This window comes from Lepisma saccharinum, chromosome 18 (genome assembly GCF_977018435.1).
Source record: "Lepisma saccharinum chromosome 18, izLepSacc3.1, whole genome shotgun sequence".
Lineage (NCBI taxonomy): Eukaryota > Metazoa > Arthropoda > Insecta > Zygentoma > Lepismatidae > Lepisma > Lepisma saccharinum.
Window position 1 is genome coordinate 19,111,902 of NC_139246.1, and position 60,948 is coordinate 19,172,849.

General features: G+C 38.7%; 2 protein-coding genes across 3 annotated transcripts in view; one reads left to right on the plus strand and one right to left on the minus strand.

The window, feature by feature from the left end:
- Positions 1-13,810, plus strand: part of Coq5 (ubiquinone biosynthesis protein COQ3, mitochondrial) — a 120,396-nt gene extending 106,586 nt beyond the window's left edge. The window contains exons 5-6 of the mRNA XM_083140257.1: positions 4,476-4,587; positions 13,586-13,810. Coding sequence (XP_082996383.1) covers positions 4,476-4,587; positions 13,586-13,687 — 214 coding nt within the window. The 3' untranslated portion in view covers positions 13,688-13,810. The remainder of the gene's footprint in view (positions 1-4,475; positions 4,588-13,585) is intronic.
- A 1,100-nt stretch (positions 13,811-14,910) lies between these two features.
- LOC146002432 (dynein light chain 1, cytoplasmic) lies at positions 14,911-60,526 on the minus strand. 2 transcript variants are annotated; one of them, XM_083140259.1, is made up of 3 exons: positions 60,345-60,526; positions 20,434-20,554; positions 14,911-16,189 (listed from the first exon to the last, which is right to left on the minus strand). In XM_083140259.1, exons 2-3 carry the CDS (start codon positions 20,539-20,541, stop codon positions 16,028-16,030), a joined length of 270 nt encoding a protein of 89 aa, XP_082996385.1. In that variant the 5' UTR covers positions 20,542-20,554; positions 60,345-60,526; the 3' UTR covers positions 14,911-16,027. The 2 variants fall into 2 exon arrangements, with proteins under 2 accessions (XP_082996385.1, XP_082996384.1); XM_083140258.1 differs by lacking the exon at positions 60,345-60,526 and adding an exon at positions 60,047-60,175.
- Positions 60,527-60,948: the final 422 nt, after the last annotated feature.

Consider the following 60,948-nt stretch of genomic DNA (forward strand, 5'->3'; position numbering starts at 1 on the left):
GGATATTTGGAATTGGACAATGTTTCTGACAGCCAGTTCTATTCATGTGTCGGCTATGTACTCTAGAATTGGTCGAGTTTCAGCTATCCAGTTCTGGATATCCCATAGACTCCAGAAATGGCTATCCATAATATCCATGGATCTGATCTAGACATTGTTGATATCCAATGGATATTCCTTGGAGATTTGTGCTATATGGGTTGCAGACTATAGTGGGACCACAAGCAAAAGAACCAGCGCAGAACCGCGTATCCTGTGCATCGTACCCATGCGTATAGGGGAGGGGCAGAGTGGAGCAGCAGGTTTCAGCGCTTACCGAGCTAAACGGATAGCGGGGTAGATGCGCGAAGGCTTCTGGTAGAAGGTTCTTTTGTTTGCGGTCGCTCTATAGCAAGGCTCTGGCGTTTGGACTCTCGACCAGTATAATCCTGTGTGAAGATCGTGTTGTGTTGCGATTGCCTCTTCATCTCTTTCATCTCTTATCACCATTCATCCATCGTCGCGATTAACCTAACGTGGCAGAAAAGCGAAGTAATGTATAGAAAATCAATCAATTAATATTGTGTGTGTGTATATATATATATATATATATATATATATATATATATATATATATATATATATCGCTTGTTTCATTGATGTAAGTCTTGTCAGTACGAATGTCCATTATTATTATTATTTCCTAATTCTATATTGAGACATTCTCATTATTATGGACATTTCAAAAAGTCAATATTTGTTTTTAGTCTATTTATGCCCAAATAGGTTTCAGACTTTTCAGGCACCCTGTAATTCTCAAGTAAATACAAAAATAATGACGCATGAAAAAGCCACTGAAGGTTTAATTAAATTCACGTGGCTGTATTGTAAATGAAAGGCAATGTTGCCAGCAACAGAAGGCAGTAAAATAATAGGTTATCTTAAAAATACACATTTACGGCCAATAATATCCACTTGAATTGCCTTGGTTGTTTCCTACCCCTCCCTTCCCTTCTGCGTAAAACAATAGAGTGTATCCAGTTGACCGTGCTCGGTGGTGCTGAAATCATGTTGCGATGGCAACCATGAATCTCCAAAATGCCTTTATTTTCCTATTTAATTTTTATCTTTGATGGCAGCTTTTTGCGAGCTCCAACGCAGTCGCGTGGTTGGAACAACAGATCATACCGAGACGATACTCGTCTTGTGAACGTGGAAATTTGTCTCTCGATATCGTATCGAAATTATAGATGCACAGACTATTTGTTAAAACAAGTTCACATTGTAAGTTTTTGCACACTGCTCTACCAACAGTGACGTGGCCACGATATTCGAAAAGGGAGGGTTGCGTATACTTTTTTTTTAGTGAACCTTTATTTTGTCATCTTTTCCTACATTTGACGTTCTCTTTTTAGAAACCCTGAGTCACAAGTGGGACTTATGACAACACTAACATCCCTTGGACACGCCCTTGTCTACCAAGATAAAAAAAATCTCCAGCTCTCATTGAATTTTCGATCCCAAGCGAGTGAGGGAGTATGAGTGATGCAATCAGCTGCTTACCATGTAATCCTGCCCCTGTGTTGCCAAAACGTCGTCACTTTTATTTGATGTTCATCATGAAGACAGAAACCGAACACAGCGAAACCAGGAGCGTAATATGTAACGTCGTTGCATAAGTATTATCAATCAAATTGTCCATCACCATAGGCGTCGCGAGAACAGAAAAATCATCATACCCAAACTATGGGAAATTGATTTGGTGACTTTGCTTGGGAACAGCTGGCAACACTGACACGCGAAGCTTCCTTCTTTGCGGGGCATACAACCCGAGTTACCATGGAAACCGCTGCAGCCAAGCAACCTAAGATTTCCCGCCAAATGAAAAGTTTCCTCATTTCGGAGCGGGAAATGACATCTAAGCTCCTTGGAGGTTTCCTCTTCGCATTTTTTTCTGCAATTGTGCTTTCCGTTAATACTTTTTCCTGCGTGCTTTCTTCATCTGTTGGCAATGCAGGAAACTATCGAAGGTTTTAGTGGCAAATCTGCACATTTTAAGTAGCTTAATTCAGACTCCTAAGGGTCAGAGAAGTATTAACATATAACAGCAATAATCGCTTTTCATCAGAATTGGAATGTTTTTAAGCATGGGGATTGCTGACAATTTTTGTAAGGGGGCAGATTCTTTGATTGATTGAGTTGGTGTTTTAAGTTCACTTTATGCACAGTAAGGCTAATCGGGACTGAGCCTACACTTTATAAAGTGGGATGCGAATCATGTGCCTCCACCGGGTATAGAACCTGGGACTCGATACAAGGCCACGACGATACCACTGTGCCATCGGGAGGCCCAAAGGGGTCAGATTATTTTGTATAAAGTTAATGTAATAATAATATTATAACCAATAATAATTAACATAGTATCGGAAAGTATCGACTGGGCTGTTCAGAATATGCAAAAATCCTGGGATTTATGTAAAATGCATAGTTTTCATTATTTTTGCAAACATCTTTGTTGGAAAAATGGATTTTATAATTCGATGATTATTTCGTGTGAAATTATTAATATTTTAAAGCAAAACTTGGGTAGTTTGCTATGATATAGTTGCAATGGAAAATGTATAAACATTCTGAACTACTGTGAATTGTTACAATTTTCAAGTATCTGCCCCAGTATTGCTCCCCTCCTTTTTGCCACTTTTTACCCTGCCTTATGCTAAACCTTATGTACCAAAGGAAAGTAAACTGTACTTCCCCCCACTTTTTGCACCTTGCCCCCGTAATAATTGTAAGCTGGTATTATTATTATTTCCTTGCGGATATTTGTACTCGATGTACCATATGAATGAATATGAGGCATAACTGTTGCTTCTCAAGAGAATCTATTTTTAGAGAAGATTACCATCTTTCTTTATTATTAGCAACATACTAGAAGACAATAAAATAATATCAAACTCCATGAGAAATTACATTCATTTTTCACATACTATACAGCTTGCCAACTATGACAGTCAATTCACCATATGCATGGTGCACAGTGGATAATCATGTGACTGCAACAGCCAATTCACCAATCACTGGCATTGAAGCTCCTTCTGGCTAAGGCGTGGTTAGCAGAAAATATGACAATGTCATTGGCCTGTCTCCTGCAGAGTTTCTCACTCTGTCTGTGCATCCATCTGCCATTGTATGTGGCAAACCGTTTATGTGGTCTCTTGTTGCATACACACACAAATAAGTCTTACTTAGTGCTCAAAGCAGGGAGAAGATGGAGGATGCCATCCCCCCAGTTAAGAAAATTTGAAAAGCATCCCCCAGCCTGCTCCATTGCCTCCATGATCCCCAAACTCGATAAAGCATTCCCCCCCACCTAGGAATTTCTACTTCCAGCTCTGGTTCACTAGAGTCAATATTAAAAATAAATTAATTTTTTTGGATAAATACATATGAGCATCAAGAAACAGTCATCTTATTGTGAAAGCATTTCCGGTAAGAATGAGTTATCCCATCATATGAACTTTGTGCATTTCAACTAAGTTGTCAGCCTCCGTGGTGGAGTAGTTATAGTCAGTGCGCTAGCTATGTTAATGACCAGCTGGCTTTGAAGTCCACTGAGCATGCCTACCAGCTGCAATAATCACATTCATCGCACAGTGTTGCCAGACATCTACTCTACACCACCTTGTCCCTCCGTGCACAAGTACCTTCCCATGGTCTCCACATTGAAGTTGCAAAGTACGGCAACAACCTATCTGCAGTCATGTGACTGAGACTCCACATGGAGTAGACGAGCAGAATGACAGCTGTGCCCATTGGCTGAAGGTTGAGTGTGATTGGATGAAAACAACTCGCCCGTTATTTATCCCCACCCACGTTCATGGCAGCACCTTTCTTCAGGTCTTTGACGTTAACGAAGTAAACACGTGGACTATAGCACATTGTGCTACGGTGCCAAGGGTCCCGGGTTTAAATCCCGGTCTGTACATGGGTGTTCTTTGCAAGTGTCCCTTCATCATATCATCACTCATCCTCATCTTCGGGATTACCAAAAAGTGGCAGAAAAGTGAAGTAAAATAACCAAATCAATAATTTCAACTAAGGCAACAATAACACCTAAAATATTGTTTGGTAATTCTTGATATCTGTTGGTTTTACAATACAGTTGTTTTGCACGTGTTTTTCAACTATTGCACTCATGACATTTGAAGGCAAGAAATGAAGAACTTGGTTCATAAAAAAAGTGTACATTCAAAATATAATGGAAGTATTATGTTGTTATGGGGAGGGATTCCCTAACATCCCTCCCGTAAATTTGCATCCTAATCATATGAAAAAAGTATTGTCAATTGTGTAACTTGTATAATAGAAATTACTTTTGTTGATTTAGTTAGCGGTAATTCTTATATATTACATGTTATTGATTATTGTTGATAGTGTTAAAGAGTTGTTTCTCCTTGTATTTCATACAATTTATGCAGGTTTTTCCTTGATTTCAGGTTGTATGATCAATATTCCTTCCAGATGATTCCAGTTATGGGTCAACTAATTGCAGGAGACTGGAAATCGTATCAGTACCTCGTTGAAAGCATAAGGAAATTTCCAAATCAGGTATGTACTCTTGTATTTTTGTTTTAGGAAAAAGGAAAGAAAATTCTAGGGGGCAAATATGTTTTGGAATATTAACAAACAAGCATACCGAGTTTTGCCCAAAAAAAAAAAAATCACAGAATGGACAACAAGTACTCAAATGGTTATTCTATACAGGACCTGTTAACTACTAGAGTTATTGGTCACTGCCCATGTTACACAATATTTACATTAAATGTAATGCCTCAAAATGAAGTTTAAAGTTTTACAAGTACTAATGCAGGCTGCATAAAAGAACATGATGGGCTGTAGTTTGGTGGCCCTTGAATAGACAATAAATACTCTTTCAGTATCAAAATCATCGAGAATTGCCAGCGTTTTCATGTTCCATCTTGTTCCACATACCAATCTTTATAATTTGTGGTGATGGGTTATTGGGTACAGACCCTGTTCCCAGAAATTTGTAAAGTAGCTATGACTTATTGAGACAGTCAGTGGTTAGTTTCATGATGGTACTTTTGAAAAATATATAGTCTGCAGGGGATATAACCTCAATCAGCACCCTCTGGCATACAAATTTCATGGCTCAAAATCCAAATAACCATATGTGGTGCCTCAATTGGCCACTGGGCATAAACTGACCTTGAAGTAAACTTTTGACACAAATATTGTACCCTCACAGAATGCCAGCGTAAAAAAATTATAAGTCCCACTTTTTAATGTGTGTCCAACTTTTTCTACCTTAAGTTGTTCATCACATCCATATGCAACAAATATTTGTTGTCGATTTTCTAAAAATTGTAATTTGCAACTGCAAAAGAAATAATCCTGAGCATATCTGTAGTCCATCTGCCTTTGTTACAAACATCAATATAAGTGGGCAAGCGCTGACTGGATGAGTTCACAGGCAAAATTAGGGTAGGAAAATCAAACAGTTTCTATGAAAACCATCTGCTGCTCAAACATCATTCATCTTTCATGCAACGGCAAAATACATTAAGTCTTCACAAACGCAATGCCAGCGACATACAAACAACATACTGCTCTGCAACCTACAGCATTGTTTTGTGCATGTTCCTACTGACTTGCCGTATCTCATGTAGATTAATTCTCTGTATCTACTCGTTTTCTGCAGTCAGACAGGAGATGATATGAGCTCAGAAATGTTTGTAGATACCAATAAAGAAATACAATTTACTAATACCAATTACTGATGTTTTACTGATCCAATATTAAATTGCAGATGTTGCATGAAGTACCTGAATGGTTCATTAATGCACTAAATGAATGTATGCAACCAGGTGACTGCAATGGGTTTTACCCATTGGGCCCCATCTGCATAGGCACCTCCACTAGGGAAAGTTTCTTCGAAAAGGGCTACAAAATGGAAATATGAGATATTTGAAGCATAGTACAAGTTTTTCTTTTATTTATTAAAAAACTAACTGAAATTGTATAGGCAGCCTGGTGATGATGGTATCCCAGGTCTCTGCATTGCATTTAAAAAACTAGACCTGGTTTTTACCATAGAAAAGCAGGGTGTGCAAATTGTACTTTTTATGTTTTTAAAAATAACCAAATGGCACTATATTACAGAAATATTAGATTGAAAATTGCTATAAACTGATATGGCTATACCAGTTGATACCAGTAGAGTAATCATTAATGTGTCACATCTCTAATAGGAAATTCTCATGATAAATAAAATTAAACTTTACACTAACACTGGAATGAAATTTAGACCTACATCAGGTACTACTTTAACTATTATATATGTGATGAAATGGTTAGCATAATGTGCTAGAAGGGCAGAAACCCTAGGTAAGGCATGGCCATGCCATTGTTTTAGTTCCATCATCTCCACCTTCACCAACAGTGCCCAGTATTTTCGAAAAGGAGGAGGGTTACATATCTTTTTTCAGGAATTCTGGGCCAGAGGAGGAGGGAAGGGGTTAGGACCCCTCCCCCTTGGGCACACCCAATGTTCACCTGTAACCTTGAGGCAGAAAAGCTTTGCACAATATGAAATATATTGATGTTTTAAAATGCTCCTAAAGCATTCATGAAAATGTAACAGCGTTTGATATCCTGTACCAGTTTTTCACAATAGATAATAGTCCTGCTAATAGTGGTGGCATCAACATATGTATGCACACGTGGCCAGATTTAAAGTGTCACTACCCCTAGGTCAATGCAGATAAAAACTACTCTCAAAACATTAAAAGTGTTTTTTTTTTTGCTGCTTACCCATTTGGAGCTCTGTTAAAGGCATTTTTTCCTATCTCTGTCAAAAATATATTTCTGTATTTTTATGAAATAAAAGAACTCCATATCAAATGCTAAATTTCTTACATTGGTAGCAGTATGACTCATCACAGGGGAATGTTTATTAATCAGTGCAATTTTCATTTTTATATAAGATTTCCATAAATTTTGTAATAGTTCAGGGATATATATCTTCATGGTTTCCTACAGCTGGTAGACTGTCAGTCGAGCTGGGCATTACTATAGTCGTTTTCACGTTCAGAAGACACAATGGGCTCTTATGGGCAATGCTTTTCTTATGGGAAATATGAGCGTGCTGTTGTGAAATTTCTCGATTTACAAATTTAGCTTAAGTAAAATCGGTACGAAATTTTGTAGAGAATACGATGGTGAACACAAAAAACTGGTAACTTGCTTACATAATTTTAGATAAATTAAAAACGCAGATTTTCTGTAAAAACACAATTTTTACATTGTTTTCATTCCTAACGTTGAAACATGTCGTAAAATTGAAGCATTCATTATTAAAAAAATTGACACTGTTTTTTAATTGTCATAGTTGACGGTGGTACTCAGAATTTATCAATACTTTAAAGCATATTTGCATTAAAAAATATTCAAATAAAGTATGTGGAGATTTTTTATATTCGTGCAGTAGAAAATGTCGTCGCTGTCCATTTTTTGTTCTGTAATTCCAAGTAAAAACTTCCAGCGACAAAGTTGTGGAGAAAATAATGAAATTATTTTTTATAACCACTCCAAGGTTCCCAGAAATATTACTTCCATGCATTTGGAGTTTCTTTTTAACCCGTACCGCGCGCGAAGTAAGGAGACGTTGTCTGGCCATCTTGAGCTGACTCACCGCAGCATTCCGGCTAATCACCACCAAGTTTTCGAGTTGTTATTTTATTTCCATTCAGTAAAAATATGAACTTCATGCAATTTGTTATAATAAAATTTAAATTACTTAAATTTAATAATTGCACATAAATTCATAGACACCATATTAACCTTTGAAAGGCTTTCCAACACGTGACAAAATATGGGGCTTCAAGATAGAAATATGACATGCCTTGCTTGAGTCATTCACGTCTTATCAATTCACGTGGGCCATAACTAATTTGTTTGTTTGGGTTGCAACTTGAATCTAACCCATGTGCCAGGTTCCCCTTACTTGAGTGAGAGATCTGCTTTGGTCTGTTCAGACTTTTTCCCTCTCTCGAAAAAGTGTTTTCAGTTGTGCGAGCTCTCAGTGATTTTTACTTTTTTAAGTGATTTCTGAAGTGTCATATTCGTGCATTACACTCGCGTGTGTAGTGATCGCAATGGATCATAGTAAATAGGGTAACTGTAACGTTCACAGTATAATATTAATAATTACATATAATTATCATTATATATACAAAATATGTAACACCTTCATTGTGAAGGAAGGTCATCATTTCCCGGCGACATGAGCTAGCGCTGTATTGGCAACACTGTGCAGTTTCTCCATAAGTGCCGCTGTGTCTTCTGAACGTGAAAACGACTTTAGGCCCAGATCACCTCTCCTTGGAATTTCTCATCTCGCCTTACAAAATAATTATACTTTTTTCAATTGAGGTATAATTTGGAGACTACGTCTGATGCATTACGAGCCAAGTGGCACCCAAGTGTCAAGATAAGTTTAGAACAACTGGATAATAGTTACATTTGATAAAATATTATTATTTGAGAACTTCTTTCCCAGGATGAGGAAAATGCTTCTACAATGTTATTCTTTGTGCAGGGGATGATAATGGTAAATCAAGAAGCTTTCAAATCACAGGGAACTGCTTTTGTTCCATGTGAATGTTGTTCTCAAATTTTCCAAATCCGATGCACCTTTCATCCTGGTGAATGTCTTCTCATATGCGAGTGAATGAGATGTTTCTAACATCATTCACCATCTCATATTGTCATCGCTTATGGCAAATGACATTAGTTAGGGGGGAGTTTACATAATGCAAGCCTCTGCTGAATGGTTTTCTGTATTTCCATTACGTTTTCTGTTACTTGGGTAACATTACACAAGTAATAGTAACAATGCTTTGTTACTGTACATTACTTTCATAATTTCATAACTGGAGGAGATTTATTTGGCAGGACAAAACCTATTTTGTCGTATTGTTTTAAACTTGTACATGAAAAGTTACACTGAGAAAACATGCTCCACAGAGAACCATTATTATTTACACAAGTATCACATCTGCTAACTCCTTACTTTTTTTTAAATAACTTGCCCGACTATAGCGACATGTATGCTGTCTTTCATGTGTGTTTTGTCAGGTCCCAACAGAACTCTGTAATTTACCTCTCTCCAGTGGTGGTAATAAGGGTCTTGTAGACCCTGGTGTGTAGAAGGGAGGGGCAAATAGTTAGTTTTGTAATCATTAAGAAACCTTTGTTTTGCCCATTGTTCAATTTGTAATATTTAAGATATAAATTTTTCAAGTTGAAAAGTGTGCTGAAAGTTTCAAGTAAAAAATGAATGAATTTTGAAATTTTGCACCTGTCACATTATACAGGGTCCAGCCCCCTTACCATAACTACCAGGCCCATAGCCAAGGAGGGCACCATGCCCTCCCCCCTCTCGAACTATGAAATATTTAAATGTTAACCGATAAAAAAAAACTACAAAAATAACCGACGATTTTCTAATTTCCTTGCATAAATGAATGTATGTTCGTTCCTTCATTATATCATCGCTCATCATAATTGTTAGACAAACTTGGCAGAAAAGCAACACAAAATAACCTAATTCAATAAATCTCGCTGAATTTTTCTTACACATTTTCGGATCTACCCCCTCTCCTTTAAAAAATCTTGGGTTTGGGTCTTATAGCAACAAATGCAAAATAAAGATAAAACATGAATGTAAGACTAATATAACTATGAAATCTTCTTATTGATCATTATTAATAGAAAGCAAGAATTAAATAAAATCTAACACTTAATAAAACATTTCAACTATATACCCCAGACATTTTCGGATCTGGCCATTCCTTCAAAAAAATCATGGGTATGGGTTTGATTATTATAATAATTGTAATGTTGGAGGACTAAAATATTCTTGGTTTAAAAGCCGAGGCTGTAAAGTGGCCCTTGGTACATATGACAAAACACAGAACAACACACACACAGCCCTACATAGATTATACTGGCTGTAGGTCCAATGCCAGAGCCTCCTTAGTCTGCAAAATGCAGTCCAGGGTGTACTACATGGAAATGAGGTTAACAATTGGGTGTACTACGTGGAAGGTTCACCCCTTACACCCTGTTTCAAGTAAAGGGCCTCGCTTCCATATTCTGCATACAAGAGTCCCTCTATGAAACATCTTTGTCATTGTGATGAAAGAAATCGTTCATTTTTCAAACATTTTTTATGTATAAAAATTTAGCAATTCATACAATGTAATGCAAGAAATGTCTGGTGCAACAGGCTCCCTGTCCATAGCAAGTAGGGTTTGAGGCACTCTTGAAGAAAGGTTTTTAACATTAAGTACAAACAATACTTCCTTGTTGTTTTCAAAGTATTCATTACAGTGTAGATAAAATATGTTGATGCTTTATATTGACGATTTATATAAAAGAATGAAACTTGAATGGAATCACTTTCCATTCTATAATAGGACCACAGGCCAAAGCACAGAACCAACCGCGTGTCCTGTCCATCCTACTCGCATGTGGAAGGGAGGGTTAGAGTGGAGCAGGCTTCCTTGTGGCCCAAGTTGAACAGGTGGAGGGGAAGATGCATGAAGACTTGGCTAACGGTTCTTTTTGTTTGTCACTCTATACAGTGTGTTTGGACAGTTTTCCTGTGGGTGTTGTGCTTATAGTGGAGTGGAGCCTTTGTTTTTCAGGGGACAAGGTGAAAATAATGAGAGATCTAGGAACATAAAATCATAGTTCCACTGCAGTCTACTGTGCTTGGTAGAATTTTCTTCTTAAACTACCATGAAGGGAGGTAGAGGTGTGGGAGGGTGTGTTTCACTAATGTTTGATCTTCCTTTGACAGATTACAATTGTAGGGAGCCTGACAGACAATTTGCTCTAACTTTCTGGTAGGAATGGCCAGATCCAGATATCGGATAATTTTCTAGCGATTTCAAGTACCCAGATATAGGATATTCTGATAAATATATATACGTGGGCACAAAGTTGCTTTCCTCAATAAATGAAGAAATCCATGATTGGGGAAAGAGACTGTGCCCACCCTGTATATACAGTGCGTCCATTTCGATCTGCAGCCGAGAGATCGGGAGAAACGTGGCGGGCGGCGCTGACGGAGATGCCGACATTTGAGGCCTGTAATGCCCTGTAATTTTTGTGGACATCTTGCAAAACGAGCACTAACCTGTGTTATAACACGCAAAAGTTCTTCTGTAATTCTTCCAAGTTCAACCCTTATATACACAAATAAATACACTTTAGAAATTATATTAAGAGCCACAGATAATACTCTGTAAAACATTTTAATCATAGTTTTGACCAGTAACGTCCTGCTTAAGTTTATATCCTTGAAAGAGTTTTGTGTCGATGGGGATCGTTTGGAGGTTTCAAATGTGCAACACTGTATCAAGATTACGCTGCAGACGAACCGTTAAAAGCTAATGGTGTTCGTGAGCTTCCTTGCAATCCGAAATCTCCTAGCTCAAGTTTTTTGTTCCTTCGCGACTACAGAGCTGTGAATATAGTGGCAGGCAGATGTAAACCAAGAGCGTGTTAATTTCATACTGTGCGTAAGAGTGTTATTCTTGGTTACTTGCCGTTACTTGTTTGTGTTATTGCAGTGTGTATGTGTGTTGTGTCAGTCAGACGATTGGAATGCCAGCCGCAAGGTTCACGTTAGAACAAAAGATTTTTTATGTATGACACTTACGTGAAAACAGACTCGTGTCGAGACGTGTGTAGGCAATTTGTACAGAAATTCCCAGGCGTTTCACCTCCACATAGAGATACGGTTAGACGTCTTGTCCTTAAATTACGAGAAACTGGATCGTTAAATTTTAAAACACCTAAGCAAAAACGACGGATTCTAACCGAAGCAAATCTCTATGAAATTGGTGCAGCGTTAAAACGTTCTCCAAACAAACCTCTACGCCGTGTTTCACAGGAGATGGGCGTGTCAAAATCATCAGCACATACAGCCACTAAGCTACTAAAATTAAAACCGTACAGAGTTTCTATAGTGCAAGAATTATGGCCCCCTGACAACGTAAGAGTAAATTTCTGTAATTGGGTTTTGCAGAATATTGTAGATGGTATTGTTGATCCACAGTTAATAATTTTTTCAGATGAGGCATGGTTTCACTTGCGTGGTCATGTTTGTTCACAGAACAATAGATGCTGGAGCACTGAAAATCCCCGAATAATACACGAAGTTCCGTTACACGATGCAAAAATTGGTGTGTGGTGTGCTGTAAGTGCCAAAAGAATAATGGGGCCTATATTTTTTGAAGACACAATAAATTCAGAGAGGTACCGCACACAAATACTCACGCCGTTTTTTCAGTTGTTATCAGATAATGAGAGACAATATGGGTATTTTCAACAAGATTCGGCCACAGCCCATACCGCCGCTGATTCTTTGTACGCTATAAGGGAGGTGTTTGATGACAGAATAATTTCAAGAGGTTTATGGCCTTCACGTTCGCCAGATCTTACCGTATGTGACTATTATTTGTGGGGAACCTTGAAAAATAGAGTCTACCGAAATAACCCTCATAGCATCGACGAACTAAAAGACAATATAAGGGCAGAACTAGGAAGAATTACGGAAGAAGAACTTTTGCGTGTGAATCAAAATTTCATCAAACGATGCCAGGAATGTGTGAATGTAGGTTGTCATCACTTTGAACAACTCTTATAACACAGGTTAGTGCTAGTTTTGCAATATTTATATAAATGTCTGCATATGTCCATAAAAATATGCGGGCATTACAGGCCGCAAATGTCGGCACCTCCGTCAGCGCCGCCCGCCACGTTTCTCCCGATCTCTCGGCTGCAGATCGAAATGGACGCACGGTATATGGATTATCTGGACAATTTTATTGTATATCAGTTTTACGGTCCACATATTCTTTTATTATTAATTTTCATATGTCACTGTATAGATTTTCTACAAATCCTTCATCAAATCTGTTATCCAAATATTGGATAATTTGAAATCTGGATTTTGTGGCGATCCCTACTTTTTGGTAAATGGTACTTTTGTTGTGTGCATACATTATACATGCATCCTTGGATTGGGTTGCAAAATGAGACCCTGCTGCAGCTTTGGTTCTGTTAACTTTTAGTAGCAGCATGTTTGCAGCAGGAAAGGAGGTCCAGATGGGGCATGACATACTTGAATTTCAATGAGCATGTTTTTCAAATATGAGTAGATATACAAAAACACATCAATTGAGAACTGTGCATCTGAGAGAGTTGTTCAATTTATTTTGGGTGGAATTGCAAGAACTTTCACAGGAAGTAAAATACTGACATCACACCCTCAAAAGTAATGAGATTTTGTTGGACCATACAGACTTGCCAAATTAATATATTGACTTAAAATTTTATCTTCTAACTACTTGTTGGATGGAGGATGAAAATATTTCACTTTCCAAGAAAAGTGTGGTCTTTTCCTGAAAATAAATTTATGAAAACCTGGACACCCATCCTCTGGTTACGCATTAAAGCCTTACTTGGAGACCATTACCTCAAGTGAAACTAACAATTGTTTCCTTTTCAGGAAGAATTCCTTCAAATGATAAATGCCGAGGGTTTCCAGCATTCATCGTACGAAAACCTCTCTTGTGGTGTTGTAGCCATACACTCTGGATTTAAGCTATGAGCTTTATAGCGGAGGATAGAAACTAAGGTGTTCTTTTTATATGAAGAATTGTATTATTATGTACAAGTTTAATAGTGTTTATTGTATTTATACATGTTACAATAAGACATATTTCAATCTGTTTCATCTTTGTTTTAATGAAACAAACTTTGCCTCTACAGCAATATTAGAAATACTAGTTACTTTTGACTTGCTGAATTTTTTATGTGCAAGTTAGGATTATGATTCCGGAATTAATACTGTTAAGTCATTTATAGTACAGGCTGCCAAGAAATTTACTTTTGTGCCAATTTTCTTATGTGAATGTTGTCATGCAAAAGAATAACAGGTGAGTTTGACAGGTAAACATATGGCACTAACATTGGATCACTAGCTTCAGGAGAAAATAAAGTCACAAAAACATGAGTCTAGTCAGTGGTTCCCAACTACTATATCTACATACATACATATTTCCCAAATAACAGCACCTACGACAAAATTTATTGGATAATTCACCAAAACAACTTCACTTTTGCAATCCAAAAACTAGTGAATTCATTAAATTGTAACCAACATCACATATTTACTCTTATATAGTTGTGACAAAACTCAAAACTACAATTTTTAATAGTTTGCTCTTCGTTATTACCAAACTAAAATTTAACTTCAGGTAGTTTTTGGATTGCATCAACATTATCAGACTAAAATAATTCACAATGAATTTCCCTGCTATGACAAGAATATTTACGTGTTACCCTTCCAAGAAATAAAAAGTGTTCTACACATGCTGGAATCAGGAAGAAAATTGTGCACGTAAGCATGCATTTAACAAGAGATTGACATCTACACAATTTTAAATATCAACATTACATCACACTATACCAGAAATTAACACAACTGAAAACTAATTGAACAACTTAACTACGCAGGAAAATTACTTTATGCATGTTATGCTGAGTAAATACATATCTATGTTACATTATTAATATCATAAGCTGGAAACCACTACCCATCAACAAAATAGCTACATCCTAGCAAGACTACTATAATACCATATGCACAAAATATAGGTGTACACCACATGTCTCTCCATATGGTTGCTACTAGCATTTTTTTTTTAACATTGGTATCTCAAAAGGTAACTATAGCATCATACAAGAACTTAATAAATGCAGGAAGATATAGCAATCTAAAAATGTTTACACTATTAAACAAGCTGCCAAGCATACATATAGAACAAGAAGTTAGTAAGAAATTATCTTTTTGACTTAGCATCATTTACATGAAAAGCAAGATGATACATAATGGAAGTTAATTTTTTCAAACTGGGGCTAAACACACTTTTCTTTTCTTTTTTTTTACATGGAGGCTGTACAAAAAGTTTTAAGTAGGCAAAGTTATAGCTATTAGTACATACAAGATTTGACATTCTTGATAAACAAAATACTACACTGTGTAGTTACAGATACACTGTCACACTTGTTTTCCCCGAAAAAAAAAAAAAACAACTTAAATTTTTCTGCTGTGAATTTGCTTTCTGCTTTGATGATATACATATATTTATATATATATAAAAAAAACTAATCATGTTATGTTAACTGAAATTTATTGTCTATTAAAGCTTTCACAAACACAAAGCATAATGTACCATTTAAGTAACAAAGATTCTTTTTTCTGCTAATTTTTCTAACAAAAAAAACTTTCCCTTGTGCACAAAACACTGGAGAAAATAAAGAAACTATCGATAGTGAGTAAATTATTCCATTCACGCACTACAAACATTTTTGGGAAGTAATTTTTTCCCAATTGAACACATCAGAAACAAGCTGTGAAATCTTGTCCAACGAGCATTTTTAATAATCTTTCACTAGGAACAAACTTGCCTAATTTTTTCTTCACTTCCTAGCTCTCAACAACACAAAGAAAAAAAAAAAAAGAAAGAAAACATTCACTCACATACATGGAAAATATACAACGTCCGAACAACATTGTCAATACTGTAGCATTCAAGGGCGATTTTTTTTCCATTTGGGGATGTGTTTGATTCACTCTCAAGATCTAGATAAAGAAAATGTTACCGAGTATTTTGGGACAGGAAGTTCTTTTTTTTTTGCCATGATTGAGCATGGAAGGATTACTGTGCTGCATGACTTCAAGCAAAGATATTGCAATATGCACCAATAACCAAACTTAAAAACTGTGATTTGTCCTCAAATCTCGTTACGTTTGCAGCTGAGTGATATATCGCAAGGTGAACAAAATAATTCAGCTGATCTACTTTCTCCTGCCCACATTATCAAACACTCTCCCCATTCCCCAAAACTCATGTGCATGGCAATTCCTGGCACAGGGACGGAACATTTAACCACTCTTGAAAAGAAGGATTGCAACCTGGCCCAGGTAGAAGTAAATGAAGTGCCTGGTTTCATGGGTTACGTAGCTACCGAAATTTCGTCCTACAATGCAATGCCAAGTGGGGTTGTACTTCTTGTCAAATTCCTTCTTGATGTAAGCAGCTATGTCCTAAAAGAAAAAAAGGAACGCACATAATACAAAGAAAACAAACAAAAAAGTTGTAGTTACTGTTCTCTAACTAGAACAAAAATCTAAACGTGACATGAAAGGATGTGGAGAACCTAGTCTGCAAATCAAATTTGTTATCTACTACATTCAAAGTGGATATAGGGTAATTTGTAATATCAGTCATCCAAATTTCTTTGCCATCTGGTCAGTCAAGAACATACCTTACCCGACAGTGTTACCATCTACTTCATCCAAAGTGTAGAAATGTGGCACACTTGTTGGACCATGGGATCCATAAATTTGTGAAAAAAGTGGAATAAGTTTGTTCTTTCTTTTCTCCAATCACTAGAAAATGTGAACAATTCCCAGAACTTGCCAGATGTATGCATGGTGCAACACTGTAGGAGATTCCCAACAATTGTATGGGAGACAGGAAACTGCGATGGTGTCAGTTTTCAGACAATAAAATCAGTGTTCTGCTCTCATCATTTATTTCCTTGTCCTAGAGTTCTGAATATCACTTGCAGTACAATGCAAACTATCAATTTATTGGTTGGTTTCTTTTACTTTGCTTCTCTGCCACTTTTGGCTAATCACGATGATGAGTGATATGTTGAGGTTGGTGAAGGGACACTCGCACACAACACTCATGCTCAGGCTGGGATTTGAAACTGGGACCCCTGTCATTGTAGCACACGTGCTAACCACTCTGCCATGGAGGTCAGCACAACACAAACTTGAGTACGAAATACACAAACTACTACTGTGAGAACAGTTTCTTCCCACGTTTTTGGTTATAATTGCAGTGTCTCCTGTTATGAGTGCAGGGGAAAATTGCAGTCGCAGGACCATGGTTCACGGCAACCAAAAATGCTTCATAAAATTTCCTTGGGGCAATGTTGTTCCTAGACATTCCCAACGAAGGTGGTCAGCAAACTTTCAATAAATATGGATTTGCCCCATTTTTATACACCCTACTTTGATACAACAAATGTTTATAAGTAAAAAATGTGGTATTTCTTGGAACTGGATCCATGTGTCTTTTTTTTCCCCCAGGTTTCCACTCTTAAAATATACTGTAAACTGTATTACAGTAACATAAAATTGTTACAGGAAGGTCTGGAAAAAGTTGGAATCCTGAAAGGAAATTACAACAAACTTTAGGAATGATATGAGGCATTCCAAAGCTAATGACCAGGGAACGGATTTATATGTAAATCTATATCTTCATGTGATGCTAAAATCAATGTTATTTTGTATTATATTTGCGTATTGTGGTGGTATGCAAGCTCGAAAAATACTATTTTATATTATTTTTCCATACAATAGCCTTTAACACATATTTTGGTTAATTTGACAATTTCCATATTTTCACACATTTTGACATATATTCCATATTCTTCATGCTATTACTACATTTTCCTTGTGTTAAATAGCCTACCAAAGGTTTTCCATTCATCTGTATTCTGTTCGTTTTGTACTCTCTCTATTTTGAATCTTGGACAATGGACACTACATATGTCATTTTAACATTCTTGTCAACAATAAAGAATGCAACCTCAAGATTTCTCCATGAAATACATTATATATTTATCCCTCCCATTACTTCATGTGATATTGAACGCAGTTTCAGTAAATATAAATATGTCTTAATGACAACAGGAGATTCACATTTCACCACTTAAAAGGAAGTTTGGTAACAAGAATAAAGCACCTTTTTGTATTTGAATTTTCCATTATAATTATTGTCATGTAAGCCTAATGTATTTTATTTAGTTAGGTGAGCTGCTGCTTAATGAAAATTGACATTTTCACAATTATATGTCCATATTTAATTCCATACATTGATTAAAGTATATATATATATATATAACACTTTTTTGGTACATATAAATCCGTCCCTTTCTAATGCCTTTTAAAATATGTGCTGAACCATAGGTGCGTTCTCTGTGGCTTGTATGTTTAACCGAACCATTAGGTAAGTAAAAAGCTTCTAAGAAAACCCTTTTTCTGTAAAGATTAAAAGTTCCATTTCTATTTAAGTGAGCTTGTCTCCTACAATTAATTTCTTGATTAAAACACAGAATACAAACTTGAGAGTTTTTAATGATATCTGTACATAATGTGGCAAAATCTCTCACAGCAAGATAAATTCATTCAGAAACAAACCAAATCTCATAGAAATATCTCAAACAGCCTGAAGTTATGTATTTTTAAGCAACTGCAAGTTTGCTTTGAATAAGATAAATAATAACCCATGGCTCTACAGCCCGTAAGGGCCTTGGCCTATCTCCCGACCGCCAGTCTCCCTCACACAATCCTACCTAGAGGTGTGGAGATCTTCAATGTAATGGGGTAATGTGAGATGACCACGTCTAACCCTCTGCCATTATAGGAGACCTTTCCAGACCGGGTTACGCTACTCACTTCTAGCTCCATAATTTCCTCATGATGGGTTGCCACCAGTCTATACACAGGCCAAAAACCCAGACTGAACTGAACCCAGGCAGACTCGAACTCATGCCGTCCCACAGTCTGACAGTTTGCTTCAAATATCTTTGTAAAACTGAGCATAATTTATTTTCTTATTATCCAAGGAGTTGAAATGTTAAGGAACTGAGTATCAATTGAACTTTCCAGTATTATAAAAACTGGTTTCTTGTTTTGGAATGTTCTTTTTGAAGATGATAGGTTAACAGCTACCCAATAAGATCTCATGGCACTGTAAGCATATTGAGCTTGTCAATTAGGATCATCTAGTTGAAATTCACTATCATGCAAAAGTTGCATCCATTAAAAAAAGTTGACAGATGACCACAAATCATCCTCACCATATTACAGGGTGACTACATGAAGCCTTTTTTCTCTCCCTCTTTTTAAGTTAAAAGGCATTTGAACTAATTTATATGCCAATGTACTGTGACAATTGCACAATTTATACTCTGAAGTAAATATGTTCTCTGCTAATTGCATGAACAGATGAAAAAATTCATCGAACTTGCTTTACTTTCAAATTCATGCCGTGTACTCACATTCTTTCACATTTACACAATATATAGCAGAAAAAAATAGCAGAGTATACACAGGGTCAACTATACACAGGTTTTCACAACTAGTCAATATTACAGAATGCAATATTTGAATGTAGCATAACAGGCTATTTCCCACATTGACCAAAGTAGAATTGTCTGTGAGGGGATGATGAAGTTAGCCAGCTGTGATAGCCAAGTGTAATAAACTTTCAAAATCATATCAGGTTCAACAACTTGATTTCATATTCAGGTACAATTTTTCAACTAATGCATATCATTTTGGCATCACAATTAAGATGTGATTCAAAAGAAATAAAAAAAAAAGAGATGCCAAAAATTAGTGCACATTTAGAGAAGATTTCTATCTTTTTCAGACTACACAAAAATGAATAAAATTCATACAATCTGAACCAGTTTATTTTTGCACTGAAATGCACTCAGCAAAATTTTTAAAAATGAATAGCCAGAGAAATTTAAATTGTCCATTAATCAGGAATATCAAATAGTCCATACTGCTGCAATTAAAAGGTTTAAGATACTTTTATACTGCTGTGTTAAGTTTCATTCTGCCACTTTTGGTTAATCATAACTGTTACTACTATGACCGATTAGAAGGAAACTCAAACTCTGGTGGCCGAAACATACTATGCTCAGCTGCTGAAGCAGCTCTACCATAGATCCAGTCCCAATAGCCATGCACCAGGCCACCACAGTCCCAAACAATTTTTCAATGCATGTTGCAGCTTTTTAAAAAAGCAAATCACTACAACTGGTAATAATCTCACAGCTGAGCATATGAACGAGAAATAGCAGTTTGTGGACTCTATACTTGTTGCAAATATTGCAATTATAGAGTGTTATGCGAATCTGCTTAGATTCATTTTCAGGGTTGTTGCCTGGAATAATGCAGCGACTCCGAATGTTCCAAGTCCACTTTATGCTAGACTGAATACACATTTTAAACCCTGGAGCATTGCTGCAGTTCCATTTTTGCTTACACTGCGAATCCAATCCAAGACCCCTTGATTACAAGGGTTGGTTCATACACTCCCAAATTTGCCATCTCAAACACTGTAGAATCAAATCAGGAAAAATGCACATTTTTCAGCCATGATCTACTTAAACATATTTTCTGAAGGATTCGAATTTAATTTTGAAAAAGCCATTCATAATCATGAACTCTAAACAGAATCTGTTAAATTTAAAACTGACCTTCTCGATGTTGTACTTTTCAAGGGCCTGTGTTGCGCAGTCAACAGCATCCTGCTGCATCTCCTCTCCCATATCAGCATTTTTGATAACTGCTTTGCGATCTGACATCCTGCTGCTTGACCTGAAAGAAACGAAATTGTGTCAAGCACTTCAACATTATACTACACACTGTATCATCATTATAATGTCTCAGCAATGGATTTTCCATTCTCAACATTTTTCTTTGAAAATATAAAATATCAGTACATTTTTTTTTTTTTTACAAAAGAGATTTTCGAAAAACAAAAAAGTTGACAAGGTCCAGTAGAGATCTAAGACAGACGCAACTGATGGGCATAAACCAGGCGCGGTTGGCCCTATAGCGCACAGGATCAGTGAACCCCCAGTAATATATGTCATTTACCTCAAGAATGGACAATAAACAATGTGTTTACCTTTTGACAAATTTTCGCTAAAATTTCTACACAAGAAGTCATATATTTGTGTCTGTACCACGGCAAATTCTCTTGCTGAGAGAGAGAAACCGCGAGTAGACCATCCTCGTGCAGACCCTCAGCTGAACCCCCACGGAGAGCTCCTGCCATAGTAAAGGTTCAGGCGGCAGGCAGAAGCTCGGGGTAAGCTATATGGGCAAAATATATGGCAGAGGATACTGAGAAACCTCGATCTCCAACCAACGGTCATGCGCAGTTCGTGCTCTCTCAGAAGCCGCAGCAGAAGCCAGAAGGCACCGTCCTCGCTGCGCGCTGCGAGTGGGGCCCAGCTGGTTCCTTACTTCCAGTGTTGCCCTGTGAGGTTCAAGTTTGATGCGCATTCGTTACATATTCAATCTTCTCTGTTGAATAATTTTTGTGCCGAACTTCTTGGCATAAATGTAAAATTACGCAGAGAAGGGTGAGTAGAAATGAATGAAAGCTGGAAATAGACGTGATGAATTAAAATAAAAGAAATACATTACTAAAATAATTCGAGCACGTATTCAGACTTTTTCCTTAAAGATGGAAACACTTCGGATATGTGAAAGTAAAAGAATGCTGCGATCTTAGACAAGAAAGGAAGACGTGACAAACCCTGTCGGTGTCAATATTTCAAGTTTGTAAGATTTCGAAGTGCTTTCATAGTTGTTGCAAAGTATTGATGCTCCGAAGGATGGACTATGTTACGTCATTTGATGCAGTGTAAATGTTGCCGTCTGCGCAGGTAAGAAATGACCGCTAAAATGCATACAATTAACGGAAACAAATTTTCTCGTCTGTTGAAAAGAAAATTAGAGATAAAACGATGCTGGTCGACCAACTCCAAACTTGAAGATATAAAAAAAGCTGCAGCGTTTCAATGAAAGGGTCTCAGGTTTCTAGTAGGCACATGCCATTGATTGCCATTTCCCTTTAATAATTGTAGGACCATTGTGTTTAGTAGTTTTATAATTGCAGACATGGCACAATGTATTGTACTTAGTTTTAGTCCAAAATTTATTTGCACACCTCTACTATGAAACCTCATTCTATGAAAAAGTGATGTACCAATCTTTTAACCCACCCCGATCCCTTTGTTTCGCAAAGAAAGTTTCTTGTGGAAACTGAATATGTGTCATATGACTTCGGTGAACCCCCAGGGAAGTAATGCACAAGCCGCGCCTGGCGTAAACACACACAAAAGAAAGTCTAGCAAAATTCCACATTTACAGAATAGATTTCAAGGTTTTATTTATGGTGTACATAACTTTTCCATTCCCCCCTTCCTTTTTGTTGCAAAAGCTGTTAAAAAAATATGGATGCCTTCGATGAATCGGTGATCTCTTTCTCCAAAGATACAATCAATACCTCTCTAGCATTATGGAGGAACTGAATGAAGACACTGCAATGTATAAAGAAGAAAAATGCATTTGGTGAAAGTTAATGCTAACATCGCAGATAGAGAGTCATATGTAGAATTCAAAGTGGTTAGTTACATTGTACAATTTGAACACCCACGAGATTTACTATTTAGCATTTTCAGTAAAAAATTAAAGCTCAACCAGGACTCGAAACTGGGTCTCTACAAGACATATACAATGAAAAATCAGTTGAAGCCAGGGCTGGCTCACTAGCTCAGTTGGTAGAGCAATAGTATGATCTGCCAGAGACCTGGGTGTAAGTCATCCTGGTTAAGCCTGCATTTTCAGGTGAAAATTCTACATATCACACCAATGTTTTTTTTTTTTTTTTTTTTTTCGAAACAAAACAATTGTCATCTGCAAGGACATAAAGCAGATATCTTTCTGCTACAAATGCCCAGATGTACTGCAGGAACCTTTTGTATCTATGCTACTTCCATTGACAATTAAGGCTACTCCACTGACAACAAATATAATCTGATAAGCATCTACCCTGGGTAGTCGTAAGTCTGGTTAGCAGGCAGTGCACATTTTTTCTACGTGGAGAAAATCTGTACAAAACACATTTATTACACATTACAACATATTTTGAAATCAGTGGGAGCCTAAAGTAAACCTAAGGTAATTAATTATTGAGTAAAATGTAAATTATTTTGTAAGTTGTGTAGAACGAGCGTGAGTGTGTGTTGCACTATTAACAATACAATAAAAACTACAGATAGTGATGAGGGAGACATGTCAAAATGTAATGTTCATTCAAATGTCTTTGCACAAAAAAAAACATATATGTAGAGCCTCCATTATAATTAATCAGCAGCAATAGTATAAAGCATCATAAGAAGCATTATGTGCCTTTCTTACAGAAATATATGGCATCAATCATAACTTGGTTGGTTTCCCGCACTAAGTCACATGGATGCTGTTGCCAATGCTCACATTTGATGTGGCCGGAAAGTAACAGAGTAATGCCTCTTACCCCATAACTTATTTCCATCTGCTGTAATATTTGTACTGAGCCATGAACTTGTGAATGCTACCTTTTATAATGAAATTGCCAAGAAACAAAACAAAACAAAAGAAACAACAATATTCTAATTTGCAGCCTTCAATCATTTAATCTCATCCGAGGAATCAAAGTTAGAAAAATTATAAAATTTTATAACAGAAATCCACTCGTCATAAAAGTACTTCATATATTAGCTCTTGTGGGTATTTATAAAAAAATAAATATTACAAACCCCCTTTGGGTTCCTAGTAGTGCTATTGGGTTGTTTCAAAGTAGTACTTAGTAGGTATGCCTTTTTTTTATCAATTGAATATCACTTTTTGACATATTTTGACAATTTTTTGTCGAGGTTTTAGCGTTTAACGATGTTTTAATACAAATTTTCACTATACTCATTTTTTCCCCACTCGTACTTGGTAGGTATATCATGATGTTACGTGATACAACTTAACCTATCCTTTTTTTACGATTATTTAATTTTTTTACGATCCTAAGTGATATAACTTAACCTATCATTTTTTTTATTTAGGTACTGTTTGAACGTCATTATTTGAGGATCATATTTTGTAGGTATTTTTTTTTATCAATCGAATATAAGTTTTTGACATATTTTGACAATTTTTTGTCGATGTTATAGCGTTTAGCGATGTTTTAGTACAAATTTTCACCGCACTCATTTTTTTCCCCACTCGTACTTGGTAGGTATATCACGATCTTACGTGATATAACTTAACCCATCTTTTTTTTTACGATTTTTTAATTTTCTTACGATCCTAAGTGATATAACTTAACCTATCATTTTTTTATTTACGCACCGAACTAACCTACAAGGGGGACTCTGTTTGTTTTAATATTTCAGTATTATAAGGTTTTCACAAATTTTATATAACCTAAAATGTGTTGGATGTTGATTTTTAGTATGTGGCAATTTTTTATGAATTTAAAACTGTTCCGTCACCCTCTCGTTCTTCACGTCGTGGACGAAGGACTTCTCTGCAATCAGGATGACACTGCATAGGGTATCCTCGGGCAAGGCATCGTGGAACTCGCAAACACCCACTCTACAAAAATTCTACTATATGATCTTTCACTGGCTAAGCTAACCTACAAATAGGAATTGGCAGCACTGACTTATAAACCCACTGGGTCTTCTTGGCATGTTTTTTCATGATGTGTTGCCAGGCTATTGGGCATCTTGGCGTATACAATATATATATTTTTGAGGGGGAGGGGTTATAGCTTTTTATGCTGTACGAATACTAAAAACTTGACAGTGACAACCAACAGAGTAGGTAAACCTACATGCAGAAACTGGCAACACTAGTTTCTGACAGTGAATTTGAAATAAAATATTAAACAAAATACATGAGTAAGCACTGTGATTACAAATAATACCAGTGTTATGCCCCCAACTCCAACTGGGCAACTGGGGGAAATAATTGTACAACAATTTGTACCTAATTGTACAATACTTGTACCTAATTGAGAAAGCCTTCCCGTAACTTACTTCATGCACAATTTATATGTTCTTACAACTATGAAAAGAAAGCATATGTGTTCTGTATGCACACATTCATTCTTATTTTTCGAAGTTGAATGAAGCACGTGTTTTTTATGTTCTCGTAATACTGACCTTGCCCCAGTGATTTTAAATTGCTTCCATCCGGTTTTTTTTTCTGTGCTATTTCCGCGTGCACGCAACATTCGCTTTCAATAGTTTAATGAAATACAGAAGGAGTGTTAGTTTAGCAGGCTCCGAGTTTACAATTTATTAAATTAAACAATAATTTATGTAATAATATACTTGTACTTACCGAACACAAAATAATAAAAGCACATGTGAATCTTTGCGTGCGTTCATGTTATATGACGACTGAGTAAAAAATAATGTTGACTCCCCGAAAGATAAAAGTTCCTGGTTCGACATCAGATGCATGCAAATTTTATGTTTTGCTCTCCAAAATCTTGATTTCTATGTTTGTGCTATTTGCCATACAGCAGAGGAGAAGAGGGGAGAGGGGAGGGGAGGGGGTACTATTAGCGCCATCTATTAGCAAACAATAGAAATAAAAAAGTAGGGTCAAACTTTTTCAACACCCAAAAATTTTAAACGTCCTCGTTTAGTAATACGATCAGCAGAAGACGTTTGAAAGAGTACTCTTAGTCGAGAAAGCTAATTGCTAGGGCCCATATATTGCTAAAATGTTCTTTGATTTGCATATTTCTCATACCGCCATATGTTGTTCTAGTTGACTTCTTCCAAAAAAATGCTAATTAGCGAGAGTTAATTAAGCAAGGCAAGTAAAAGAAGCAAATAGGACAATATGTGGCGGCGTGGAAATATGTAAAAATTCGACTCGATTCGAATTAAAATTGGAGGATATTTTGCATTTTTTTCCTATAATGTACAAAACATTTACCGTACATAATCTTTTCTATTTACAACAGTATAAAATAAGAGGAGTGTGTGACAATATCCATATTAATTAGGAAGGTATGTTGTATGCTAGGTTAGCTAATTGTGTCTTCACTGTATAGAGGAAAGATGGAAAAAGAGAGCTCTACAAAAACTAACGCTCTTAACAATATTGAACGCCCCGTGAAAATTATATATAAATAAGGCATAAGCGTATTATCTGCTTTCATGTCAGATTTTCCCGACCTGTGAGCTGTAGTGTTTAGGCGACAAGCGACGTGCTCTAATATGATACCGTTGACAATATTGAACGCCCCGTGAAAATTATATATAAATAAGGCATAAGCGTATTATCTGCTTTCATGTCAGATTTTCCCGACCTGTGAGCTGTAGTGTTTAGGCGACAAGCGACGTGCTCTAATATAATACCGTTGACAATATTGAACGCCCCGTGAAAATTATATATAAATAAGGCATAAGCGTATTATCTGCTTTCATGTCAGATTTTACCGACCTGTGAGCTGTAGTGTTTAGACGACAAGCGACGCACTCAAATATAATACCGTTGACAATATTGAACGCCCCGAGAAAATTATATATAAATAAGGCATAAACGTATTATCTGCTTTCATGTCAGATTTTCCCGACCTGTGAGCTGTAGTGTTTAGGTGACAAGCGGCTCGCTCAAATATTATACCGTTGACAATATTGAACGCCCCGAGAAAATTATATATAAATAAGGCATAAACGTATTATCTGCTTTCATGTCAGATTTTCCCGACCTGTGAGCTGTAGTGTTTAGGTGACAAGCGACGTGCTCTAATATGATACCGTTGACAATATTGAACGCCCCGAGAAAATTATATATAAATAAGGCATAAACGTATTATCTGCTTTCATGCCAGATTTTCCCGACCTGTGAGCTGTAGTGTTTAGGCGACAAGCGACGTGCTCTAATATGATACCGTTGACAATATTGAACGCCCCGTGAAAATTATATATAAATAAGGCATAAACGTATTATCTGCTTTCATGTCAGATTTTACCGACCTGTGAGCTGTAGTGTTTAGACGACAAGCGACGCACTCAAATATAATACCGTTGACAATATTGAACGCCCCGTGAAAATTATATATAAATAAGGCATAAACGTATTATCTGCTTTCATGTCAGATTTTACCGACCTGTGAGCTGTAGTGTTTAGGCGACAAGCGCCGCGCTCTAATATGATACCGTTGACAATATTGAACGCCCCGTGAAAATTATATATAAATAAGGCATAAGCGTATTATCTGCTTTCATGCCAGATTTTACCGACCTGTGAGCTGTAGTGTTTAGACGACAAGCGACGCACTCAAATATAATACCGTTGACAATATTGAACGCCCCGTGAAAATTATATATAAATAAGGCATAAACGTATTATCTGCTTTCATGTCAGATTTTACCGACCTGTGAGCTGTAGTGTTTAGGCGACAAGCGCCGCGCTCTAATATGATACCGTTGACAATATTGAACGCCCCGAGAAAATTATATATAAATAAGGCATAAACGTATTATCTGCTTTCATGTCAGATTTTCCCGACCTGTGAGCTGTAGTGTTTAGGTGACAAGCGACGTGCTCTAATATGATACCGTTGACAATATTGAACGCCCCGAGAAAATTATATATAAATAAGGCATAAACGTATTATCTGCTTTCATGCCAGATTTTCCCGACCTGTGAGCTGTAGTGTTTAGGCGACAAGCGACGTGCTCTAATATGATACCGTTGACAATATTGAACGCCCCGTGAAAATTATATATAAATAAGGCATAAACGTATTATCTGCTTTCATGTCAGATTTTACCGACCTGTGAGCTGTAGTGTTTAGACGACAAGCGACGCACTCAAATATAATACCGTTGACAATATTGAACGCCCCGTGAAAATTATATATAAATAAGGCATAAACGTATTATCTGCTTTCATGTCAGATTTTACCGACCTGTAAGCTGTAGTGTTTAGGCGACAAGCGCCGCGCTCTAATATGATACCGTTGACAATATTGAACGCCCCGTGAAAATTATATATAAATAAGGCATAAGCGTATTATCTGCTTTCATGCCAGATTTTACCGACCTGTGAGCTGTAGTGTTTAGACGACAAGCGACGCACTCAAATATAATACCGTTGACAATATTGAACGCCCCGTGAAAATTATATATAAATAAGGCATAAACGTATTATCTGCTTTCATGTCAGATTTTACCGACCTGTGAGCTGTAGTGTTTAGGCGACAAGCGCCGCGCTCTAATATGATACCGTTGACAATATTGAACGCCCCGTGAAAATTATATATAAAATAACATACCTGAAAATTATATTCACAGTAGATTCATTTTTTTGAGTTTTGTAATTACCCCAAGAAATTCTATATAAAATAACATACCTGAAAATTGTATTTACAGTAGATTGAATTCTTGAGTTTTTGTATTCGCACACAAGAAATTCTATATAAATAACATACCTGAAATTCTATTTACAGTAGATTGAATTTTTGAGTTTTGTAATCACTCCAAGAAATTCTATATAAAATAACATACCTGAAAATTGTGTCGCTATATACTAGACTTTTTGATTTCTGTGATTTTGGAGAAAGCAATGGCATCCACCACCAGTTTCAATCGTAAAAATGATAAAACTGAATGTGTTACTTGTGGGAAGCTAATCTCAAGGAACAATTTATCGGTACACAGGGCAAGATGTAGCGAAACAGGTTCGAGAATTAATCGTTCCTTGCCTTCTAAGCCTTGTGCTCGATGCGGAAAGATGATTAGCATTACAAATTTAAGTAAACATCTCAAAATTTGCAAACCATCGACCGGACAAGCAACATCGAAAAGGAAAATCGATAATTCAGAAACGGAAGCTTCCACTTCCAAGCAAATTAAATTATCTAATGAACGCAAACCAATTAGATCTGCATTCAACCGTCATATTCAGGATTTCTTTTTTACTTCGGAACCAGGCTGCGACATTCTTAGTTTCTTGCGTGAAACAAAAACATCCGTGATAAATATTCTAAAAAATAAATTGGAAAATAATTCCATAAAAATATACGTTAATCTATTTTCCGAATACGAAAAAGTCGATGGTACAACAAGAGTCTTTTATCATCGTACAAAAAATCAGACTCTTTATTTGGCGAACGTCGAAAATTTGGACAACTTCTATTATAAAGTTTCCAACGAGCTGGTTAAGAAACATGACGATTTCGAGGCTAAAGGGTCGGGATGGTCTCTATGTGGAAGTCCTCACACGTTAACTGTTTACGTGAACCGATTCTCGCCTCTTCGAGCTTCCAGCTACGTTCCTCTTCCACCGAACATTCAACACAAGAGGGCTGTGTTAAATATACAGAACAGCGATAACAAGTGTTTTCTCTGGTGCGTGTTGGCTGCACTGCATCCTGTTCATTGGTCAAATAATCCAGAACAGGTTTCTAATTACAAACAATACGAGACCGAGTTTGAAAGTGTAATGTCTGACATTAAATACCCGGTGACATTGTCGGATATAACAAAGTTCGAAAATCGTGCAGGAAAACGCATCGCTATTAATGTGTATTCCTTCACGTCAGATAAATATCTTGTACATCCCGTCAGGATAAGCGATATCGACGATGACGATGCTCGTGTGATTAATCTCCTTCTAATTTCAAACGAGGATGTTCATCACTACACGCTAATTCGTTCACTATCACGTTTGGTCAGAAGTCAATCAACCAAGCATGCAAACAACATCGAAGTTTGCCCGAGATGCCTAACCATGTTCGACGATCGTGACCGACGTGATCATCAAAATCTTCATAGTCGTCAAATTGCTATCGAGAAACTTGCCGAACATAAAATTTACTGCGGTGACAACAGACCAACTTGCATGTTGATGCCGAAATCAAAAGAGGTCGAAGAATTTAGGATGCATAAGGCATTGTTCGAACATCCTGCAATCATCATTGCTGATTTTGAGTCTTTTCTCAAACCGTTGTCGTACTGCGAACCAGACCCCGAACTTTCATCCACAACACCGTATCAGTTGCACGAAGCCTCGAGTTTCGGATATGTTGTCGTGCGACAGGATAGGATAGATGAACCGTATGTTTACCGAGGACCAGACGTAATCAAACATTTTTTTGAAAAGATGGTTGAAGAGGTTGAGACCATTGGCAGCCTCTTACGCGAATCGAAACCAATGCTTCCATTATCCAGCGATGAACTTCAATCTCACAATAACATTGAAACGTGTCCGGTGTGCGATCAACGTTTCACCGACGAGAACCGGAAAGTATTTCACCACAATCACTTCACCGGAAACTACATCGGTGGAATCTGTAACACGTGTAATCTAAAAATCCAAAAACCTACGTTTGTCCCCATATACCTTCATAATGGCAGCGGTTACGACTTCCATATCTTAATTCGGAATCTTGGATATGATAGACAAAAGATAAATATTCTAGCAGAGAATGAAGAAAGGTACATCAGTGTCAGCAAGCGAGTATTGATTCCGGGAACAAACGAAACTGTGGAGATGAGATTTTTAGATTCTTACAGATTTTTATCTGCGAGCTTGGACGCCCTTGCAAGCAAACTTTCGGCTGAACAATTTAGAATAACAAGAGCTAATTTTCCCACCGTAGACATAGAAATGATTAGACGTAAAGGGATTTATCCTTACGAATATGTTAGCGATAATTCTAAATTTAACGACGACACTCTTCCACCTCAAAAAGAATTTTACAGTCGACTCAGAGAGAAAGGAATCACGGATGATGAATACGAACACGCGCAACGGATGTGGGACAAATTAGGATGTAGGACACTCGGCGATTATCACGATGCCTACTTGAAACTGGACGTGACAATACTCGCGGATGTTTTTCAAGCATTCAGGAAAACGTCGGCGAATATTTACAAATTAGATCCTGCATATTTTTACGGTCTCTCGGGCTTAGCGTGGTCTGCCATGTTATTACAGACAAAAATAAAACTCGAATTGATACCGGACGTGGACATGTTATATTTTATCGAGAGGGGGATACGAGGTGGAATGGTGCAATGCGTACAGAGACATGCAAAAGCAAATAACGTTCACATGACAGAAGAATACGATCCTAACGAACAATCGAAATACATATTTTATGTGGATGCAAATAATTTATACGGACATGCTATGATACAAAAACTTCCTTACGGCGGGTTCGAATGGGTGGATACCACTTCCATTAACATTAATAATTTCAACGACTGTGAATTTGGCTTGTTTATAGAGGCAGACCTCGGATTCCCCGACCATCTACACGATTACTTCAAAGATCTACCTCCTGCACCCGAACTAAAATGTTCGCCTGATTCAAATCAACGTAAGCTTCTGTTAACATTGGATAGGAAAGAGAGATACGTTCTCCATTACAAAAATCTTCAATTCTTAATTGAGAAGGGAGTTCAAGTAATAAATGTGAGAAGAATAATGAAATTCAAACATTCCGAGTGGTTAAAACCTTACATTGAAAAAAATACGTATCATAGAACACGCGCCACGTCAGATTTAGATAAAGATTTTTTTAAACTCATGAATAATGCTGTTTACGGAAAAACAATGGAGAATGTCAGGAAGCACGTGGACGTGAGATTAGTTCCCGATTCAAATAAATGTAGAAAATTGATAGCATCGCCGACATTCAAATCACGAAATATATATGATGAAAACCTGGCCCTGTTTGTGATGGATAAAAAAATAATCAAGTTCAACAAACCAATCTACGTGGGGGCGACGGTTTTGGATTTATCTAAACTGCATATGTTTGAATTTCATTATAATGTCATGAAACCCTTCTATAACGAAAATATAACACTTTTGTACACGGACACGGACAGTTTTATTTATTCCGTACAGACATCTGACCTCTACAACAATTTGAAACAACCGAAAATGATTGATCATTTCGACACATCTTCCTTCCCTCAACCAAACAGATTTGATCTCCCTTCTCGCAATAAAAAAGTGCTTGGTAAAATGAAGGATGAATGCAACGGAGAAATCATTCTGGAGTTCGCCGGCTTACGTTCCAAAATGTATGTGGTGAAAACAGAAACCAGCATCACCAAAAAAGCCAAAGGTGTTGGTAAAAATACTGTGAAAAACAAGCTTGTGTTCGAGGATTACATCAATTGCCTCTATTCACAGTCGAGGATTCTACGTTTGGAGACAAGGATACAAAGCGTAGACCACGTGCTTACCACAAACAAAGTTAAGAAAATTGCGCTGGATCCGCATGACGATAAAAGATGTATTTTGTCTTGCGGAATCCACACGTTACCTTGGGGGCACTGTCGTTTAGAAATTAGTAAAAATTGTAGGCAATGCAATTGAAAAAAAAAATAAACTTTAGCTGTCTCACATACACGATAAATAACTAGCAAAGGACAATGAATCTTTTTGGTTTCCGAAAGCAAACAATGGAGACTGTACACCGCACGACGACAGATCATGAATTTCTACCTTCCGTGTTACCTAAACTCAACGGTCTGTTGATCATTCACCTCAACAGCATTTGGACGAAACTGAATGACGATGTGGGCAAGATGTTTTATGTTTTTAATAACAATTTACATTTCTACGAAATTCCGATCGACGGGAAACTTCAAATCACCGTGAATCCGGAAAACGCAGGCGAAATCAAAATTTCTACCGGCAAGAACATTTTTCGAATCAAGCACGACAAGATGCTTTCTAACATTACGTACGATGTGTCCGCAGGAGATTATCTTTACATGGAACTCCTCGGAGATTACGACAAACTTATTCCTCTCTTCGTAGAATTACGAATCGTCTATCCTATTATAAATAACCGTTAACAAAATGCCTAACGACATTTTCGGCAACACCAAGCGTGTGGACCACGCAGAAGAGATTCTCATGTTGGACATTCGAGTTAAGAAGTTGAGGACCGATTTGATCGCTTTGCAGGAAACCTTAAACAAAAGTTTAGAGTCGGAAATCGCTACGCTCCAAACGCAATGTCTTGACCCCATTCTGAAAATCGATTCCGAACTGAAAACGCTCATAAAAAATTATGTCGACGTACCTTCTTACGACAACGTTCAAAATATACAGTTGAGCGTGGATTCGCTTCAAAATGATTTGGCCAAATTACAGCAATTTCAATCGAAAAATGAAGATTTGGAAAAATTGAAACTCGAAATCGAAGAACGAACTTCCGCAATAGAAAAGAATTTCTCTGAACTTCAAACCGTCGTGAACGATATAGACGCAGAACGCTTGCATGTCGTCGTTTCCAAATTACAAGAAGAATTCACCAGCACGTTGGAAGAAATTAAATCCAAGTTGCAGACTTTGGAAGATACAATGACGAACCTACCATCGTCGGACGAACTGCAGGTCATCGGTAAAAGCGTCGCGAACATAAAAATTCAATTGGAGGCCTATCAAGATTTCGAACACATTCAAACCACCATCGCTACGCTTCAGGCGTCCTTGGAATTGATCAACGAAGAAATTAAAAATATTCACGCTGAAGCGAGAGCGTTGACGAGCATTCAAGACACGTTGAGCACGGTTCAGCATAAAATCGAATATTTAGAAAATTTGAACGTCGAAACGAATCTCGCTCATTTTCATCACGTACTGGACAACATACAGGGTGACTTGGAATCGTTACGGACGAGCGTGCCTTCGAGCGAAGATTTGGAAAAATTGAAAACGGCAGTGACGGCACTATCCGATTCGAGCGACATCAAAAGTTCTTTGAGCGATCTCGAGAGTAAAGTGGCCAATCTCCCCACCTCCAAAGAATTGCACGCTTTGAAAAGGAACATATCTCGAATGCTGAAACGACTGGAAACGGAAACGGCGAACGTGGAACAGATTCGAGACGAAATTAGTTCGCTGGTGTCGACGCTGCCCACTTCGCAGAGCGTCGCCGACCTTCACACGCAGTTTACAGAGATGCGAAGCATCGTGAACGATCTTACCGAGAAGAGCTCGAAATTGAATCAAGTCGAGAACCTTCAGAACATCGTCGTCAACATCAGAGATCAAGTTGGAGTGCTGGAATCCACGCAGGAATCGACGCTGGCCTCTTTCGGTGCCAAGTTGCAAGAACTCAACGAAAACTACAAGCAGTTGAACGTGGAAGTGAAAATCAAACCGTCGTTTTCTGCCGTAACGGATACCATAGTCGAGCATTTGCTGCCCATCGAAAATAAACTCGGACAAGTTCACAGTAACCTCGTTAGCGTCGACACTAAATTCGCTAAACTGCATTCTCTGCAAGCCATCGAAATCAACAGCGTACCCAATCAACAGAGAATCTCCACGTTCGTCGAAGGTAACAAACTGTACATGTTGCATCCTTATCATCCGTACTACAAGTTTCTCCTCGATGGCACGATTCAGATAAACGAATTTTCGTACTGGTCTCACGGTAGAAAAGCTAGCGTTCCCACCATGACTTTGATATCGAATCGTGGTGTCCAGAAAGCAGGAAACATTCCTCTGGCACGTTGGAACGAAACGCGCAACATATATGAAATACACGAAGACGAAGATCTCACCGTTTTCGACGTGAGTGCCGGCGATAAGCTGATCATTCAAAACACGAGCGAAGTGCCACCCTCTTTGAATCCCATCACGCTTGTGCTTCTCTTGAAACGTAATCTCTAAACAAAAAATGTCTAGGCAGGCCATCGTCGAAGAATTGCATAAACCTGCACGCCGCAACTACGAACGTTTGGCTGTGGTAACCAAGGGCATCGACGACCTCTGGCAAAGCGACCTCGTGGAGATGAGTAGCGGCAATTTGAAAAACGTACATAAATTGAACAAGGGCAACAAGTACCTCCTCACCGTCATAGACACGTTTTCGAAATTCGCATGGGCTCTACCTTTGAAGGCGAAAACGGGAACGTGCGTCACGGAAGCATTCAAGACAATTTTTCGCGAAAGCGGCGGCAGACGACCACGGTTTCTGCAAACGGACAACGGTAAAGAATTTTACAACGCCGTATTCCAAAAATTTATTCAAAAAACAAAAGATTCGACATTATTCGAGCTTCAGTCACATCAAAGCCAGCATCGTGGAAAGATTCAATCGAACCTTGAAAACACACATGTGGAAACGATTCACGCTTCGGGGAAATTACAAATGGGTCGACATCCTGCCGGAACTCGTCGACACCTATAATCACACGGCACACAGAACAATAGGCATGAAGCCAGCCGACGTTACCAAGTCCGACGAGCAGCGTTTAATTTCTACAGTTTACTGTCCAAAGTACACACCCACGACAAAAAAAGCTAAATACAAAATTGGAGACCAGGTGAGGATCAGCAAATTCAAACGCACCTTCGAGAAGGGATTCACAAAAAATTGGAGCACGGAACTCTTTACGGTGGTTCGAGTTCTACCTGGAAACCGACACACGTATATAATAAAAGATAGTAGCGGCGAGATTTTGAAAGGAAGATTTTACGAAGAGGAACTCTCTAAAACAAAACACCCCGACACGTACCTCATCGAGAAAGTATTGCGTAGGAAAGGTGACAAACTTTTGGTCAAATGGCTGGGACTTCCGGAAAAGAGTTGGATCGATGCGGACGAAGTGATCTTGTGAGTACGTGGAACGTGGTGAAGCGTCTACCGGATCCGGAAAGTCAAACAAAGAAAAAGAACGGCGAGTTGCTTCCCGACAGCATCCGCTGTCTGATCGTAGGTCCTTCGGGGTGTGGGAAAACGACACTGCTCGTGGACAATTTTCTCCTCGCACCGAATTGGTTAAATTGGAAAAACAGGCACCTGTACGTGTTCTCGAAAAGTTTGGAGCAATCCAAATACCAGCAACTGATGAAGCTGTACGATGGTCTGGACATTGCAACGTTTGCCTCGGAAATAAAACCACTCGACGATTGTCGTGAAAATTCAGTCGTTGTGTTCGACGACGCCATCCTGGAAAATCAAAATGAAATTCGCAACTTTTTCACGCAAGGTCGTCACAAAGGAATGGATTGTTTTTACCTAGCTCAAACGTTTTCCAAAATTCCAAAACAGTTAGTGCGCGACAACGCCAATTTCATATGTTTGTTTCGTCAAGATCACACCAACCTCAAGCATGCGTACGATGACTACGTAGGCGGAGACATGAACTACAATCAATTTTCGGAAGGCTGCTCTACTTGCTGGAACGGTGACGATTTCGGATTCGCGACGATCGACATGACGAGGAAACCCAACGACGGAAAATACAGAAACAAAATCAACGACTTTCTAAACGTTGCAACGTTGTGAGAAACGACGTATATAAATAACGTCATGACGAAACGAAAAATCGAAGACGAAAATCTCAAGCTTCGCGATTACCTCGCGAAACGCTTCAAAGGTTGGAAATCCGAGAATCGCGGATTCTACGAAGAGAAGAAACGTCAGGATCAACCTGTGATCGATGCCATCAGCGGTCTAGGTAAAGAAATTAAAAGTGTCACGGAACAAAATAAAAATTTGATTAATGAACTCGTACCGCTCGCAGCTAAAAGTTACGCCGTACCCACGCCCATTTCGAGCATTCCTTCGACGCCGTTCGAACTGAAGGATGCACCGGCACGACGTCGAGCCATAGGCAGCACGTCCTCGTCTTCGGATAAAATCGAGTTGGGGCCTTTGGCACGAGACTACCTGAGTACGGGGAAATTCGACAAGGATGAAGTGTTTGGATTGTATCCCAGCATGGAAACCAACGAAGGCGGCGGTGTGGTGTGGAAGATTGGGAAATCGAAGGTGACCTTCGAAGGCAACGACATTAAAGTCAATTTAGGCGACAAGGATAGTTGGACCAGGTATCCGGGTACGGTGGGACTGTGGGAACTCGTCGCCAAAAAGCAGCCGAAAGATTACACCGACGAAGATTACCAAAGTTACAAGGAAATTCTGATCATGACGGATGCCTTGTACCAGAACAACGACGCCTCGCAGAATAGGGTGAAATCGAGCAGCGGCGAAGTACAGGAATCTCATCAAACCGATTTGGAACCAGGTCAAAACAGGCAGCGGCGTCAAACGCTACAACACGTTACCCAAAGAATTCGTTTGGGTGGACGAAGTTAGGAAACTCGTGGACCGATTGTTGGTGATAGCCGGCGAAGAGAATGCAGGCAACCGTAATTTCTACAACGAGAAGGTTGGCATCGTGGACATGATCAGCACGAAACTTTCCAACTTCATCGTGAACGACGACAAGGGCATAGGTTACCTGATCAAAATCATCAACACGCTGCCTCCGAAATTTTGGAACGTGGCCGAAGGAAAGGGACTCGTGAACGACATCATCAACAAGTTACCTTTCGAGATGCATCTACCTGGCTACCAGTACTGCGGGCCGGGTACCAAACTCGAGAAAAGATTGGAGAGAGGAGACAAGGGTGTGAATCCGTTGGACGCCGCATGCAAAGATCACGACATCGCTTACAACACTACGCAGACGGATCTGGATGCACGTCACGAAGCAGACAAAAAATTGGAACATGCAGCTTTCGAAAGATTCGTGAGCAGAGATGCATCGTTGGGTGAACGGGTCGCCGCACTGGGCACCACCATCGCCATGAACACGAAACAAAAATTGGGGTGGGGTATATAAATAACACACAGTAAAAAAACAACATGGATTGCATAACTAATTTGCCACCCGAGCTACTATCTAAAATATTCAAAAAGGTAGTTAACGGAGATGTTAATAAACTTGTAAACATAGCAAGAACAATGCCGGAATTTCGCATCCCTTGTGAAATGGTTCTCAAGAACCTTCTTCGGGAGATCAGCGGCCTGAGGTGCGGTGATCTCAACATTCTGCTTTTGGCTGCAGGGCAAAAATTGGACGATAGGTCGGACGAACTGTACGAGGCGATGCAGGGAAGAAGATGGTATACTGATGATTGGTACAAGTCTATGCAGGAGAAGGAAGATATCCTTACGCACATCCTCGCGTTTTCGGAAGCACGGACTTTCTTCCTCTGTTAAAAAATCTTCGATACAAATCGTGAAAAAAAAAAACTTGATATATAAATAACACACATCGTGAAAAAAAAAATAATCTTCGGTATATATAAATAACACACATCGTGAAAAACAATTAAATTTCTCTCTAACACTTTGAAATTTTTCTTGATATGACGACCGAAAAAATAAGTGATCTCCAAGCATTAAAACAAATGCTAAATTTGTCAGTCGAGTATGTAAAAATTCAGGAATTGGAAGTCGACAAACCTTACACGATAACTTCCGGTTCAATCGTTTCTACCCAGTATGGTCCCAAGGTACGCCTGTTGCTCAACGCACAATACAGTCTATTTTTACCAGATCGATACGCTAACATGTTATCCGACGAGAAGCTATCTATTTTAATCGAGAACAAAACTCGAATCGTGTACAAGGGGACAAAGGAACTTCTTGGCAAGAAAACAAAGCACGTAATAGAATTTGTGTAACGACTGCGAGGCCTTGAAAATATATAAATAACATACCGTAAAAAAAACTACACAAGAAAAAATATCAGAATATATATATAAATAACATACCGTGAAAATAACACATAGAGCATCAACATGAAGCCCAAGGGTGTCGTGTACCAGATACCATACTCCAATCTTAAAAATCTAGGTGCCCTCGATGGGTTACTCACCAAGAAACAACGCGAGAAGAAACGTTCTTGCTTGTCGAAAGGACACGGAATGAAATTGCTGCTCAGCACACCTCAATTGAAAAGATTGCAGCGTTCGCGGAAACAGCAAAAGGTCGGAGGTTTCATATTCAGCATCCCGGCCATCCTGGCAGCATTGGGGGCCGTTGGAAGTTTGGCCGGCGGAAGTGCCGCCATCGCGAAAACCGTCATCGACTCGAAGAAGAACAAGGCCGAGTTGGAAGAACAGAAACGTCACAACCTGGCCATGGAGAAGAAAAAGGGGAAGGGCGTGATGAGAAAGTTTAAAAAAAAGAAACAGAAGCACTCACCAACCGAGACATTGAATCTCTGATCGGACCGTTACGAATCAAACACTTCAGAGGAGTTTTCATGTCCGACTCGTTACCTTCAACCGTAAAAAAAAAAGAATGCGGAGTAGTCAACTTGGACGGTCAAGAAAATCCAGGCACGCATTGGATATGTTACCACAAAAACGACAATGATAAAGCATTCGTTTTCGATTCTTTCGGAGGTGTTCCACCTACAAATTTAGTCTATTATCTGAAAACGAACAAAACCTCCATATACTACAACGACGAACGCATTCAAAATTTCGGAGACGTGAACTGCGGTCATCTCTGCCTCTCCGTGCTCGCGTTTCTCTCTAAAATAAATAACCCTACGATCGAGGATTTCCAGAAAGCATTGTGGAACCTCAAACAGCATCACTAGGATGGGCGTGTTCCATCTCACGAGCGAATCTTCAATCTTGAAACTCACGCTGCACGACGACATCGTCTATCCTAAATCCGTGGCTCTGCGTGCATTCTACAGCATGTACCTCATACCTAACGTCACCCAGCACAACAACAAAATTAGCGTCGGAAGCGAACACATCGTCGTCACGCCAGGACAATACAATCTTTCCACTTTGCAAGCTCAGTTACCCAAAGGCACATACCTTTCTCAAAATTCGGTCACGCACAGAGTGGAAATCCTATCCGCGACGGAGACCGTGGACCTGGGCACCATGGGAGAACTTTTAGGTTTCGAGAACAACACCAAACTCGAAGCCGGCATCAAGCACACGGCAGTCAATATTCCTAAATTCTTGGCCATAGAGACTCTGAACGTACACTGTAACGTGGCCGAAGGTATGATCACGAAATCTTCGGACGGATTGTTAGGAAGTCACAAGCAGACGGGAATCATAGCCACTTTCAAACCAAGTTCCGAGTTCATGGAACCGATCATCTACACGCCCTCTTCGCCGATCTATTTTCCGGTATGTCGCAACCGCATAGACGACATAGAGTTGGTGGTGACGAATGAGAAAGGAGACGTGGTGGATTTTGCAGGTGCCACTACGACGGCCATCGTGGAGATCAACGTATAATAAATAACCATACATGTAAAATGGAGCAAATCGAAAGTTACGAATTGCAATCTTTCCCTCCCAACCGTCGCACGTTCGCCAATCTCAACGAGGCGAACAGGGAGATCGAATACGATGTGGACGTAGGCGATGGGTTCATTCATCCTCACAGAGCGGACCTCTACCTTCAATTCGACGTGGTGAAGAAGGAAAGCGGAGACGCGTTTCCCGCAGCAGCAAACTTGATACTCGTGGACAACTTCGTGCCTTACCTGTTCTCGCAGGTGGAGGTGAGGAAACACAACACCGTCATCGACAGAATAGATTATCCAGGCATCACGTCGACGGCAGTGGGAACGTTGAAATTATCCAAAACGGACGCAGCGTACTACCAGGCCGGGGGATTCGAAGCCGAGTCCAAAATATCGACGAAAAGTCACACGGTGCTCTTTCCCATGCGTCTGCTGCCTGGTTTCTTCTCGGACTACAAGGAGATCATGTGGAAGGGAGGACTGAGGGTCACGTTTCGAAGAGCGGCCAACGACAACGACGCACTGATGCGATACGCTACTTTGGGTCCGGACGGCACCACGCCGATAGCCAACACTTTACCCGAAGCGGCGAAATGCCTCATCCGAAGCATGGAATTGAGAATGCCGGTGGTGGAATACGAAACGAACTACGCCCTCAAGTACAAAGCGGAGATCTTGAAAAGTCCGCAGGTGTTGATTCACTTTCACGGTTACCAGTGCGTGCAGAAGATGGCGTCGGGAAGTCACATGGAATTCGACGTGACGACGCAGTTCAACAACATACAGTTCGACATGCCAGATTTCGTCGTAGTGCTTTTTCAGACCGGGCGCGATAACAATCAGGAGAAAGATTCCAGCAAGTTCGACGACTGCAAGATCAAGAACGTTTATCTGAAGAATGGACGCAACGAAGTGTTCCCGCGCGAGAATTACAACCTCGACGTGACCAAAAACGATTACCTCAAACTTTACGAAGCTTACACGGCTTACAAACGCGTGACCGAGGGAAGCGTGGACATGTACTACACGCCCAGCGAATTCAAAGCCCGGAGACCCATGACCGTCATCAACACATCTAAGAGGAAGAAGGTTGTGGTCAACGATCGAACCAACATCAAGATCGTCTGCGAGTTCCACGATGCCTTGCCCGAGGATACCCTATGCAGTGTCATCCTGATTGCAGAGAAGTCCTTCGTCCACGACGTGAAGAACGAGAGGGTGACGGAACAGTTTTAAATTCATAAAAAATTGCCACATACTAAAAATCAACATCCAACACATTTTAGGTTATATAAAATTTGTGAAAACCTTATAATACTGAAATATTAAAACAAACAGAGTCCCCCTTGTAGGTTAGTTCGGTGCGTAAATAAAAAAATGATAGGTTAAGTTATATCACTTAGGATCGTAAGAAAATTAAAAAATCGTAAAAAAAAAGATGGGTTAAGTTATATCACGTAAGATCGTGATATACCTACCAAGTACGAGTGGGGAAAAAAATGAGTGCGGTGAAAATTTGTACTAAAACATCGCTAAACGCTATAACATCAACAAAAAATTGTCAAAATATGTCAAAAACTTATATTCGATTGATAAAAAAAAATACCTACAAAATATGATCCTCAAATAATGACGTTCAAACAGTACCTAAATAAAAAAAATGATAGGTTAAGTTATATCACTTAGGATCGTAAAAAAATTAAATAATCGTAAAAAAAGGATAGGTTAAGTTGTATCACGTAACATCATGATATACCTACCAAGTACGAGTGGGGAAAAAATGAGTATAGTGAAAATTTGTATTAAAACATCGTTAAACGCTAAAACCTCGACAAAAAATTGTCAAAATATGTCAAAAAGTGATATTCAATTGATAAAAAAAAGGCATACCTACTAAGTACTACTTTGAAACAACCCAATAGCACTACTGTTCCTGCAAAGGATTCTTGCCTTCTGTGGAATCACAAATTTCGGTAAATAGTATTGTGAGAAGAGAATCAGAAATAATCTTAGGGCCTCAACGGGCTGTCACTTCCATACTGCGGAGTAAAATAATTCAATTTACACTTTCATGGAGGGGAGGTTGAGTGCATGTGTCTGGGAGGGGGGGTAATCAATATGCCTTTTGTTTCAAGTTCATTATGGAATGAATGGTGTTGAGACGTAATTCATATTTTTCATTAGTCTAGATCAGGGGTTCCCAAAACTTTTTCATTTCACAGCGCCCTTAGCGTTTCAAGATTTTTCCACGGTGCCAAAGTCAGAATGTAGACCTATCTAACATTTGCAACGCTCAGTTAATGTGGTTAGGTTGCTTAACTTAAGTTAAAAAATAAACACATATTTCAAATTCAGAAACCTCTTACACATAAAAAGTACTAAATAAGCACATAACATTGGAATAAGTGTAATTTCAGTGAAAATATTAGAACATTTCGCGACGCCCCTGTAAGCCCTCCAGGATGCCATGGTGCACACTTTGGGAACCACTGGTGTAGATAGTTTGTGGGGCTCCCGCGTAACCAAATGCTTGGTGCTCTCGCCTTTGGTGTGAATGGTCCCAGGTGGGAGTCCCCTGCTAAGTAGCAGGCTCCAGTCTCTAGGTTCAGAAAACAGTGGCGATCCCTCAGAGAACTGTTGTGCCTCATGTTTCCTTAGCATCTTCATGTGCTACACATGTAGTTTCATCGTACAGTCATGGACACTTATGGGTTGTAAAGTGGGTAATAGTCCCACCATCTTTCAATAGAGTTGTTAACCCAGAAGTGTCAGTTACTGTTGCAACTGAGGTCACTGAAGTCACCAGGTTCACAAGTCGTGCCTCTAATACTATTTTACTAATCACAACATTGAACATGTACAGCCAATGGCAAAAATAATAATAGGCAAATTGTTAATCCCAATTTTCATTCCTTTTTATTCTACATCCTGTGTTGTTTTAATTCTGTTGATGCAAAGTAGACACTGTCCTCTGCTTATTGGTTTCTATTTCAATTTAAGGTCATTGCTTTATGGAAAAAAGACAATGAAAATGGTGATGCACAAATCGCCTATTTCTTTTGCCGTTGGGTGTACGACTAAATGAAGATGTTCACACAGGAACATCTCTAACTGGGGCTCTAATCTGGAATCTTCATTGGCGAGATTCTGTGATTGGAACGGACGCAGTTTATTTGCACCACTGTTAACGGAGGAAACGGGAACTAACGGGAACTACACATTCAAAATGCGAGGCAGAGGGAGATTCGTCCAATGTACAGTCATTAGCAATAATGAGTTGAGTTGGTGTTTTAAGTCCACTTTATGCAGAGTAAGACTAATTGGGACTGGACCTACAGTTTAAAGTGGAATTCGAGCCACTATGAGCCTCCACCGGGTATCGAACCCTGGACCCCTTGATTACAAGGCAGCGACGATACCACTGTGCCATTGGGGGAGGACCTAAAGATAAGACATTTACATCCTGAAAGTAGTTATCTGTGTTTACTAACAAGTTCAGTCATCGAAGGCAACACATAAGGCCATGTAGAAAAGCGAGTATTGGTGGCGACTGTACAGCAGAAAAATTCTGAACGAGTATTTGAACTTTTGAGGAATTCTGTAAATAGCTACTGTTAAGAGCAAGTAACTAACTAGTTTTTGTTTTTTTGCAATAGAAGTAACACTATCGAGTTACTTTTACAGTTACGCTTTCGAATTGTAAACTTGAAAACTCGTAATGTGGCGGAAAAACTAAATTTGACAACTGTATCCAACTATGTGTCGTCTATGGATGCTAAGGTGAAAGTATTTTCGTGGAATCGGGAAAAGCTAGTCTTACAAGATGTAGAACATCCACACTTTATTGCAATTCGTCATTCTGATTGTGCGCGAAAACTTCAGAATTTGGGTGGATTGCTCCATTCGTTTGAACTTTGTAAGCGAGGTAGAATAAAGTCATTGTAGAGGGAATGGATTCTGCTGTGCTCCGAATGGGATGAGAAAGAAACAGGTGCAAGTGAAAATGATTTATTTTTTTGTTATTTAGCGCCGCATCGCCATTTTTGCCACTTACATCTAATCGCGACGATAAGAATGAGTGATACGATAAAACTGATACAGGTACACTCACAAAGAACACCCATACCCAGGGCAGGATTCGAACCCGAGACTCCTGGCGTCGTAGCGCGCCGCCCTACCTGCTTGGCCACGGAGGTCGGCGCAAGTAGAAATGATGCCACCACATGCAAAGTACCGTTGCTGACGATTTCTCGAATTGGATTCATTCAAGCCAAGTTGACTGTTTGCAAGTCTTCGTAATTTATTGTATTACAAATAATGATCGTTGATTGTGAAACTGATGAACGAACACTCGCAAAGAACACCCATGTCCTGTTGGGATTCGAACTTTGCATCATAGCGCGCTGTACTACCAACTCCGGGAATTTACAATTAGATTGACCTTCAGCGAAATTGTAAGCGTCACTTTTGGCTGCGAGGATGAGTGATGATTAGACTGAACTGATGACACACAAAGGAACACCAAGGCCAGGGCTCGAACCAGGAGCACCTCCGTTAGCGAGAGAAACCGCGCTTCTAATCATGGAAAAGTTCCCGCCAATGTCACTCCGTAACACGCGGCAATGGTTTAACACAGGTCACCCAAGTGGACACTAAAGAGGGATTCTCCTCCCACAAACACTACTGAAGCATACTTACAAACATGGCACGGGGTCAGCTACTTCCGAACGCTTTCCTACACATACACGAACATACAAATTTCTCAACAACACATCGACAACGCTACAGAGCACAACATGTTCACTACACAGACCACAGTCCCACAAAACACAACGCACAGGTAGTAATTGCTACGCGGTTGCTTCCATGTGGACGATCGCCTCAGCTCCCCTGTTCTGCCTGACTGCTCCATGTTGTCGTCGCACCGGTGGACGCCACACAACTGTCTGCAGCATCCCGATCGAGTGCCCGCCACACACACGGTAAGCCATCGCCAACCCACACGGGCGACAACGCGCAGGAACGCCTCCGTGTGACATTTGCACAAGAATCTAGTCGCTCACTCAGACACCAAGGGTGTTGAGAATAACGCAACAAATACTGAAGTTCGTGCTTTGTTTCAGTTTCTGCAAGAATAATTTTGCCAATAAAGTGGAAAAATGTGGGTTATGGAATGAATACCCGCGAAACGGATTAAGCGCGTATACAAATCAACACCGGAATACGCGCGAAAGGAACAGTTTAATGCATTAATCGCGAAAACAAACTAACACCGGAATAAGCGCGAAAAGAAACGAACACCGGAATAAACGCGAAAGGAACAACAGCGAAATGCATTAATCGCGAAAACAAACTAACACCGGAATAAACGCGAAAACTAACACCGGAATAAGCGCGAAAAGAACAACAGCGAAATGCATTAATCGCGAAAACAAACTAACACCGAAATAAGCGCGAAAGGAACAACAGCGAAATGCATTAATCGCGAAAACAAACTAACACCGGAATAAACGCGAAAACAACGAACACCGGAATAAGCGCGAAAGGAACAACAGCGAAACTGATTAAGCGTCAAAACAAACACCGGAATAAGCGCGAAACGAACAACAGCGAAACGCATTAAGCGCGAAAACAAACAAACACCGGAATAAGCGCGAAAGGAACTGCGAAATGCATTAATCGCTGAAACAAACTAACACCGGAATAAGCGCGAAAAGAACAACGGAGAAACCAAAATTGAACGTCTGAATAAGCGCGAAAGGAACAACAGCGAAACGGATTAAATGTGACACCAAAATTGGAAACCTGAATAAGATGAAAGGAACAACCGCGAAAGTTCGCGGTTGTTCTGTCCCTTCTGCGCGAAGATAACGAAATTTCACGTCCAAGCACTTGGTCAAGGTTACAGTGTAAACAATGTGGCATTAGAGAATCCAATGAAGGGAGAAGAATGCGTATTCTACACAAAATACCCCCCCCCAAAAAAAAAATTGCAACCAGAAGGAAGGAGTCCACTCACTATGCTCAGTTAGACTTATAGGGACTGGAGCTATTAGTTTGTACACTCAAGAGTAAATTACAATTTTGTGGTTGAAAAACACGTAGATTCCAAGTTATAAGATGTCCTGAAAAACAGCCCTGCATCGGTATTGTATTGCCGGTTTAATTCTACCGGGAATCGAACTCTGAACCCACTACCACTGCAAATAGGCAAACTGGGCCAGGAGTAGTAAATCTTTTTATAAAAATATACAAAAGATCTGAGCACAGACGTTTCCGGACACTGAGTCCAGGGAGCTTACCGTATTTGTTCACGTTTTTTTATCAATAAAGAAATAAAATGTATTTTTATGAATTAACCGCAATTAACGTTTCGATAAGTACGTTGTCCATGCAATTTGTGTGAATATATTTTTTCTCAGCATCAATTTTTTTACTTTCCAAGTCGAGCTGGTGAACTAAAACAAAGCCACTTTCAAAGCTTTAATGCAAGAATCGAAACCAGGCGCTCTGATTGGCTGCGAATATTTCAAATGGTAGTAAGATTTTTATAATTCGTGCGTGAACGCTGTGCCACAATAATTCAAACACAGTTTTCCACGTTAAACTGTGAAATGTGCCATGCTTTATAATGTGGTAAACGTGACATGTGTCTGGTAGCCCTCTAAGTAGTTCAAAGGGCGTGTAAAGAGGTCACTAGTGTGCACGTTCTTAGGGCTGATGTGCGGAACGATGCGATTTCGCAACACTTTCGCTTTTGGCACTTACAACGTTTACCACTTTTAGTCCTCAACTTACCATCGAACGGTAATACCACAATAATGCAAGATGTATATGTTAAAATACTGCACACACGGGAAACCATCCGTTAAGCCGAAACGCATTATGCATAGTGCAACCCCAACTGCCGACAAGCGTGGTGGAGTGGTTAGCACAGTGCGCTACAACGCCAAGGGTCCCAGGCACGAGTGTTCTTTTATGAGTATCTATTCATCAATTTCACCCTATCACTCATCATCATCATCATCATCGCAAGCAGACGAAAGTGGCAGAAAAGCGAAGTAAAATAAACCAAATCAATCCGTACAGCCATGTCATGAAATAAAGAATTTGCTGTTCCTCAATAATTTACATTTAAAAAATACATGTTCCTCAGGGAAGGGGAGGGGCACCTGTTCATAAAGGCAGGTGGCAATAAGCAGAACACCTGTCGCTGGCCTTGAGACCTTGACCTCAAGAGGACATTATGTCCGTTCTTTTTTATTGCCGTGCGCGCGCGTCAACACCATGGCTCTCTCCAAAGGGCAGGGCCTGTCAGGGTGACGCGTGATCAGCGCATCGAGTCCCATCGCCGTTGTTTTCTGGCTTTCGAGACCGGAGACCGCTACTTCTTTCCAAGTAGCTCCCCACTTGTCCTAACAATGCTGGGTTAACGACGTTAATTTGGGGTGCTCTTGCCGAGAATCGAACCCGGAACCGCTCACACCAAAGGCGAAAGCGCTATTTGACTACACATGTAAAGCCATTATGAGAATACACTAAACGCACATGTTCTGGCAGGTATTAGAACCAAACTCCTCACAGATACGTATAGTTTCTTTTTACAATGGTTGTTAGCACTGGAGTTGCTAAGTAGCAGTAAAAAAACAGTTCCAGATAATCTCTACAGAGAGCATGCCACAAGCCACCTTTCTCGAGAAACGCCCATTCCCAAGTCGAGGATCGTATCGGGAATATTTAGTTGGAGGCTCGGTTATCTGTCTACATGCCCAAAATTTGGATCACGGTGCTTCATTACAGTGGATTACAAGAAGCACTGCGTTTGGTCGCACGTTGAACAAAGATTGGCAATAGTTTCTACACTTAATCCCTGCATCCTGAGGCCCAGTTGTTCTGCAATGTTTATTCTACAGAGTAGTAGGTATTTGACACCAAGACATTAAACTTGTAAGTTGTACTCAAAAGATAATTCTAATTCATATTAGATTACCTCTATGAATATAAACACTACCTTGGTTCCTGCCAAGTTATTTGGTCACACTTCTGGCCACAAGGTACCAGCATAAAACAAATTAGGGTATCAACCAGCATTTAATCAGAGGGTGATCCTGAGGAGTAAAGGCAGTGCTGATCACACTTCCCTAGTATTTATTTACTTTATTTTACTTCGCTTTTTGTGCCACTTTTGACTAATTTCCGAAGATGGGAATGAGTGATGATATGATGAAATTGATGAATGGACACTCACAAACATACATGCCCAGGTTGGGGATTCAACCCTGGGACCCCCTGACGTCATAGCACAATGTGCTAACCACTCTGCCACGGGGGCTGGCATTCCCATAGCATTAATTGAGAATGTGTGGGTCCCTACCCAGACACCCAAAATCTCCATTCATAGCATGGTTCAATTCAGAGGCTGATAACTTTGCCTTCCATTACAAGATAAATTACATCTTTATCACTTGAATTTCCAAACTACTTTCAATGTAATTACTGCACTGTTATATTTGTATTACAGTAAGCTACTTGCAGGGGTGACCGGTGGTAAGAACGACAAACCCTCAATTGTTGTAGGTTTTCATGACTGGATTACACTACTCAAAGCTCTCCCAATTTCCTCACGATGATGGTGACTATTGGTACATAAACTGGCCAAAATCTCAAGAGTAAAGTTATGATTCCCCCATGAGAGACAACCAGCCAAGCCCAAATACTGATGCCTTAGTCACACAGTCACGCTGCGGCACATGAAATATACACAATCACCTTTTTTATTTATGGATGGTAGTGAAAGGAGACCATACAAGAGTTCTATCTACTTGCCAGAGATCTATTAACACCACTCTTGTTAGTGTCTCCAAGTCTTGAAATACATAGCACAAAGAGCATATACAGTGGGTCGGTACACACTCTTGCACAGAGTATTGAGGTTATTAATGTAAATAACTTCTGGACAACATTTCTCTGGAGCTTCATTTCATAAAAAAAACCTTATTATTATGAATGTATGAAACAATGCTGCAAAGGTTAGTTGCCACTAACAACAAAAATATATAATAATAATAATCAGGTTGATTCCTTGCATAGTAATGTAATTTTCTGTTTGCAAATGTTGGATATTGTAGTTTACCAAATTCTCACATATTCACATATCTATTCTCATCTCAAATTTATAGACGCCTGTCTTATCAGTCTTATGTCTACATTTGTCTCTAGTTTTTTTTATTATTATTATATTTATTGTACAATCTTCAGAGATGTCCAATTGTTTCATATTTAAAATGTTTCAAATGCAGCAATGATATCAGAAAAGTAAGTAGGGAGGCCTAAATGACAATTTGATTTGGATATCTAGTTTTGATTGCTGGGGGTAGTAAAAGGTGTAGACTGGTCATTCAGGGGACTTCCACCATCATCACTGATTGCATAACTTCTACATTTAAAAGTGACATACACATGCACATGTAAGATAAAAACAACCAATGGTCAAAAAACATCTCTCATGGGTGCTATACCATGTGCAATTAATTAGCTAGTTGTAGAATATGGCATTAGAAACTTCTAGGACCAAAACTGGGGTTGCAACTAAAAAAAAGTGCAGCTACACATGACAAAGTCAAAATTTAAAAGCCCTCCCCAAAAAAGCTTACCTTTAATAAAAAAAACACCCAATAAAAATATCCAGCTTTTCTCCAACTCTAGTCAACTTGCCAAGCATTCATAAACATTGAAACACGTTACGAACTTAATCCATACAAAAATGTAAAATATACTGTTCTGTATATAAACACTTTCAAATTAATTTCTGCATATTCATTCAAATCATTAGAATCCAGTTACCAAATCAGAAAAAAAAATGAGTAGGGAGAGTAGGAGACAAGTGTGAGAATGTTTACTGGGTGCAATCACATTAAATATACCCGTAATTGTGCCACTGAAATATATGTGTGTTAAAATTTGTTCGCAGAATAGATTTTGCCTCTTTGGGGCCAGAGAACAGCGAGTTGAGGAGAAATAATTGAAATGCACAAACTATAAAGACCCAAGCCATAATGATCACTGCAAGCAATTCCTATCTATGTGAAAGATTTTATTAGCATGTCATACCATTTGGACACACATTGGATGTCAAAAGAATTTTAAAACAGATTGGCAGAGAGGTGGATTATGGTCAGGAGCAAGCATTGGAGATTTTCCCACTGATTTTGTTAACACAAATCTATGATAAACATTACAATGTTTATTAATTATTTCATTTCAACCAGTGAATTCTCAGTCTGCAGTTGTACTGCAACAGCACCACAGCCATGATTTAATAGTCCACAAAACAAAGACAGGGCATGCAAAACTGAAGAACACCCTAATTTTTCAACATTTCCAAACTGTATTATTCTAAAACAAATTACCGAAATGGGAAGCTTCAAAACCCCAACTACCTAACACTACCCAGACTTAAAACACACACACAAGTAATATGATTGTGTATTCTTTTTAGACTTGATGTGTATATACACCAGAATAATTTTCCACATTATGACATGCTCAATGCAACCACATAACCACTATACGACAACTATGAGTATAACCAAGAAAACTGCCAAAGGTAATAATCATACATGAAAACAGCTATGAAAGAAAGAAATTAATACTTACACTTTAATAATGCAGCTTACAAGACCTACTTGTTCAGGTACTAAACGGGAATCGTGAATTGCAACTCAAAAGTATAAAATACAAGCAAGCTAACTTATGAGATATGGACATGCAGTTGTTGAGAATTTCTCGACTATTAGCCATGCACTATTTTCTGGAAGTACAGAACATCAATAGTGTTAGTTTACTATACCAATTTATGTTCAACTTTATGGAGTCAGAAAAGGTCGCTTTAACTGTACTGCTCGTGGGATGCATGTCTAGAAGCATAAAGAAAGACACTATCAGAACATGAAAACTGCTACAGTGAAACTAAAATCCAAGGCAAGCAGCAAACATTAGAGCATCAAGCCTGCACACACCTATTCAAAGCTTTCCTTCCTCATCCCTAGCAAACTTACCACAGAAGGCAACGGAACTTTGATGAACATCCATCCCTATCTTACACAATTCAAACACCTAAGTGCATAAGCTCATTACAAATACATGCCAAAGATGGAACCTCAGAGGAACACCCAAGACACAGTAAGGAAGGATTTAAGGACAGGGACATGTCACTCAACGTCACACACAAGTTTGAGATGTTAACGCAAGACGTTCAGAAAAATCAAGAGACATACACTAGACAAAACATTTCCACTGCACTTTGTTGCAATATACTACATATCAAATGCACCAACAGAATTCAAACACTGGTAAAATGAGAAGCCATTATTTCAACGAACTGCAAATGTCTTGAATGTTATATGCAACAAAAAGTACAATCTTACCTGAAAGAATATTACTGGAAACATGAGCCAATTAAATTCATCCCCGAAATTCAATAACAACTCTACATCTACACACTTCCCTCTCCGAGCTAGTTTATCACCACGATCATCAGTCATCTGGGAAACAGTTAGTCAATAGGCTTCACTCACTGGGTTTCCAGTGGTTTATAGTTTGTGGGGGGGAGTACTTTTTTATTTGAGTGGTGGTGAGGCACTGGACAGTACTAAATAAGATTTTCATAGTAATAGCACCATTGATTTGTGGTGGGATGGTCACTCATATTAAACATTAATGGTGGTTCACTAACTTTTGTTTAAGTATGTCCAATTCATGGTGGAAGCTTCTGTTGCACCATAAGGCTCTGTACTCTTAACTAATAATTGCCAATATTTTTATGAAAGAAAAAATGACAAAAGGCTTGCACAAGTCATTAAACAAAATACATATGCAAATTAATTTAAAATACGTGCAACAAGTACTAATTGGTAGTATCAGGATGAGGTGGTGGTGGTGAATGATGACTCAATACGCAGTTAAAATACTCATACCCAGACCAGAACTGAAATCGAGGACGTTAACTTTTGGGATCACGAATATACTAATCAACGTGCTTTGTTGCCATGGCCACTTTTCATTTAATGATATGCATGTTTCTTGTAGGTTACAACTTCATAAAATAACCTGATGAGCACATTCATATAAATGATTTACAATTGAGCCACTTTGGCTCTTCGAACATGTTACATTTTCAGCATTTTACAAAGGTATGTTATAAACTACACTTGTTTTGTTTAAAATCATTGTGGAGATGTGAGCCTTAACATGCTGTCTTACATGAATCTAATATTTGTGTTTGATGATTGTCTTAGTTCCTGTACAAATTCATCAAACAATCAACATGTGTCACATTTTAATATCTGTGATGCAGATCTGATAAATTTCTTCATACATAATTTCAAACAAAAAATATGCTTCGTGCAAGACATGTTATGGCTTCAATTTCTGCAATTGATTTTATGTGTCGTTTAAATATACTGCACTAAAAAGATAAATATATACCATCCATGACAATGCAGTGTTAGAAACTGATCATACATTGTGTCTCCATCATAACCAACTCATTGATACATATCATCGCATTCCCTCTGCCCTATACCTGAAGGTGATCGTGGATGTCAACCATGCATTGGTTGTAGTTAACCTATAGAAAAAGCTTACAGTTCAGTTGTTGTTTTTTTAAATTTAATACCATCCGTTTTCCATGCCTCTTTTAATGAACTAGCTGCTATGAGAAACCCGATTCCACAAACTAATTCGACCAAAATGTGTGCTCAAAATATAGCTTATAACAGGGTGCAAAATTTCCGGTCACCAGGTCGCCATCGACGACCAAAAGTTTTGGGCTGGCGACTAAAATTTTGTTGTTTCAAATGTGTGTCAAACATGCCTCAAGACTTCACCTCTTGAGAGAAACGGCAGAAGTTATAGAAGAAATTCTAAAACTCAGTGATATCCAAAAGGAAGAGAGGAAGAGAGAGAGAGAGAGAGAGAGAGAGAGAGAGAGAGAGAGAGAGAGAGAGAGAGAGAGAGAGAGAGAGAGAGAGAGAGAGAGAGAGAGAGCTCTCTCTCTCCACACTATTAGGTGGTTAGCGAGCAAAGAACGTGCAGTAAGAGGTCTCTTGCAATCATGGAAAGCTGTTGTGGCCCATCTTGAACAGGTGGCCCATGGAAAATACAATGATGGCGCTTAAGGTAAGGATTTGCTGAAAAGTTTGAAGCAATTTAAATTTGTCAAGCTTCTGTACTTCCTTTTGGATTTCTACGGGAAATTGAACCCTTTAAGCCTGGCACTACAAAATAAGAATCTTTTGATTTCATCTCTGAAAATAAGAATTGAACACTGTATTTCAGTTTTGGCTGACCTGGAATCTAATATTGGACCAAGCGAACAAGATTTCTTGGACCATGTATCCATTTCAGGGAAGATCAGGGATGTGCAGCTCACAAAGATTCAAAACGGAGAGCGAGGGTTTCAGACTGTTAGAGGAAACTTAATTAACAATGCGAAGGTGTACATCACAGAAAGATTGCAATCTATATCAACAGATGCGATTGCATCTCTGCATGTTTTCGACACCTTGGGTTGCCCTCCCAAAGAAAATATTCTGTTTGGGATAGAAGAAATAAAGAAACTCTACATATACTTAAACCCGAGCCTTTATAATGAGAAAATGGATGTTCTGTCAGCAGAGTGGACAGAATACAAACTTTTGTTTCCTTCTTCAGCTTTGAATCAGACACTGGAGAAGATCCACAGTGTGGAGTGTTCAGCAAGATTCCCCAATTTGCTCCAGATTTTGACATTTTGTGCTATTCTACCAGTTAGCACAGCTTCATGTGAGAGAGGTTTCACCTGTCACAACAGACTCAAACCCTCTGAAGACTGAGACACTGGATGATTTGCTCAGAGTTTCTGTAAACGGACCCCCCCCCCCCTTCCCTGTCAGAGTTTGACCCAGCAGTTGCGATTGATTAGTGGTGCTTCAGTGCAGAACGACAGCGCTACACAAACATTAATTCCTAACTTTTTAATAATTGGTCATATTTTTATTATTTATCAATATAAAACAGTGGCGACCAACTGGTGAAGTATTTTGTATACTGATCTCTAGAGCTCAGATTTGTATGTAATTACATATTCTATTCCTTTCTAGATAAATACCTTGAACAGGAAAATGCCAAAGAATTATACACCTGACATGGTTTTGCTTAAGTTTTATGTTACAAATTTTCCAGGATATTATATATTTGCTAATTTACTTTACATAAAACAACATATTTCGCTCATTTTTTCCTATTTTGATCCTTATTCCTATATTTTCGAACTATGAAACATGATGAATAATATTTGTAACTCATGTGATGTCATATTTTTCTAATCAAATAGATGCATAGTGCTAACAGTTACCTAAACTTCAATGCCACGTTGAAAGACAGGGTGAAGAAAAAAAAACCGGCAACTGTTATTTATTGAATGATGCTGGAGTTGCCCCTTCCTCCTTCTGGTTACCTATTTTAGTCTCACTTTTAAGGTTTAGCCAAAGCATCTAGAAACTAGACATCAGTGGACAATAAAGCTACTTTCCTGTACGTAGAGAGCTACACAATATGTTCCCTTGTACAAAAAGTACAAAGGTGGTAGCTATGTATTTTCATTTGATTGTTCTTTCTGCTCTCCTTATTTCAATGCAGTCGGAAATTAGACAACTGTGCCAAATTTGAAGCTGAAAGTGTTCAACAATGACTGCTGCTTGTAGTAAATAGAGTAGCTCAAATTTAAACAATACTCTGATATATATCTAGCAGAATTCTTGAAATTGCTTGGATACTCGATTACTATTAATATTACATATTCTTTGATACTACATATTTTATCAATTATTGTTACATATTCATGTACTTTGATATCACATAAAAATCCGGGGTCTACTGACCACATATTCCTCTTGTAGTTTACGAGGGTTATTACAAGCTTTTGAACATGTTTTTGGATGCAACATTTTTGGAGAACACACCCTACCAGTAACACCATAAATACTATACAATAGATTCTAATTTAAGGCCGACTCTACTATATCACTGCAATTTTTAAAATTCGGCTATAGGTTGTCCAGCGAAAAGAATAGACTGTTAGGTTATGAGAACAGCGTTGCCGCTTGCCGAAGGGGCAAATAACGGACCTGCTGGCAGTGAAAGACCACACAAACATGCGTGACACTTGAATCGCGAGTACGTACAAATTGAAGAAATAAGTTCATGGTTAGCTATTATTAAAAACAAGAAACAAATTCACAAAATTACATAAACTGAAAGAATAGTTCTTAATGAACTTACTTTCTCGCACATGTCACTCCAGAGGGTTAATTCCTTCGATTGCAGAATCATCACCAGAATCATTTTCTTCTGTCAGATCATCACTCTCACTGGAATCTTCACCCAAGTGGATTATTATCTGATCAACGTCATCCTGCAATTCATCTGCATTTCACATTTCCTTCTCTATGTCCATGACATTTTCTACGTAATTTTGCCAATTTTTAACTGTTACTGTCTTAAATGATTCAGTAATTAAATTTTCAATGTCCTTAGTTTTGAATGTAGTGTTGTTACACCGTACATAATGTTTAACCTGTGACCACACAAGTTCAATCGGGTTCAGTTCGCAATGATGTGGGGGCAAACGAAGCATCATATGGCCCATCTGATCGATCTTATACTTGTCTTACGTACGTAAGTTCCAGAAGATCTCTCCGTAACATGTCGTCATCATAACGAATGCCATGAGATTTCAACCATTCTCTTAAATCATTCTTCTTCCACGAGGTTGTCGGCATTGGCTCTTGCTTGCAGCTATGATACGAGGCATTGTCAACAACAACAGATCCTGGAGGAAGATTGGCGAGCAACTGTTTCTCCATCCATTTCATCATGGGCATCTGCTGTACTCTTTTTGCACTGAAACACAAGTTGGGCATTTTGCAGAAAACCGCATTTGTTACCCACATGCACTAAAGCGTATCGCGCTCCACAAGATGTTGAATTTTTTAATACGAACGCTTGTTTTGCAGTTGTAATTGTCTTGTTTTTACATTCATAATTGACTGAGGTCCCGGTGTTCAACCAGGATTCAGTGTAAACAATATTTCTATTTTCATGCCTAACTTCCTAAGTTCTCTTAAATATTTAGGGCGAAGAGATATTAAATCTTCTCTTTCCATTAGCATGGATTTGTTGACCCTTTTCTCATACGAAAAGCCACGTTCTTTGACGAAGACATGAAACGTTGATCTTCTAAAATTCGGTAATGTGGAGTCAGAATTAACAGCAGCAAGAACCGAATTAAGTGTTGGGGGTTAGTTTTTAAAAAAGAATTCGTGAACTTTACGTCGCAAAGCACTTCTGACAAAATCATTATATTTTACATTCCTACTTGTAATTGGCGCTTTTCCTGGGTCGTTTCTTACCTGGTGTTCACCTCAATCAGAACTTTAAACACAGCAGCCCATGAAACTCCCAATGCTTTCGCTGTCTCGCTTGGTGTGTAACTGTTTCTCCTCCCCTTAAGAGTCTGCCTTGTGTGGGTACAAGTACTTTCAATTAAATATGTATAAATATCGCCAAACATAACAGCGGGCAACAAAACTAATGTCATCCTGGAATTTTCCTGTATTACTTGTTGTGTGTCCGTCCAGTGAATCTTAAATACTTGAATGAAATACCCGCCTACAGTAATATTTGGACCTAACCCGAAGTTACTGTGTTAAATTTCCACAATTGATTGTGCAATTTGATTTGTCTTTACTCGTGGGTAGCCCCTATATACATATATATATGTATCAAAATTACAGAATATTACATGTGATATTTCAATTAACAACAATAAACAATCCAATATGTAATCCACACAACAAACATCATGATATATGATTTCCGTTATGCAATATATCGTAGTGGCAAGAATGACTAGATTATAGACTCCTATCCACAGGTTGGTTACTTCATCAAAATCATTGGGACAGAATCATATACAAAAGGCTGATCGGGCTATATCTGACCGATTTGGCAACACTGCTGCCACGTGTGTAATAGCGCCAGAACCTTGAAACCAGTGTTGTGTCTGAGCTTGCAGTTGCCGGAGCGTCGTGTTCGTGAAATGCTGCTGAAAATTAAGTTATTGGGAAGGGTACATAATGGCTCTTTTTCATGCACATTTTCGTACAACCAAATAGCAAAACAGTGTCGGGAAAATGGTTTAACCATCGAGTGACCACAGCTAAACACAAATGGTGCTCAGGCAGAAACATTCACCAACAAAAGCGGTCCCATCGAGGTTGCCAGCGAAAGTGTTGTCTGAGGTGCTTCATGGAATTCGGCGAATTGCAGTCCAGAAGAATCCACAACCTAACGTGTCATGGCCCAGAGGTTTAATGTGGCACAGTTTCCCCGCAGGGAATCATCATTGTTGCCGGATACGGTTCCGAGGGGAAGTTTGAGATACGAAATACTAAGGTGATTACTGGCAATTTCCATGAATCCATTAAGATCACCCCTCCGGTTTTATCAGGATATGGAACAGGAAAGAGGAAATCTGTTATTCCCTTTCACGGCATTCCTGTCAAAAGCCTTTATGCCAGCCTATGCAAAACCTGTAAGGAGGAATGGGATGGAATTCCTATGCATGTACTCCAACATAGTTTGTTGCATAGATAGTCCATAATGCTGGTAGTCCCATAGAACACAACCGGTGCTAGCAGCATGGCTTTTCATAGGTTAAGTAAACTTTAAGTTTACAACCCGATCAACCACTGTATTCAAGGGTAATGTCACAGTAAATTGGGGCATCCGGTGAGCCTACACTAGATTGTGTTGCAGCAATTGGTGCTAAAAGTGAGCAACGCGTCAAGCATTCAATCTTGGTGCACTTTGTAACATCACATGTTCTGGGAATATTACTGTAACAGGTCAAATACAAGAAGGCTAGATTGAACCTTCTCATCAATCCCTGAATATTATATATTCTGAATTTTTTCGGGGGGGGGGGGGGGCACTGTACAACCTCGAGAATTGTTTAATTTTTTATGGGTCCTTGGTCACTTCCTCCACCCTCGATTTTGCTCGGGAATTTTTGTTTTTTATGAAGAACAAAATTCTGGAGTGCAGAAAGAAGTATTTACCATTGTACAGCCATTTAAAGTTGAGATGTAGCCGTTTGAGGTTGCAAGGTTGAACTATACTCCTGGCCATGTTAGTTTCGTATCACTAGCACAGATTGATATATGTAAAAGTCGGTTTTTCAGGGCTATACCTAAAGAAATTTCATAAAAATTGCTGGCTCCAAATTTTCTGAAGATTCCCTGGGGTAATTGACCTACCCCCTACTGCTTCCGTGGCACTGCATCCGCTCCGCTATGGCTACCTGCCTTTCTCTGTAAAGTCCCTTTTAAAGGCATGTACGTAAGTAATTTTAATGTTATAAAAATGTAAGTTACGTAGCATGTAGATCTCTAAAAATTACCTTCCGTGCTAGTTTGAAACCCCCTTTCTTAGAAGAAACTTCATTTGGGACAAAAATAATTTAAATGTGCTGAATTCGAGGGTGGAGGATGTGACCATTGAGCCTTATTTATCAACATTTCGATGTTTTACGTAATATAAACTTTGTCTCAGAGTGTGAAAACACCAATAACAGAGATATAAGTATGGCCCGCATAAATAAAAACCAGCCATCTCCGAGTACTTTAGCAGCTTTTTATTAGTAAAAACCTTTGTATGCACACTAAATGCCTTCATGCTCTTCTGCTTCACGGTAAGTTAACAACGTACTTTACTTCACAATAACGCATTTCACAAAAACAACTGAAAACATTTATAAACAACATGATCTTCAAAAAAATGTAATATTTGCTCCAGGAGACACACAGGGTGAATGGTACAGTTTCACTTTCCTTTATCCAGAACCATGAACATATTTTTACATTATGGTATCAAAAATATATCTTGTACAAAGTACTCCTAAAATCTGCAGGTTAAGACACCATTGGTTCCACACAAAAAAATTAATCTGGTTTCAAAGAACTGGCAGGTTTCTTGAAACAAACAAAAAAACAACAATAATAATAATAATAGTCAAGTAGCCCATTCAAGTATTACTATCCTAAGATTGTATTGGGCATGAAACTTAGTTTTATCTCAAGCCCACTTTTGTGCACTGGACTGGCCCTATAGTTTAAAACAGGTTCCGGCAGGTGATTCAAACCCACACCCTAAACCCTTAATGTATATATAAAATACTCTGTCTAAATTTACTACAAAATTAGAATACTAAAATAAAGCATACATAAAACAAAAAACTTTTAATTTGATTGAATAACGACTGGATGCTTATGTTCCAAGATAAACAGTACTCATTATATACATCAGGTTTGTGCCGACCTTCATGGCAGAGTGGTTTGCACAGCACGATACTGCATCTCAGGTTCGAATCCCGGCCTGAGTATTCTTTGTGAGTGTCCCATCATATGCTCATCATCGTAGTCAAAAGTGGCAGAAAAGCGAAGGAGAAACCAAATCAATAAAATACAAAGCGAAGGAAAAAACGAAATCAATAAAATACATCAGGGTTGTAGATTAATAAAACCATTATTACTTTGCAACTAAAACAAATCAACTATGATATAAATATCGTACAATCTTCACATCTCACTATCAATAATTGCAACATTCTTTTATTTTCACAATCTCAGTGTCGAAACCGGTTGCATTCTAACATCCGCACAGTAGGCGGGATCTGATTGCCGTAATTATTTCATATCATATTTCATAGTGCACGAAGACAAACACACGTCAATTTAATTATTAGCGCCCTGGGGCAAGCGCGTGCGCGCACATGCAAATACAGGTGACATTGCTACAAAATTAACCCAACCGCTATCAGTTGGAGAATGAACCAGTACTTCCAAAACTTTAATAAAATAAAAAAAAATAAAAAAACGAACTGCTATGAAGTCAAAATACTATACCGTTGACGTTGTCATGTGAACCGTTTGACATTAGCGCATCAACTCCTGAAAAAGAAAAGTCCCACAACCACATCTGAAAAAATAAAACAGTGAAGCAAATCTGCCGACACATTTCCCTCGTAATGCTGAACAAATTCGAAATAGGTTTAAATAATGACATAACGGCAAACCTTATAAATTTACTATTCTCAAGGCGCACAGTAACTCGTACGTCCACTTGCTGCATTGTGGACGTCTTCCGATGGGGTAACGCATTTTCGTTATAATACTTTCGCAACTAACACCTATCAATATGTTCATTTCAGAAATGTGTAGAAAATCAAATAATCAGTTTATTCGACGCAGCACAGATGGCAGTAAGCACAAGACGGGAAAATTGGTAGCCAACCACCGACTACAAAACGATGCAGAGGGAAATGTGACCGATATATAGCTAAAACTCAAAAAATAATTAAAATAATAGCTTACCTGTTGTACTACAAAAATTCAGACACACAGCACTATTAAATCTTGAGCCAAGATAGATTATTCTAGAAGCTTTGATTTTACTTTCCAAACTTAAACGAAACACTTGAATTATTCCTTGTCACTAAGTTAGCAGTCGGCTTGCAGAACTCCGCTCATTGAAACCCGGCTCCACGCTTTCTATTGGCTGAGAGCCGGAGTCCTCTACCAGAGTCTTCTATCATCCCATGATTCCATGCAATCTGCTATGTTTCAAGAACGAAAATCGATATCCGCAAATACGGGCAGCAGCAGAAGACACGGCACGTAAATGCTTTAAATGCATTTTGTCTGAATGTTATAAATTTGTATACTAGATCCAGACAATAAAAATATTTATTTCATGAGTGAAAAAAGTGCAGATTTGTATAAAATGTTATTACGAAGCGGAACATAAACCTTCTTTCGTGTAACATACTTGTTGACTGCATGAGAAGCATGTCATGAATATATTTTTAGATAGGTATTAAGAAATTATTGACTTTTCTGAAATTATGCACAATTGGTTTATAGCAGGTTGAGGTAGAATATCTTAGCATTGCACGGAATGTGTCACTCACATGGTGTT

Coding starts and splice junctions, on each gene's coding strand:
- LOC146002432 (XM_083140258.1), bottom strand. CDS start 60,102: ATGCAGCAAGTGGACGTACGAGTTACTGTGCGCCTTGAGAATAGTAAA. Junction 20,555..60,046: donor GAGAATAGTAAATTTATAAG/GTTTGCCGTTAT, acceptor CGTTTCTTTCAG/GTCAAGCAGCAGGATGTCAG. Junction 16,190..20,433: donor AAAAGTACAACATCGAGAAG/GTCAGTTTTAAA, acceptor TTTTTCTTTTAG/GACATAGCTGCTTACATCAA.